Source organism: Halictus rubicundus, unplaced genomic scaffold, assembly GCF_050948215.1.
Source record: "Halictus rubicundus isolate RS-2024b unplaced genomic scaffold, iyHalRubi1_principal scaffold0160, whole genome shotgun sequence".
Taxonomy (NCBI): domain Eukaryota; kingdom Metazoa; phylum Arthropoda; class Insecta; order Hymenoptera; family Halictidae; genus Halictus; species Halictus rubicundus.
In genome coordinates this window covers 216639-288727 of record NW_027488701.1, presented here as the reverse complement: position 1 = coordinate 288727, position 72089 = coordinate 216639, and the positions used below count along the sequence as shown (strand labels likewise).

General features: G+C 40.4%; 2 protein-coding genes and 1 non-coding gene across 4 annotated transcripts; 1 reads left to right on the top strand and 2 right to left on the bottom strand.

Annotated features, from left to right (window-relative positions):
• The first annotated feature begins 20472 nt into the window (after nt 1–20472).
• On the top strand, nt 20473–20575 carry LOC143363875 (U6 spliceosomal RNA). The gene has a single exon (XR_013083941.1). It is a non-coding gene; the product is annotated as a U6 spliceosomal RNA (small nuclear RNA).
• Nucleotides 20576–34315: 13740 nt separating this feature from the next.
• Nucleotides 34316–51858, bottom strand: LOC143363868 (uncharacterized). 2 transcript variants are annotated; one of them, XM_076804396.1, is made up of 5 exons: nt 51667–51858; nt 51189–51314; nt 50588–50711; nt 34692–34893; nt 34316–34600 (listed from the first exon to the last, which is right to left on the bottom strand). In XM_076804396.1, the coding sequence occupies exons 2-5, from the start codon at nt 51277–51279 to the stop codon at nt 34544–34546; spliced, it is 474 nt and encodes a 157-aa protein (XP_076660511.1). In that variant the 5' UTR covers nt 51280–51314; nt 51667–51858; the 3' UTR covers nt 34316–34543. The 2 variants fall into 2 exon arrangements, with proteins under 2 accessions (XP_076660511.1, XP_076660510.1); XM_076804395.1 differs by having other exon boundaries at nt 51671–51858.
• Nucleotides 51859–59168: 7310 nt separating this feature from the next.
• On the bottom strand, nt 59169–61554 carry LOC143363866 (uncharacterized). Its single transcript, XM_076804392.1, has 3 exons — nt 61148–61554; nt 59763–60301; nt 59169–59606 (listed from the first exon to the last, which is right to left on the bottom strand). Exons 1-3 carry the CDS (start codon nt 61552–61554, stop codon nt 59602–59604), a joined length of 951 nt encoding a protein of 316 aa, XP_076660507.1. The 3' UTR covers nt 59169–59601.
• Nucleotides 61555–72089: the final 10535 nt, after the last annotated feature.

Here is a 72089-nt window from a genome sequence, read left to right as displayed (position 1 = left end):
CCGGTCGGCTCTACCATAGGATCCTGAGGGGTATGCGGGGAGTAAACGGTGCTGGGGTTCTGGTAGCTAACCCCCGTGGTGCGCGGCACTTGGCCTTTGTTGCGAGCATCTTGAGCGCCTCTCAAGTCTGTATGGCATAGGGAAAACGTGCCCCGTTCCCGGTCCCGGTGAAACCCGTCTTGTATGTGTCGACCCTTAATCGTACTCTGTTCTACTTGCTTCAGTATCCAACAAACAAGAGAGGTTGGCAGGTCACAGGATACTGGTTGATACATTCGAAGTGGCCCTAAAAGTTCTTCAAAAATCCCTACTGTCTCAAAATCTTTGTCGGTGACAAATAAACAATATTATTTATTTGACCAATTTTTGATAAACGAATCACTGCTATTTCGTTGCACATCAAAAACTTGTACACTCACTCGAGTAAATAATTACTTGGGTAAGCTAATTTTATTTTTCTGAATTTCTCTTAATTTTCAAAAATACGTTAAAAAATGTTGCAACGGAAGCGTTAACAGCTCCACTCTGAAAATCTAACTGTCTTTGAATATTTCATACACATGATTAAATGTTTATAAGGTTCCCACGGTGCGGATAAATTTTGGACAATTACGGTAGAGATCTTTTCGACAGTTACGGAGAGAATACGGCATTCGACGTACGGGAAACGAATTAATGACGAATTTGACACGAATAATGGGGAAACAACTAAAATTTTATTTATTCTTCGTTATTGCGAATAAACTTTAGTAATTCAAGTTTATTTTTAAATTATTTTAAATTAGTTTCGAATTGTTTGACCAATACCGAACTTTGATACAGAGGCAGGCAAGCGATTTCCTGTTGATAGTACTGTTGGTCTGTTGATAGACAGACGCGCGTCGGTCCGGGGAACGCGTAATCAAATAAAGGCCCGCAGAGAGAAAACTACGCGATTGTTGTCAAAAGACGAAACTATGCTGAATGTAGACCGCGGACTGTTGCAGGTGCAAGCCGCAGTGGGTGTAGGGGAATCAAAGGGCGGGCTGCAATGTGCGGAGCGAATCCAGAGAGTTCGAAGTTAGATAATTAAAGGCCACCAGGATGGTGCGTTCGGTGCAACAACAAGCAGCGAAACTATGTGTAGCAATCGGGGGTAGTAATTTATTAAGCTGCAACTAGCGTCGAGAAATCAAATGGAAATGCAGATTCACAGTTGGGGGAGATTTTATAAAGCAAATTTTTCCTAATTGTAAGACCCTCCCGAAATTAATTCTGACGTCTTGAAATTTTTATCGGCAGACCCCGATTGTTCAAGCAAAATTTATGACGCGCTCAAAAATTTGATTTTGGGTGAAGAGGACTTTTCTAAAAATTCAAAAACACGATCCATTCGCTTAAAAATTTTCACAACCTATATAATCGACACAAATCTACATAAATATTTTTAAAAATTTTCAATGTACTGTTCAATGACCCGCGTTTTTCGTTAATAACTCCTTAACGAAGCCGAGCAGAACATTTTCGCGGAGGAAAAAGTTATATAAAATTTATTGTTATGATAAAGGTTATTATAAAAAGTATATTCTGCAATGACTACACATCGACTTCTGTTCTCTGCAATTTTTTTTTTATTGAAAATTACAGAGAACAGAAGTTAACTAAAAATGTATTCCGTCTTTCAACAATTCTAATGAACAGAGAATAATGTAATAACTAGACTGTGGATCTTTATCTTGTATTTTTGATTTTTATTTAGTGACGACAATCTATAACTTTAACCATTTGTCCTGCTTTAGCTGCAAAAGATACGCGAACTCTTTTCACACGCGACGATTCTTTGGACTCGCCCGAGTTGAATGGCGTATTTATTGTATAACATTTTTGTATAAAATTAATAGAATAATATAATATTAGATTTTCTGAAGATTTTTGGAGGATAAATTAATTTTTTTGTTTCTTCGGACATACGCTCGAAATCGTTGAAAATCTGACTGAACGTGTTTTCGATATTTCTATAAAGTGATGTGAAATCATCATTTTAACGTTAAAAATTAAGGGTTGTAGGCAAAATCTACCTACGTCATAGAGTGAACCGTCTCCCTTTGGGCATATCGTGAAAAAGCTGGTACAGGTGATACAGACGTAGCGTTTGATGAATCAAATAAAATAGTGCCGCAAGGGACAGGAGACGATATTGTTGGACTGTGAAAATTACTGAACTTTCGGAATTGCTTTCCCGGAGACCGTGCGACCGATTCTATTGAAACTTTTAGGGCGATTCGTCATACCGTTGACGTAACGAAAGAAAATTGCTTCCACAGGAAAATATAGTTATTGTCGATATAAAAGCGTCATTTCTGACGTCTTGTGTCTATCTAAAAGTGACAATTCAAAGTGACCTGATATTTTTCATAATTTCCTTTGTAACAGTGAATTGAGCCTGTGAATCGTGAACGTTCCGAGAGAAAGCAATTTTTACGGAAAATCCCATGAAACAATTTATTTTAATATAATAATAATATTGCTTTATTCAGCCTTACGGCCAAGAATTGGACTCGGTTTACAATAACCTATGAATACAAAAAATAACTATCTTATCCACGCATTAATTCTCTCTCTCTCTCTCTCTCTCTCTCTCTCTCTCTCTCTCTCTCTCTCTCTCTCTCTCTCCTCTCTCTCTCTCTCTCTCTCTCTCTCTCCCCCTTCCCTCTTCGACTCACCCATCCCTACCCTGACTACTCTACCTATATTCTGCCTGTTCCTATTCTTATTCCGATTATTGCACCATTTCCTACTCTGTTATCTTTGGTTTACGCTTTCTTATATTACCTTTATATTTCTGCTCGCTTATCTCTCTTCTTTCTGAGCTTTTGAAGCCACGCTTCAACATTTGTATCTATCCTCCCACTCACTATGTCCTCCATCCTGATCCTTCCCTCCATTTCCCTGCATTCTCTTGTTAGATGCTCCAGATTGCCATACCTGTCCCCACACAGGTCGCATCCTCTTGCTTCGTCTCCCAGCCAGTATTTGTTCCAGTTTTCTGCATTTCCGCATCTTACTTGGGCTACTAACTTTTGACTTTCCCCTCTTCCCTCCTTACTTAGGTATTCTGGTAACTCTGCCACTCTTATAAACTTGTACCTTTTGTTATATTTTGACTGCTCTATCCTTGTATATTGTTCTTGCCGTTGTACCTCAATGTCTCTCTCCTTTAGCCTCTCCGCTACCTCCATCTCTAGCCTTATCATCTCTTCCACCCCTGCTTGGCTCCATCCGTTTCTCTTTAAGTATTCCTCCCTTTCTTTCCCGCTTTCGCCCTGAACTTTCCCTGATTCCTTTTCCTTCAGACATTCCTTGACTATCTTCCTCCCTGCTCTGTTTCTTACTCCTTCCGTGTATTTCCATGCCCTAATTCCTGCCTTTACTCTAAGCCTCGCCCTTTTTGTTTCTTCCAGTACCAAGTATCCTGGGGTACGCACGTCCAAACCAAGTGTCCACTTTATATATTTCAGCTGAATCCTTTCTACTTCTGTTCTCTCCTTAAAGCCCCATAGCTCTACCCCGTATAGGAGTACCCCCAGTACCAACGTATCAAAGAGAAACATTCTCATTTTAAAATCATTTTTAAATTTCCTTTCGCCGATTCCCCATACTTGATTTAGGACCACGTTCGCTCTCTTTATCCTTTCCTTTACGCGACCTGCTATCTTTCCGTTGCTTTCAAACTTTATTCCTAAATAACAGAATTCCTTGACTTCCTCTACCGTTTCCCTCTTCCAGTTCCATGCAGCTTTCTTCTTTTTTTCTCTCCCTCTCTTAAAATTCATTATTTTAGTCTTCTCCGTGTTTAGCGTCAATTCCTTTTTGTCCAAGTACCTTTCCAGCCTCTTCATCATGCATTTCAAATCTCCCTCTTTACTTGCTACTGCCACCACATCGTCTGCATAGGCTAGGGACCAGAATCTTTCTTCACCCACTCTTATTCCTCCCACCAGTCCTTTCCTGAATTCTTCCTCCATGTCGGCTATATATATTGTGAACAGGGTCGGACTGAGCGGGCAACCCTGCCTGAGTCCCTCTCCCGTCCAGAATTCCCCTGATTCCCCCTTACTTGTCCTCACAACGTTCACCGTTTCCTCATACACCTCCTTTACTCTTTCAGTTAACCCCTTTCTTACTCCACACTTCTCCATCACTTCCCACATCTTTCTCCTTTTTACCGTGTCGAATGCCGCTCTTAGGTCCACGAACATGGCGTAAACCTTACCTTCCCTGAAAGAGAAAGAGTAATTCGAATAAAACACAAGGAAAGGGAGAAATGTCATTCCACTATTTCAATTACGAGATGGTAAGACCAAATTGGCGTATCTGTTACTGTTACGGATTGGGACGGAAAATAAATTATGCTGTACGGGACGAGCACTTTATTCTACCGTCGAACGGCCGTCACTTACACTGAGTAAATTTACAAAGAATATGTACAATGTGAAGCCCACCGGTTGGACTTCAGGTTACAATAAATGTATGAAACCGAGAGAATTATGATTATTCTCAGCTGAGCTGAGGAGAATTCCGAAACCGAATTGAGGTAGCTAGACCGGTCCCACGACGCGCGACGTCTGAGCTACTATTTAACGATTTGAGAGAACTATTTAGCGATGTTGACGTTGAGAGATGAACTAACGATCTGATCGTCGACGAGTCGCGAGCGGTTTTCTATCACCGCCGGAATGATGATTTGGCGGAATTTGAACCCGGGCCAATTAGAATTCTAATAGCGGCGTCGATAATCGATCCGGCGGTGACAGCCTATGGCACGACTCGTCGTCGATCGACCGTCGATCTCGCGGCGACAATAGCACCTGCCAATAGCGGGGCGGCGCGGTGGATCTCGCGTTCGAGATCTGACGCCACGCGCAGCCAAACCCAAACAGTTACAATTTATCTTTGAGTCATTATACTGACGACGGTCTGCGCGCACAGAGGAAATCGAAGGTACATTTCCGGGACAAAGGGCATCAGCTATTTCGTTGAAGGGTTCGAGAACGAGGTCGTTGCGTTAAGAACGGAAAAACTGCATAGAACAAAGCAAAATGGCACTCTCGTCACAACAACTCAATTTTCACGGGAACGTTATGCAACACGCGTCAAAGGAAAAGTCGGGTAAGCGGTTGAGAAACGGACGAATAAATCCGCCTTGATCTTGGAGGCGTTTATGCGCGACTTTAGATAGCCGTGTTATGGAGCATAAGCGCGTGGTTAGGATCTTTTCCAGCTGAACGAGCCGCAATCACGCTCCTAGGATCTCTCGTGTCCGGAGCACGTGTCCTGTGCGAACTTCTCGCGTCTTCGATGTCGAAAGTTTTCCATTTCCCGAGGGTTCGCGGGGATGTAATTTAACTGCGATTGCTTGACAGTGTGGTTTCATAGCTGGTTGTGGAAGAGAAAGTTGTTACCTCGGGATAACGAAAATGGCGATATTCCTAGTAGTCAAATAATAAAATAAAATTTATTAAAATTTAGAACCAGCGAGGTTCTCAGGCAGTCGTTATTACATTTTTTGTCCATCGATTTTAAGTAGAACACGCGCCATTTTGTTCCAACGCGAACTCCTTTTGGAAGATTTTTACTGCAACAGGAATTTAATCCCGTTAAATTAATGCGAATCGTCAATCCATAGCCTACGGCTTATCTGGAATATCAGTATAACGAGCAACGACGTGAGCGCACATTTCGTTCTAGCTAATTGTATTTGCCAATAAACATCGACGGTATATTAATTACATGTTCGTCACGCATTCGAACGATTTGTTAGCATTTCTCCGTATGACAGCTTGGGATGATCAATAGTCATTACGACATTACAATCGGTTTGTAGAAATGGAAATTATGAAACGGAATGAAGTGCGTTCAGCATCCCTGGTATGTGGAAAATTCGATCCTCGGATATTGAAGCGCGTTTCCGGTTGGATTACCGTTCCCAATGCCCCTTTCTCTGTAATCGTGACTGATTAAACAAACTTTATTAAACGTTGATGGCCTACCGGCTAATTTCACTCGCAGACTATCCGTGCTGAGCCGGACAGAGGGCCGTGCTAATCGTTTCGCGGATATTAAAATGCGAGACCATGAACGATGCTTTCAGGGTCCGCTCTAGGGGGGGGGACAACCCGGGCATTTGCCCGGGGCGCCAAAATTTAGGGGCGCCATTTTGGCTTTGGCTGTAAGTGTGAGAAAAATATTGATGTTTAAAATATTCAGTTAATGGAAAATGTCTGACTACCCTTGCCAGAAAATTTTGCAAAAAAAAAAGGTCATTCTGTTCAGCGCGGTGTTTAAAAAGGGGCGGCAATTTTTTTTTTGCCCGGGGCGTCGTAACCGCTAGAGCGGGCCCTGATGCTTTTCATCCCTTAGCAGCCAGTACTTACAAGCTTGTGTACGAGCGCAATTAAGAGATTGCTGTTCCTTGGGACCGTATTGAATTTACTGTAATTAAATTGCGAACCTTTACACATTTATAGTGTGAGAAGATCTTCGAAAATTTCTAAAATTCAGAGTAAATTGATTGGACCTTGCAACATGAAGTTGGCATCATGACTTTGTCAGCGCTTGCGGCCATTTTGTTGAACGTTTGATGAATTAGTCTGCGCTGACCTGTCGAGCGGTATTGTCGCGTCGTTAGCGGAAATGAAATAATTATGTAATTATGTAATTTGTCACAGACTTATCCACTAACGACACGTCAATACCTAACAGGCCATCACAGCAACCACTGACATACTCATGTTGCCAAATTTAGAAAACTAATAAGACATTAAAAATATTGGTATGTTCGCGTTAATTCGCACACTACTGTATTTTAGTCATCTACAAGTCTAGTTACAAGTCAGCGAAAAAATTGGACAACAAATGACCAGAGTGTTGTAAAATCACGATTTTATATACTTGAATAAAACTAAAATGTCCGTTTATTGACAAGTCGCATCGATAGAATGCAGATAGAATTTTTCTTGTGCAGAGTTCTCGCCGGTCCGCAAACTTACAAATCAATTAATCCGATATCGGTGGAATCGACTAATTGTCTCATCAGCCTCTGTTGCTTGTATAAAGTGCATAACGAGCGATCATTCAATTTCGCAGTGGACGAGACTCGCCCCTCTCGGTTTCGCAGTTTCATAATTATTGTTTCCCGGGCGGGCTTTGTGAATTTCGCGCGCCGCTGGGTGAACCCATGTCTGTTAACTTTGAATGAACATCATTTTATCTCTGTTCATCTTCCCTTTTCTCTTTCTAGTATTTTGTAATACAAAGTGATTTCTCTATATATGTCGCCAAGGCCTGCATGATAAACGTCGCGGAACTATCCCCACTACGGGGTATACCCCGTGAGGGACCGCGGAGCTCGAGAGGCCTCGGACGCCGAGGAGTGTAAACATGTCTCCTGGACGATACTTGACGCTGGCAAGACCTGTGACGTTAATCGAGAATTCACTGTATTACGATTTTATCTCTGTCGTTAACTTGGACTAACACGTCGGTCACATGCTAGTGACGTAATATTTCTTTATCGAACTTCAAAATCAATTTTTATTACCACCTATAATTTTCTTTCGATGTAAGACGATTGGTCGGGACTTTCGAAATTTTTAGGTGCATTTCCTGAAACGTTTGCTTTTACTGTGGTTATTGTTGCATTTTATTTTGACGGCGAAAATGTGACCGGGTCTGAATGGCTATCGAGTGGCTTTCAAGAGAATGCAGTGACGCACGAACGAACACGAAATTTTCATTCCACGCTGGAACATTTCTACAGAGAGAAAATCGTGTTATTCCCGTCAACACCGTGTAGCTGCTGAGTGAGAGAAATCAATTCCGTGTTTTGACAGCAGGTTCTTCAGCAACTCAATTGCTTTATTTTATATCGTTATTTAAGTACCAGACGCATGAATACCCATTCGAGTGTTTTGTTTCGATAAATGTATCGTAAACATATTGAAATATATTTATTGAACGATCTTCCGTGAATGCGTTTGCGCAGTCTGTCGACGCTCGTGAATTATACAATTTTTAATCTTTAGGCCTCTAGTTCCAGTGTCTATTCACGCGCTTTTTAGACAAATGAAGATTTGAGAACATTGTTTAGACTCGTTTCAACGGGTCCCGCCGTTTTAGTGTTATTTTACGTAATTTTTAAACAGATCGATATTTGGGAACGTTTAAGGGATTAAATTGACCATTAAAAAATATTCTTCTTGACAATTTTCGTGTAGAACGAATTGCTTCCACTAACTCTTGAAATGAAGTAGCACACGGGAGCCCAGGTTCCAATTTCAAGAATGCAAAAATTTTGCAGGAAGTTAAAATTGCCTGTCGATCCATCTCGATCACGATTTCTGGGTCACAGGTGATGCATTCCGAATTTCGCATTTACCGTGGCATGTTTCCCGCTGATCGATTAAAATTATTCGATGTGCCCATTCCCCGTTTCTTCGAAATAGTCAGGATTCCTTACGCCAACCCACCCCCGTTGGTGATCACGCGAGCAGCGTGTATGTACGTTGCTTCTTTCTTCTCGTCGTTCATACACCCGAGGGCTGTCTTCTATTCATTTCCGCCACCATTTTGTTCGTTCGATCGTTGTTAATTTTGTCCGGCTTGTTTCCGGACGACTACACGGTGAATCAAAAAGAGAATTTAATTCGCGTCGGAACATACAGGGGTGCGGACCCCTTTGTTTGTCCTCTACCTATTGATCGTATCAATTCAGCCTCCGAGGACACGTGTCGCCCTTCGATTTTTGACCAGCGCCCGCTGGCATGTTTTTGCCTATCATTTGTCGGCGTACTTCGTGTCTCATCTTTTTAATCCGGCCCTTGATTCAGAGTAGACGTTTATTAACTGGACAAAATCGATTCCTGACCGTTTTGTTGCAAAAAATTATTTCGATAATATCTTATTAAATATATTAGATTTAGAACATATGAAAGTCTGGTTTAGGTAATCTGCATATTTTCTGTTCTTTTTTGAGGATTTTGATTTCTTACAATAGAATGTTCTACCTAAAAATCTGAATTAATTACAGTATGTGTATCTAGGTTTTCTAGATACAAATACTAATACTAATAAAAGAAATTAGAAATGAAGAAATTAAGAAATACTACTCTTTTCCGTTCTATGGCATAACTACCCTCCCGGTTAAGATATAGGATTAAAATTTTGCACATGGTCTTTCTTGACGCCCTATCCAGCGGCCCATTACCTTTTGAATCAGACCTGGGAAAAATTTCAAGAAAAAATATTTAAAATGCTATTTTAAATAGTATAATTTAATGTGGTTCAAATAAAATACTACTTTTAATAGAACGAAAAATTTCGGCAAATAAAATATTTTTATTTTGATAACCAGATACACAGAATAATTTACTGTTTTACTTCAAATATGTATTCCAAATATTTCCTTACAATGAAAATAAGTTGAGCAAATAGATAATATTATAAATTATAATTTTTAACATAAGATACTATAATAGTTAACAAAGTATTTGTTGTAGGTGAATTACGAATATTTTCATGTAACATGTTAATAAACAGACGACAATGTCGCAGTAATCAACTATTTGAAATACTATTTTACACACTCCTTAAAATAAGTCTCACTTTTTCAATATGTTCCAAATAAAATACTATTTTTAAATAGTACTTCAAAAACTTCTTCTTATAAATAAAATAATTTATTTGCATGATTATACGCGTGAAAAAGGTCGGCGAATGAAAAGGAGAGAGAAGCAGAGAGCTGAAGTCCCTTCTTCTCTTTGAATTACTATCCTTCTCTGCGTTCGGGATATTACAAAGAATGTAGCAGCTCTGCTAGAACTGTCGGGTTGCAGACCAGACGACAGGCCTGTTACGCAGGCATCGCTGTAGTTTACACAAATTGAAGTCGTTTCCTTATCGATCTCCGGCAACGTTCAGCCCGCGATTCCACTCAGCGGGCTCGGTGTGTAAAGTGCTCTGCGCAACAAGTATCTAACGATACATGACACGCGACTCGGATTTCAAGCATTCCAACAAGCTGCAGCACAATCAAAGGAAAGCCGACACGACGCGGCGCACAGTGGTGCCAAATGGCCAAAAAGCGGCAAAAAATCTGTAAAAACGAAACTATCCAACGAATTTGTTTGAAAATTTGTGGAGAGATTGCCACAGGTACGACGCTTATTTGGCAAAAAATTTTTGTAAAAAGTTGTCAACATTAAGTAATATGTGCTAATCGAAAATCTCTGTTTTCTGCCCATTTTTTATTTATGGTAGCATACAACAAATCCTTTAATAGATTTTGGTCTGGAACTAATCGTTTTGGCAAGGTGTAATATTGATCTAGCTTTGTGTAAAATTTTAAGAGATACTTCGAGATGCTTTCGACGCAATTTAAGTTTAAATGTCAACTTTCGGAATTTCCGAGAATGAATCACGCGGATGTCACGACTATTTTGATGTCACGAAGTATCTCTTAAAATTTTGCACAAAGCTAGATCAATATTATAACTTGCCAAAACGATTAGTTCCAGATCGAAGGTATTCAAAGGATTTTTTGTATTCCTCCATAAATAAAAAATGAGCGTAACGCAAAGAGGCTTCAGGTTAGTCCACATAAAGAAATTATTTAAAAATTTTATTTTGTTTAAACAATTAATTCTAACTAACTATTTCACTTTTTCCTTCATTATAAATGATATATCCCTAAAAAATTTCACCTCAAACATCAAACGAAGCAGGGTGTCGATTCTGTTAGATCAGTTTCTTATTAGGCCCTGCTTGGGGAATATATTCCATGGAGCAACGGTGCTTTATGTAAAACAATTAACAAGAGAAACGTTTTAGGTGAATAATTAGTAGACCGTGGGTTTTATAAATTCATAATAAACACGAATAGGTGAAGTTGGAAGCAAAATTACAATTTCTAATAATAATGTTGCCTTATAAAAATGACAGGATTGAAATTATTTACACAACTCGAACTAGACCCTTTGTTGCGGATATTTAGGGGTGCCCGTCGAAAATACTTTTTCGAGTGGCTTTGCCCTTCATGATTTACCGTCGAGGGTTGAAATGGTCGAGTGTCATTATTCATCCCTGTAGGGTTCCCGTTCCTCTTCATGCTGGGTACATTCAACTGAAAAAGTGGCTGGCCTACCACAAAAACATAAAAATCTTCGTTGATAAAGTCCTCAATAATATCAGATTATTTTTATCCGGAATGTCATCCCATTTACTAATATAACATTGAAATAAAAATATACTTTCATGTTTAGAAAATGAGTGCATATGTCTTCTGTACAGTTAGTGTTATTAAAATAATTTCATCCACCGGTTAGACTACCTCAGTCTGATTAAAACAAACTATACGTAACTTTTAACACAGTACGACGATTTCCACGAGTGTTCCAGACGTTCACACTGAATTTCTGGCACGTTCAATGTCTGCCATATTGTTTCGCTGAACAATAGCTTGGAATCGCTAGCTCGGCGCGAAAACGATGGTTAAGTTCTCGCTAGTACGTGTGCGGAAATCCCGAAATGTTTCGAAGACCATTTGAACAGAATTTAACATTTAGCATCCTGCTGCTCCGAAATAATTATTAACTCCACTCCGTCAATCAGTACTCCACTTTCTACGAAACTGTTTACATGGAACTCTCTATGTCACTTAACGCGGAATAAATGTTTGCCAGCGTACACGACACGTTCGTTGATGCTTGAAACGCTAAATTTAAAGTTTTGAGATTGTAACTGCCATCCGCGAGTAATGAAAGGTTACATCACTGCAAAAAAGAAATTTTTTTTAAATCAAATACTCTATTTATCTTGTTCCCATGTTCGTTATTGAAAATTTCTGTAGGCAACGGGAGACTGAATTTGTGAAAAATAATAACACTCTCTTGGAGGCTCTGGGCACAACAATTTTCGTCGAGTTTATGTTAGGCAGTTAAGCAAGTAGAAACTTAATTACAAATTAAAATTTCTCGGCGCGGAGTGAAAATTTAAACACTGTGTTACAGTGTTACGCGTTCGATACTAGGGCTGTTACTTTGCTTCGAAGGTCGAAGCTTCGAAGGATTCGAAGGAACGAAGGGACCTTCGAAGGTGATGAAAATCGAAGGTTCGACACTTCGAAACTTCGAACCTTCGATTCGTTTCCCGTTAACGGATAAAAGGAATAAATTTTCATAATTTGTTTCTATATTCACCATCTGAATTATTTCAATAATTTATTGTTAAGATAATATATTTATTATTTGATTTATCATTTCGATAGTTCACTGATAAAATAATTGTTTAAATAAATAAATTTTTACAATTTGCTTCTATATTCATTATTTGAATTGTTATTTCAATTATTTATTGTTAAAATAACTTATTGAATAAATAAATTTTCACAATATGTTTCTATATTCATTATTTGAATTATTTCAATAATTTATTGTTCAAATAACTGTTTAGACAATGTACACGTATTTACATAATTAATATAGGAATACATTTCTATAGAGTATAAAAATTTATAATCTACGGAAATTTTTATAATCTATAGAAATGTGTTTCTATATTCATCATGTAAATACTTGTACATTCTTTAAATAATTATTTTAACAATGAAATATTGAAATAATTCACATAATGTATGTAGAAACAAAATTTGAAAATTTATTCATTTAAACCATTATTTTAACAATAAATAAGTGAAATAACAATTCAAATAATGAATATAGAAACAAATTATGAAAATTTATTCCTTTTATCCGTTAACTGGAAACGAATCGAAGGTTCGAAGTTTCGAAGTGTCGAACCTTCGATTTTCATCACCTTCGAAGGTCCCTTCGCTCCTTCGAATCCTTCGAAGCTTCGAAGTGTCGAAGCTTCGGGAAAGTAACAGCCCTATTCGATGCGAGGAATAGTAAATAATTCATAATTGACATCGATCGAGTATTCGTTTACTTTTTCTGTAAAAATCAACTGACTTTAAGGAAATTGATTTTGAAAGTGCCCGAATATGACTGTAAGTCGTTGTAGTTATTTAAAATCGGAAAAATTGTATATTTTTCGGTTCAGTTGTAGTTAATCAATCAACGAAAAATAAGCAGAAATGGATGATAAAACTGGATACAGTGCGTTCGGAAACGTTGCAGCTTCATGTAATAACCCCTGCAACGTTCGTTTCACAGAGAGATCTGTTAGCCCAGGCAATATTATCCGACCGTAAACATCCAAATATAAATACCAGCTTTGCATGTTCGTGGTTTTGCTAACCATCAAAGGGCTTTTGCACCGTTATCCGGACAATGAAATTTCTCTCTGGGTACGTAGAACTGTAACCACGGTCATTGCTTTTATGCTTCCCCGGTTGATGCATTGTTCGCAAACTATTCCATCAATCCTCAACTCGATGGATATTATTGCAGAAGTGCGGTAAGATTGCAGTAGAACCTTTGCCTTTCAAAGGCACAGAAACAATGTTATCAGTTGTTATTTCAAACAAAACGCATTTCAGCCTGTAATGAAAATGTAAAAAAACAATAGAATGGAAGAATAAACTTCGTTTCGGAGGAAGGGTGCACGTGTCTGTCCCGCATCAGCGAGCACATTATTATCACGTTTGTCAATACTGCGGAAGGGAAGCGCCGCGGCCGGATTACGAGCACTTTGCGTACACCGTGCACACGAGTAATTTTATGGAAATCTCATTGTTTCATTTGTTTCGTACCGGGGACATTTGCAAAGAGAACAAAACCGCGCGCACAGCTGCGAGCACGTATATTTTAATTCTTGAAGTGATAACGGTCGGTTAATTAAAAACCTGGCACGCATCGGGCTCCGCTTAATTGATCATTTGCCGTATGATTCCCCTTCCGCAAACAATCGAGAAATCGATTCGACTATTCATCGAAGCGGTGGAACGGGACGATGTGCGTCATCCGATCTAGGAGCTAAGGGTAGTCTCGTGACTTTTGCGGAGTCAGAAAACTCGGAGCCAGGAAAAACGATTTTTCGCCTATTCTTGTCGGTAACGTGGTCGCTCTATCTTATCGCGAATCTACGGAGTCTTAACCTCGGATCCACCTCCATAATCCGCAAATTGTCCTAAGAAGTGCACCGTTTTGCTAGCTTTTGCTACGGTCAACTAATCCTTTTCGGAGAAAGGAAGATTTTCATTCTATTCACTTTAACCCTTTGCGGACGGGGGCGCTCGACGGGCGAGCGTCGCTGTGGACGATAGGTATTGGAGCGCGCAGTAAATAAAGTGTTCAGGTCGCACGTTTGTGTTATAAAATCTAAAGCTTTATTCAAATAGCATTTTTATAAAATCACAAAGAAACAAATTTAGTCGTCTTTACATAGGCGATGTTTTATATTCGTGCTTTGTGTGATATAGTTCGAAACAATCACCTATGTGCAAGGCCGGCTTAGCCGAACAAGTAGCACAATAGTACCTCGACTCTCTCCTTCCGTGTTTTATTTTTCGATTAGAGCAGACGACGCAATCGTTACTTCTTCCTGTCTCATCTCGCCTAATAATATGTAGAAGGCCGTTGAGCCTTTCTGCTGTTCCAGAAGTCGCAGGAGCCTTGGGATTAGCGTCTCAAAAATCGCCAATCAATTGACCTACCAAGTGACGTACAAATTGTAAATGGGATAACTTTTTTTATGTTGTATGTCTTGTGATGTTCTTCATGTAATAGATAGGAATTTATCACTGAAACTTCCAATCCCCAAAAAAATAATTTTCGCCACCATTTTTGAGACTTTCTCATGAAACAGTACGTGCCTGTGTACTGATCTGCTTTATCTACCCCACCCATATATTTATTATAATTTATAACCACGTCTGGCTTCAGATGTTATAAGATGTAAAATATGTGAAAAAATATGTGAAAATGTATAAAATGTATGAAAACTTTGCTGGTTTCTCTGGTAGTGACACTGAAAGACTGACGCGGCAGACTGAATTCGTTCTGAACCTACCATGGTCTCGCATCGTAAGTTTACACTATACGGAAGATAAGATCTTATCAATACAAAGACTATATAGTAAAAAAAAAAATATGGTGGTGTGGTGGTTAAAAATATGTGGTGCTATTTGAAAATCATCGATGACCTTCAAAAGACCTTGAAAACGACTACAATAGGAACATTTTTTTATATCACCATATTTGCCCCCTTTAACAGTACAACTTTTCTCTCTAACATTTTCTTCTATCTCTAATCCTAACGGAGCTATTTAGGTGGCCTGTTTGTCGTGAACCACCCGGTATGCCGACACTCGTCCGCAACGGTAAAAAGACTTGGGCGGCTATTTGCCGACACTCGTTCGCAAAGGGTTAATCTTCGACTGTGGCAAGGTCTGCCTGCCGGGGGAACGTAATCCCGGTGAACACATTAAATACAACGAAGAGTTTAATTCATACGACCGTGAGCCAGGTGCGGCAGAAAATCCGGCTAACATTTTTTGCTGGCAGAACTGCAATATTTGTAAGAGCAAGAGTGCTGCTCTTCGTTTGTTCAGTGGTGCTGTTCAGTTCACTTGAATCTCAAATTATTAATTCGAGCAGAACAAATTTTAAAACAGACGCTAAGAGCGCACAAGGTCTCACACTGACATGGAATATTTTTCACCAATGGACGCCATGATAACCAGTTGCGTAGCAATGTACACACAGTTCGAACGTGAATATCGTAAAAATAAACACTGGAGAAGAGCCAGGTACCTTTTAACCCTTTGCATACGAAGCCATTTTAACTGCAAAACGAAAAATTTCTTCTAGAATATTTCCCTTCTATATATATTTTTTCATGCTATACATACGAAAATGGTAGAATTTACTGGTGCAATACTGAAATGTTTAGTAAGGCTATAGCCGGTTTTGGGGGTCAAATGTGCCCTGGAAGGGATTTTATTCCAATTTGCGCCATTCGATAGCCTACCAAAAAAGATACCTTTCAGCCAAGTTTTAGTCCTATAGCACATCTGTAAAGGTAGTTATAGAGGAAAAACGAAAATCCAGTTTTTGGCCCATTTTCCCCATTTAAAATTCTGAAAAAAATCTGACACGTTTCGGACACCAAACCACATACTTCGAGTCGTTTTCAGATTTTTCGGTTGCAAACTCTGGCTGTAAAAATCGAAAAAATGCAGATTTCATATGGAAATCGAAGAGACACTAGAACAGAATTAATTTAACAATGAGATATTGCCCTAAGCATTATGCTCAATTTTTTTCAAATTCCTGCGATTGGTGCGTCATAGTAGGAAAAAATAAAAACCACTTTTTTCGGCGTTTTTTCCGTTAAAAACTAAGTTATGATTATCGTAAAAATATATTATGTAATATTAAACATCTCTAAGTTCAGGGAAACATCGTCCAGACTTTAAAAATTGCGTAATACAAAAAACAACAATTATACTACGCAGGATATATCCCAATATTTCGAAGGTATTTTCAACGGCGCCGGTTGGTGCAGTAGCTGTGGACCAGGTTCGGATCTCGCCCGGGTCCAATTTTTTTTTCTTTAATTAGATGTTTTTTCGATTTCTAACCGTATGATTGTTGTTACGCTGTTGTAAAAACATTTTTTAACTATGTTTAAACTATTTTTTAATAATTTTCCGGAAAAATATTTTTGGAGTACTTTCGGCCTTTAGTCATCTACGGGCTGTATTACTTATCTCCTTAACATTTTTTTTACATGGATTAAGTGCATCGACTTGTCTATTAAATCTTTTATCTTTAGTCGGCACATTACTTATTGTTAATAATAAATCTAGTGTTATATTGGGGTCGGGAGGTATTGTTGTATATGTTTCTGTCAAGTAAAAATATTAGGGATATTATGAAAACGAGGTTTATGCTTCAAAATTTGCCCACGTCCCCCCCTTTTTTTCCGTAGGGAAAATGACGTTACGCATACCCCGACCCCCTGGGGGGAGTCGGGGTTATGTGGGACTACCCCTTGGGGAAAGATCCCCAAGGGGCTACCCACTACAGAACCCACGCCCACCTAAGCTAAATGGAAGGTGCCTGGATCACGCGTGTACTCAACAGGACACCTCCCAGCTATCATCATACCCCGGGGGAGGTTTTAACCTCCCCCACTGCCTACGCTATAAGACCCCGGGCGGAGGGGCCCACCCGGTGTTCCCATCCCTGGAGCCTTCGGATTGAGCTTCCCGAGGCGGCTGCCGTCCTCTCCAGTCGGGGGGCGAGGAGCCCGAAGTGTCCTTCGAATCGCCAGCGGCCGTCTATGACCAGGACCAGGTACCTCATCCTGGGCCCGATCTCGACGGAGGTTTTAGCGACGCGAATCCGGAGGTCTTGACCACGGGGTAGCCGCCACGGCCGAGGCGATCCATACCACCAGATCGCCTCGGTCTTTGCGGCGGCCACGGTCAGCCCCATCCTCCGAATTCGCCCGACCATGCAGTCCAGGACGGCCTCACCGTGGTGCCTGGTCCTCCTCCAGTCCTCCCCCACGGCATAAATCAGGGTGTCATCTGCATAGCAGATTTCGGGCATTCGGCATCATGCGACCGAATAATGCAAAATGTTGCTCGACAACGCAAAAGTAGGACCTGCCTGGTGGCAAACGCTCTAGATTTATCCTTCATCTACCGCTTTTGACCACTGACATGCCCCATCTTTACATTATCGAGCCATAAATTGACGCCTCCCGAACCCTTGCAATCTTGTACGATCTAGCGTTGTGTGCGGCACACCATGGCACACGCACACGGCACGCACACTGTGGCGGATCAAGGCCACCTGGGAAAGCTGGACCTTAACGGTTGCCTACAATAAGTAACAGTTTGCGGCGTATGATAACGATTTGAGGGCAGCTGCCGAATACACCTGCGAGACGCTGTGTTTCGGGTACGATAAGCGCGAGCGACCGTCCATCCGTCGTGTATTTTGTACAATCGTGCGGGCTTCTCGGACCACCGCTGCCGGGTTTTGCCGGCAGCTTTTTGTAACACCCGAACGACAATAAATGTAAAGTAGAAGCCCACTTTCGTGTGTCGTAATTCTGAGCAACTTTCCCGCCGCGGGGAATGCCCCGTCCTTCTTTCCCGTAGAACCCTGACACGTGTAGGGGCTTTCCAGGATATCGCGCGGTGCTCGTCGAATCGAGATCGCGGCGGCCGATTCGCGTCATAGCGTAATTTTTCGTGTGGCACCGTCCTCGTGTCTGGCGCCCGTTCTGAGTACCGAACTTGAGAGAACCGTCGCGAAAATCGAGTCGACGAGACGCCGCACAGTGGTGCCAAATGGCCAAAAAGCGGCAAAAAATCTATAAAAACGAAACTATCCAACGAATTTGTTTGAAAATTTGTCGAGAGATTGCCACAGGTAGAACGCTTATTAGGCAAAAAAAATTTGTGTAAAATGTTATTAACATTAAGTAGTATGGGCTAATCGAAAATCTCCGTTTTCTGCCCATTTTTTATTTATGGAAGCATACAACAAATACTTTAATAGATTTTGGTCTGGAACTAATCGTTTTGGCAAGGTGTAATATTGATCTAACTTTGTGCAAAAAATCATGAGACCCTTTCGTCACAATTTAAGTTTAAATATCAACTTTCAGAATTTCCAAGAGTGAATTTTCCGGACGTTACGATTATTTGATGTTCCAGGTGAAATTTTTTAGGAATATTTCTAAATAATAAAGAAAAATGAGAAGTGCATACGATTTATTAATTTTTTATGTATAAGAAAATATTTAATAACAATTTTTTTTATCTGACATAAATTATTTTTACAGCGTTCATTGGAGCACTACCACAAAATACCTGTTGCATTTTTGCGACAGTAGTCCAGTGAACGAAAACTTCGTTTATTTAACATAAAAAATTGTTATTAAATATCTTTTTATATGTATGAATGTCACTTTTTTTTCTTATCCGATATGTAACCCTTAAAAATTTCACCTGAAACATCAAATAATCATGACTTCCGTGCGATTCATTCTTGGAAATTCCGAAAGTTGATATTTGAACTTAAATTGCCGCGAAAGCATCTCGAAGTATCTCGTGATTTTTTGCACAAAGCTAGATCAATATTATAACTTGCCAAAACGATTAGTTCCAGATCGAAGCTTTTCAAAGGATTTTTTGTATTCCGCCATAAATAAAAAATGAGCGTAACGCAAAGGGGCTTCAGGTTAGTCCATATTACTTAATGTTAAACAACTTTTTTTGGAAAACTTTTTTTTCCAGTCAATAGTTAAAACCATTTGCAATGACCCATATGATTTGTAGACCCCTTAGTATTCAATTATAGGCGGAGTAATTACATAACTTTCGCACTGAAAACTGATGGATTCCCAGGAGCGAGGAAATGGTTATTTACCATGCGTATATCTCCGTAAAAAATTTTTTTTCAAAAATCTGACTTTGGCACATCATGCACGCACTATTAGGCTATACAGAAATAATTTTTTTTTATAAAAATCGAAAATTTATAAAATGGACTTTTTGCCGCCTTGGCACCACTGTGCGCCGTTTGTCCCGGGTGGACCACGTTTCGCGCGGCCGAACGTGGCCCGGCTTCACGGTCTGTAAAAACCCGCCGTTGCCCGGGTTTTTCTCCCGTCGGACGGGCCGAAAATCAGGGCAACGTGACACCGTACAAATTCGTTATTTAATACTAAGATAAAGCTACGAATGGCGTGTTTCAGCAAGAGACTCGAAGATGGACGCTTCTTTTGTTGACGTGCCCATCCTGCTGTGCTCCCTCCTGGGTCTGCTCGTAAATGGGTTCAACCTGCTCGTGATCCTGTGCATACACAAAGAGGTAAATATTTAAAAAATAGAAAACTCCATACAAATACTATATAACTATTACTATAAGGACTGCCTATTACAGTGAAATCTCGTTGTTTGTCAGTCCGCCGTTTTTACTGACAAGATACGAAATCGGAGGTTCTCGCCGAGCGTCCCATTTGAACTACACAGGGAACGCTGGAAACCGTCGTACCCTCTTCAAGTCATAAGAAACCTATAACTTGAAAACGCTACTGACGTGAAAACGGCGAAAACAGCAAAGGTCAAGAGCCGTCGTCGCCGAGAAGTGTGGCACACATTGTCGGCTATATCGGTGTGAGACCAGAAGACTAATCGAATCCAGTTACAAAACTTCTTTATTTGTCATTATTTTTTTTTATGAAACTCTTACCAACATATTTACCAACATGTTTCTGATTAAAACTAAACCAAATATGATTTAATTCCGATGATATATACTTGTGTAATGGACGATGAAATATGTAGGACGATTGTGTTGTGTCTTGACATGTTCTATGCCTTTAGTATAATTTCGTGGTTAGATCGTGCGTAACTCACAGACGATAATCGTCCGTTCGCTGCACCAGATATCCGGTGGGACATATCAAACGCCCTGGTTGGAAATTATGGAGGTTGTGTCTGACATGTAATTGCTTCGACAGCACATATACTAAATTTGGAACGATACAGAGAAGATTAGCATGGTCCCTGCGCAAGGATAACACGCAAAATCGTGAAGCGTTCTGTGCTGTTGAGTACTCGCGTGATCCAGGCACACACCCTTTAGAGAAAAAGTGGAAAAATTGCCATTTTTCACGATTTTCGGCTTAAAATCGCAATTTTTAATCGTTTATAACTCGTAAACGAATAAGTCAATACCGGTGAAATTTTCAGCATGGACATAATTTATTCGAACGAATCAAATACATTCTTTAAATTTTCAATACAGGCTCAGATAAAAGAGCCTGAAAAAATCAACTTTTACTATTTCTTTTGCGATTCCGACCAATTCAAATTTTTTTCAAAAATTTTTTACACCTCGTCTAATAAACTAATCCTTCTAACTTCTCAATAAAATTCAAGTCATTTGATCTAATTTTTAGAAAGTTATGTTGCTTGAAATAGTGTAGACTCAGTTTTGCTCGTTACTGTAAGTAAGAAGTGGCCGCACAATGCACAGATAGATGGATAGATAGATTATAATAGATAGATACGTTATAATAGATAGATAGATTATTACTGTTTTTTTTTTTCCCCGCGGGGAACAGAATTGCAGTCAATCACAGTCCCAGCAGACAGAGGCAGTGAACGTCCGGTGGTTCGACCGCCAACGAATAAACCCTCAGATGAAGAATTATTATGAATTATTATGGACATCCGATTATGTCGCACGAGGAGAAGTAAAAATAGGATTAAGATATATGTTAAAAATTCTACGCAGTAAGGTAGCACGAGAAACGACTCCAACTTTTCTTCCTGCAAGACACGCAGATGAAGTTCTCAGTTTACACGCTGAGAACAAACAGGAAAGGTGTCCAAATATGCCAAATTATAAGAAAAGACGCCGACTTCATGGTAAAAAGATCCTGTCGGCGTACAGCTGACTAGTCAGGAGACATCAAGAAGATAAAAAGATGCAAGGTAGAGACTCCTGTGCCAGCATCTTTGAAAAACAAAGGATTGTGCATCTTATAAAAAGGGGGACCAACTCCTAAAATTCAGTTATAAATAGTCAGTCAGTCAGTCAGACAATCGTGAACAATCAGTTATTCAGTCATAGTCAATAGTCCAGTAGTCTCTTTTGAAGTTAAAATAGTTCGTTCAGTTGTTTCGCGACAAACCGTTTCAAAGACCAGTGTCAGCAGTCGGAGTACATTGTAACCGAATCCGAACCCGTGATCACGGTAATATTAATATTATTATTATTATTATTATAATCAAACTATTTGTAAGCACTCCAGTATATGCGCTATATAAACCATATTTGTAAAATCAAATTTGTAATCTCTGATTCAGAACCACACTTTGAATAAATCAATAATTTTGTTGTTTTCAAAATAAGGGTACAAAGTTATTTAAACGAGCCTCAATTTCCCGAACCATAGCCGGTGTATGCAGGTAGGTTCGAAACTGCGTCCTATCCTCTTAAGATCGTAATTCATACCACTTGGGACGTAACACTATCAAAGCTTGCGAAGGAGTATCTTTGTGTTATGACAACATCTGTTCCTTCCGAAAGAGTATTCTCAAAGACTGGCGAAATAATTAGTAAAAAAAAGAAATAGATTAAAAGACAATATAGTGAATAAAATATTGCTTCTTAATATGTACAAAATAAATCCTTTATTATGTCTATTTCGTACATATTCGCTTTATCTACGTTTTTTTCTTGTCGAAATGTTCCAGTATTTCCACTCGCGGCATTTCTATACTCATGTCAGGTCCGAAATCACAGTCAAATTTAAAGCATCGAGATATTTGAAGGAATCATTTGGCAATCGATACATATAGTATAGAAACAGCTTATAGTGATCAGGAATAAATAACTTCTGTGAATTTGATTGCAAAGTGAAAAAACATTGACCACTTTGACTCGATAATTTCATACCTTACTTCATATATTAATGTATATATATAAGGCGCTAAAACTCAAGGAAGGTAAAGAATATATTTCACAGAAGTCATAAGGAAACACCAATCCCTACGACCCATATCCCATAAATTCCAACTTCAAGAAAACAAGATCTATTCAAATTAAAACATTGATAAAGAAATAATGAGAAAATAACTGCGAAATTTCTTCTTAAGGGCCAGTTTTCCCAGGTGGCCTTGAACAATCGATAGTACCGCTATAACGGCCACTCGAAGAAGCTAAATAGTAACATTTTCGTCCAGTATGGGGAGCTGGGTGCACTTTCCACATTCAGTGTCGAGTGAGAGAGAAAAAAAAAAAAAAAAAAAGAAATAAAAATATATATATAGGAAAATGTGCAACTTAGTACGTAAGTCAAATCGTTATGTATATAGGTATAAGGGAAACATATATTTGCGGCTAATGGGTCCGAGTGGACTCAAGTCTTTGTATTATTGTTGTTAATATTAATAGCAATGAAAATAAAAAAAAAAAAAAAAATTCAGTGTCGAGTGGCATTTTCCGAGTATCCTCTCTGATTCGATCGCATGATCTCTGACAATAGAGGCGATCTGAGCATGCGTGGTCCACATCGTAAACGACGGCGCTGCCGTAGCTTCGTTCGAACAGCCGTGCCTCGGCACACTCACACACCACCAGGTCGGCGTGTACGTGTACCGATGAGAATAGCAAGGGTCCGGGATGCCGCTAATCATTCCTCGATCGTGCAAAATGGCAGAGTTGGGCAAAATATTTATCTAAATAAAAATTTCGAATAACTAGTAAAAGATAAAAAAAATTTGTATTCCTTATTCGAAGGTTCAAGTAAAGAAAGTATCTTTATTTGATGTGTATCGAATAATTTTATTCGACGAAAAAAGATAATTTTTTTTATTCGAAGCGGATTTATTCAAACTTCGAATAATTTTTTCATCTTTTATCTTATACCTCGTCTGTGGTGTAGCGTTCATTTCATAACTTTAATTTCGTCAATTTTAAACTGTCCGATATTTTGATAAAGGTCCTCGTATTCTTCAAATTTTGAAAAATGTTCCTGCCACGAAAACATTGCATTTGTCTAAAACAATTGCAATAAATAAATGGTGAAGAAAACATTTTTTTTATTTCAAATGACAACGTTTTTAACGTACCGTACACTCCGGACTGCACCGGACTGTGTGTGCATTTGAGAGTAAAACTGTCGCGAGTTGCTCTCCAGAGTCAAATTCGTCAGTGTTTTATTATGCACGAAAGGAATAGCCCTCTCCGGTAGCAAATACTTCCGATGCTACCGGAGAGTGCCATTCCTTTCGTGCATAATATGTAAAACACTGACGAATTGACTCTGGAGAATAAGTCGCGACAATTTTACTCTTAAATTGGCACGCATCCTTAGAGTGTATGTAGACTAAAAATGTTGTCACTCGAAGAAAATGTTTTTCCACCGTTTATTTTGCAATTGTTTGAAACAAATGTTCCTGCTTTCGTGGCAGGAGCAATTTAAAAACTTTAAGGGAAATGAGGAACTTTCTCATAAAAGCGGACAGTTTCAAATTTCCGTAATTAAAGTTATTTCAAGTGAACGCTGCACCGTGACATACAGCTTCCGACGGCAGGCGCGCGGTAGAAGCAGCGGCCGGACATCTTACCTACGTGCAGCGTTCACTTAAAATAATTTTAATTCTCATTAAATTGTCAGTAATGGGGACACTTTGCGCTATCTCCCCATTCTTTTTCAAATTTTTAAGAATATTCCGGCCATGAAAATATTGCATCTGTTTCAAACAATTGCAAAATGAATGGTGAAAAAAACATTTTTTTCAAATGACAACATTTTTAGTATACTCTCTTACGTTATCACTATATGCTCCCAAAAACTCATCTTTGATCTTTGTCGATTTGTTAGTTCTAGCCGTATAATTTAATGAAACAAGAGTGACACTTTCTTACTTTTCTGTAAAATCATGAAAATCCTTTGAGACTTGTTCATAGGTGACTACAACATATTCAAATTTGAACAAAATGCGAAACATTGCTGCAACAAGAGTCCGATTTCGCGTGGAATGATCCTTATAAGAACAAGGTGAGAGCATATCGTTTCATAGAGGACGAAATACAGAAAGTTTCTGATACAATCGAACGAATCAGTTCGAGGGAACGGCGAGAACGTCCGCGACGTCGGCCATTGTGGATGGAAATCATTTTCCTTAGCCTCCGCCGAGGAATAAAAAGTCATGTGCAGCTCTGAAGACGCAGGGAATCGAATCGCATAGTTATCGGATGCACCGGCCAGCCTCGTTTTCATAACTTACCTTGGCCGGGAAACCATGGCGTTGTGAAAACAATTAGTTAATGGGACGCGGGCCAAGTTTACAAGCTGATCGAGTTACGTTTAATAAAGTCAGAGAATTTTAAACTTTCGTCACTTGCCCGGTTCGATCTATCGCTTGAAATTACCGGTCGAATTAACGGGGCTTTTAGGGGTTGTAACCCCCGACGAATTAGATCGGGTTAGATAAACGTGGAAGTTCGTGTCATCTATTAACCCTTAACACCCCAACGTGCTTCTGTATCATAACTGACCACTACTGTCCAAAATATGGCGAGTGTATAATCGATTAATAAAATGGCTTTTAGCAAACAAATAAGATCTATCGGTTTCTAGAAAATCGAAATATGCTCAAGTAGTATGCTCGACGATTATACGGTTCACACACAATTACAGACGTATTTCGCGCGTCCTCGTATCTCCGGGAGATAAAAATGAATTTCTTCATCCCCTCAATCAAGAAAACCACTTAGGAGATCCTTCGTTTTTACGCGAACAAAGGTGGCTGCTTTGCGGGAAGTTTTTTGACGGGAAATTAGCGGAGATGTTGACACCGTTGTTGCTCGTACATCTTACTTTTTTGTAATAAGGAATGCCATTGTGCTTAAATAAAAAGAAAAATTAAAATCGACTTTTACGGATGTTGCACGCAATTTCGCGCAGGAAATAATTCCAAGATATAACGAAGATAGAAATGTTTCTGATCGGTGTACGTTAGCGTACCGTTTTCATTATTTTCAACCGATCCGTCGGAAACTACCTTTAAGAAGTTCAGCTATCTTCTTTCCTGCAATAACCCCAAAGAAAATGATTATATCCGGCTTTTCAGATTGATTTCAATTATATCTACACTACAAAATTCAATAGAATGGAGTAGAATTTTTCTTGATTTTAGATCTACAAAGTTGCTACCACTGAAAATAAGATTTCGTGGGGTTTATTAAAGTTTGACTACAGAAACTGAAAATTGCCCAAACATCCGCAGTCCATCGACAAGAATCACCCGCCATAATAAATAAAATATCTCGTTAAGCATCGCGTCCGTGATGAGAGGCAAAAAGCACATGAATTTTTCACACCCCCCAAAATAGAAGGACTCGGCAGTTAAGGTCAAACGTCTCTCGTCGTTCTCATAAGGTCATCGAAGTTGAGATGAGTCACAAGTGATCGAGGGCTGGTTTGTCGATCGCCGGACAATTTCTGAATTACCGAAATTTGGAAGTACAGTGAATTTTCGATATATGTCAACAACACGGGTCTTGCCAGTGTCATCACCATTGTTGCATTTCGATAAGAAACTTTCGATTCTTGTATCGAAAACCTTTACAGAAAATAAAATTGTTCTAAATAAATAATAAGTTGATCGTAAAAAATAGAAACAAGATGAAAATGTGCCTGTTCTTTCAACAACTTTCATAAATTGAAAATAATATTCTCCAATTTTTCTAACACCTTCACAATTTAGCTTTCCAGTTTCCATTTTTCTATAAATGCACAAAATCCACAGCGAACAAAAATTAGCACTTAACGATGTTTGTTTATTGCCCGTTGTTCAATTCCATTTTTGACAATCCACTCTCGACAATCGCGTTCGATACGGTGTTCCACGGATTCCACGTCGCAATTAACACGGGCCGGAAGTCACCGCGCATAATTTTGCGTAAGGAGAGTTAGACACTGTCAAATGGCGGAAGACGAACACTGCGGGCTTAATTGTGATCCTTATTGGGCCCACCGTGAAATATGGAACAAGAAGCGGATCGCGTGTTATTGTATGCGCCTCGTATTCGGGCGCACACGATCCCGGCCGACGGGATATAATACCCTGCGGGAATAATGATTCCCCTCTGTGACGCAAATTTTTCGAGCGGAGAATGAAATTCGAATTTTTACGGATAAACAAGAAAGCCCGTCACGTGCGCGATTTCAACGGGAATATCTACATATGTCGGGTATGCAAACAAGAACTTATTCATCCCATTCTTCCGTTTGTTTCAAACGCCAATGCAACTCGATGAATAAATATGAACTTCCCGGAACATGCGAAAAATCCCTCGGCGAAATAGTCAATCGAAGTTTTCTTGTGAGGTTTAAAGCAAACGCGAAGTATTCGTCAAACAATTTGATTATTTATTAAATTATTTCTTAATCTATTTAATAATCAGAATAATTATTCTTAGAATACGATAGAATTTCGTGGCTTGATTTCGAGAAATATTGTAATCGAATACCGTTGTCTGGCCCTCCGGAATTTTAATTAAAAATTCCGTAAAATTAACAGAGCTATGGCACGCGATCAGTTCATGCTCCTACGATACTCAGCACGACACGTAGAACGTAAAACGCGTTGTTTGGGACAATTCTAATTTCTTAAAATCTCTATTAACAGTTAGAATTTCTAACAACGATGATACTATTAAAATAAATTGGGAGAGAAAAAAAGAAGAAAGCTGCATGGAACTGGAAGAGGGAAACGGTAGAGGAAGTCAAGGAATTCTGTTATTTAGGAATAAAGTTTGAAAGCAACGGAAAGATAGCAGGTCACGTAAAGGAAAGGATAAAGAGAGCGAACGTGGTCCTAAATCAAGTATGGGGAATCGGCGAAAGGAAATTTAAAAATGATTTTAAAATGAGAATGTTTCTCTTTGATACGTTGGTACTGGGGGTACTCCTATACGGGGTAGAGCTATGGGGCTTTAAGGAGAGAACAGAAGTAGAAAGGATTCAGCTGAAATATATAAAGTGGACACTTGGTTTGGACGTGCGTACCCCAGGATACTTGGTAGTGGAAGAAACAAAAAGGGCGAGGCTTAGAGTAAAGGCAGGAATTAGGCCATGGGAATACACGGAAGGAGTAAGAAACAGAGCAGGGAGGAAGATAGTCAAGGAATGTCTGAAGGAAAAGGAATCAGGGAAAGTTCAGGGCGAAAGCGGGAAAGAAAGGGAGGAATACTTAAAGAGAAACGGATGGAGCCAAGCAGGGGTGGAAGAGATGATAAGGCTAGAGATGGAGGTAGCGGAGAGGCTAAAGGAGAGAGACATTGAGGTACAACGGCAAGAACAATATACAAGGATAGAGCAGTCAAAATATAACAAAAGGTACAAGTTTATAAGAGTGGCAGAGTTACCAGAATACCTAAGTAAGGAGGGAAGAGGGGAAAGTCAAAAGTTAGTAGCCCAAGTAAGATGCGGAAATGCAGAAAACTGGAACAAATACTGGCTGGGAGACGAAGCAAGAGAATGCGACCTGTGTGGGGACAGGTATGGCAATCTGGAGCATCTAACAAGAGAATGCAGGGAAATGGAGGGAAGGATCAGGATGGAGGACATAGTGAGTGGGAGGATAGATACAAATGTTGAAGCGCGGCTTCAAAAGTTCAGGAAGAAGAGAGATAAGCGAGCAGAAATATAAAGGTAATATAAGGAAGCGTAAACCAAAGATAACAGAGTAGGAAATGGTGCAATAATCGGAATAAGAATAGGAACAGGCAGAATATAGGTAGAGTAGTCAGGGTAGGGATGGGTGAGTCGAAGAGGGAAGGGGGGAGAGAGAGAGAGAGAGAGAGAGAGAGAGAGAGAGAGAGAGAGAGAATTAATGCGTGGATAAGATAGTTATTTTTTGTATTCATAGGTTATTGTAAACCGAGTCCAATTCTTGGCCGTAAGGCTGAATAAAGCAATATTATTATTATTACTTTTTATAATAACTTTTATCATAACAATAAATTTTATATAACTTTTTCCTCCGTGAAAATGTTCTGCTCGGCTTCGTTAAGGAGTTATTAACGAAAAACGCGGGTCAATCAGAGCGCGGATACATTGAAAATTTAAAAAAATATTTATTTCAATTCTTCCGTAAATGACCATGGGATTTCGCGAGATTGGAAATAAAATAAAAATCACGTTCGCAACAAATGACGCGTTTATTTTATCGCGTTTTGTGTATAATCGCGTGGATGGTCTATTTGCCCGTTGGCCGGAAATATCCGCGCTTATTAAAATCGAAAATTTAACAGATTACATGTTTACGGAGAGAGAAGAGTCATCGAGTCGTTCGGGCGAAATATTAATCAATATATTGCGAATTCTAATGCGAAAGAAATATCGCCTGCGTTCGTTGAAAAATACAGAGACCAAATTTATTTCCCTTTTAAATCGTTTATGCGTTTCTAGATTTTCTAAATGCTTCTATACTGTTTTGCGTTTGATCCATCCATTTTTAACACGAATCTATAAAATCCTCGGTCTTGTTAATCATTGTTCGTTTAGCCTGGGATGAATAATCGTTCAAAATATAATGTTTTAAATTCGATGCTCTCAATGGGCTGATACAAAAACCTTTTAAATTCCACGAATTTGAATGTGAAGATATTTAATCTCCCGATCAAGAGCTTTCGACAGAACGTAACAAATCCGATTTTACCGTTTCCATTCGCGGGATTGGCCAGCAGGGACACGGTAGGAATCAGTGTTAGTTGTGGCCAATAATTTCATTGTTACGTTTTCAACGCCGTAAGGAAAAAATCGGCTTGATACTCCGCGTTTTTCAGCTACAGTGAAATTTTATCTTCGACTTTTCCTCGTTTTTCATTCTACATTACCCCCGGTTCTGCTTGGTAGCGTTCACGTTCGTGTCGGCCCCACCCCCTCTGCCCTTCGCCGTTACGTCAGAGTAATAAGTTTCAGGAGCCACTGCTCGATCGCTGGTCGTTTAATCGGCTGCGAAATATCGGAAATTGTTACATGCTTCTCGTATGCTGATTTATTTTATTTCTGCCCCCATCGATTGGCTGCCTCGATTTTACAATCACTAAATAATATAAATCCGTTTCGAAGAGGATACGTTGAGCAACAGTATCCGCTTCGTATTTTCCGCATTTCTTCACAGGTGAGGAGAGGTGTTAGCTCCACTTTTGCCAGTTCCACTATCATAATTTTTCCAGCCACGAGGCTCAGGGACAAACAGTTTCTCTGGAAATAAAGCATCGCCTCCGGAAAGGGCAAATTTTTTCGTGCAACACAGGCACGCGCGGTTTGCTAGAGTCTTACACAGAATGTATGTCGCGGTGTGTACCACCCACGTGCTCTCAGCAAATACCACCCTTTTCTTCAGTGAGAACAGAAGCATCCCGGTGGTAACAATATCGCTACCCGCTAACCGATACTACGTATCGTACCTTTGACAGCGAAACTGTATATACGGGACATCCTTTCTTCCCACCCCTGCGACCGTCAGAGATGAGAACCGCGCCAAGGGAAGAGAATTTAGGGGGAGAATTGCTTACGGCGTTTTTAATACGTCTGATCGCCATACGGTTGACCCCTCGTGTTTTTGTTCTCTTCTGGCTACGACTTATTCCTCGTCGGTCACTCGTGACTCCTATTTAATCTGTGAATCATTGGTAGGATGATAGAAAACATGATGATGGGCTAGAAATAGTTAACGCATTGGTTACCAGCGGTTGTTTTGGCAATAGACTTCATCATATGATATTGTTTAAGATGTCCTTTTTTAAAATGTGGTGTCATATACGGTCGGTAAAATATCGATAGAAAGAGAAATAATTACAGTAGAACCTCGCTTCGTCGACCGTCATTTATTGCTAGAACTCCTCGTCCCTTTCATACTCACAAGGGAACATAATCAGATGCGAAAATCCGATTTTGATGAAACTTGTGGGAGCTTATAGTTCTTTGAAAAATATTTCACACTTGTTTTTTTTTATCGGCAACCATCCACTTTGAAGGGGTGAAAACAGCCCTCAAAGTTGGCGGTCAAAACCATATTTTTGGAGATATCTCGGAAACCAGAGGTCCAAAAAATTTGAATTTTTTTTTAAATTGTGTGTTTTTCACACTTTTTTTTTTTAAAGTTTGTTGTTTAAACAATATATTAAAAATTTGATTTTTTTGCGGCGCGCCGTAATTATAATTAGCACCGCGTCACGCTGCTACCTGCGCCACCTTCTTTCGCTACTAATAAAATAATAAACGACACATAACCCAGTGGTATTGTTTAAAATACTATACAGGTTTATACTAAATGCTTATATTTCGATAAAACCAGCCAGAATTCCTTCCTACGCACGCCAGGCGCAAGAATATCTTCCATTATGCATAATTATTGTTAAATGGCAAAAAAAAATCCTGAAACATGTACCCCCTATTTTGGATCAAAGATCACACACCCAAGTTTACATTAAAATGAACTAACAATAAATAAGGGAAACTGAAGAAAAATCAAATTTTTAATATATTGTTTAAACAAGAAGCTTTTGTTAAAATTTTCTTGCGCGACTACATTTCCCATTGAAAAACACACAATTTAAAAAAAAATTCAAATTTTTTCGACGTCTGGTTTCCGAGATATCCCAAAAAATATGGTTTTAACGCCCGAGTGTATGGTTGCTGATAAAAAAGCACGTGTCAAATTTCTTTCAAAGAACTATAAGCTCCCATAAGTCTCATCAAAATGGGATTTTCGCATCTGAATATGATCCCTTGCCAGTATCGCCAGATAAGGTGAGGCAGCACAAATTGACGGGAAAAAGTTACCCTCTGTCTGCCAGTACCGGATTAGTCAGATATAAAACCCGTCATGTTACCGGGGGCTAGAACTTTCTGTGAACAATATTTTTTAGTGTTGGTGTTAATTTTTAAAACATAAACGCATGCTCTTCTGTGTAAAAAAGAGATATTGTACATACATAGTACAAATTAAAAAGTACTAACATAGCTATATTTCAGATGTCAGTTTTATTTCGGTATCTATTTCAGACGTTAAAACCACGTCTTGAAAAAGACGTCTTTAGGGGAGTCATATCGTCGTCATTTATTTCAATAATTCATCATAGATTTGAAGATACGAATTTTGGCCACGAACTCGGCCGAATTCGCCACTGTGCGATGGCTGGCAACTTGAGGTTGTACTCACACCCGAGTCGGAGCTTTCGTTGACACATGTTTAGAAAGTTAGGGGTCTTTACTGTGGACGATACCTTGTTCTTAAGGGATCTGGCCGCGGAGTGGGGATGGGCGAGGGTGTCTTCTAGGAGCGCGAGTGACTTCTCATTACTTATCGTGGAACCATCCGGAGACGTATTCGGCACTTTAAGTAATTTTGCGAGTGAATCGATCTGGGAGCAGGAGCAAGTGTGTGAAGTGAGAACAACATAATTCCACATCGTCATTCTTGTAATATTCAGACAAGTAAGTATTTTTATTGCTACTATTTGTTATCGTTCGTGTTTTTGCTTATGCTCTTCCGCTATATTTGTTACATTGATATAACTTCTCTTAATTTCCGTATATATCTCTTTAATTAATGTTTAAATTAGTATGTTTTCTTATAAACCATGCCACAGAAATTTTGACTGTATTTTTCAATTCTAGGCAAGCAAACAATGGAAACTGCAACGTGGACGGTGGTTCAGTTCATCGAAGATGGCAGCATGGAGGCAGTGCTAACAAAGTGGTTAGAGGGCGAAAATTGTTACTGGCCACCACTGCAACGGGGTCGTTTGATGACCGCAATAAAAAAAATGGAGGCCAGTAACAATTTATGGACCAAGTACAAGGTCAAGATTTTTAGAAACAGCACTTTCGGTAAGTTACAATTTGTTCAGGATTCAAGCGTTGGAATTCGGCGGCTATTGTCTCAACTGGCGACCGCTGTATCATACAGTTTTTGTCTCGTATGTCAACACGCGGCAAGAACGCGTGTCGCCGTTGCTCGACACCGCGTAGCAACAGTTTCGTCTCTCATTGGCCGAATTTCAACGCTCGAATCCTTCAAATCGAGACAAACAAGGATTATCCGATTCGGGAGCACCAATCACGGTGCTCCACATTCGATGGTCCTTGTTATTGAAGGCATCTGCGTGTGCCTTCTCGCTCTCTTAATGTTCGTCACTCGCATCACGCTGCTTAACGCTCTTAACGTTCGTCTTCAGTCATATTTCTCGCGCTAGTTTGCTGCTCGCGCTCGTCTCGCTCAGGTCAGATTTCAAAATCTCTCGCTCGGAGACTCTCGCGATCTCGAACTGCTCTTTCGCAGTATTTTCTACAATCTTCCGCGCCACGTTACGTGCATTCTGCCGCGTGTTGAAGATCTCCGTCGCCCGCGTTAAAGATTTCCGTATCGCGGCGGCACGCGTTTCGCGTTCCGACGGCAGAAATCTGCACGCGCAAGATATCCGTCCATCCGCCGGCTCGCGATTCTCGATCGCGCTTTCTCTCTCTCGATCGTGCGCACCTCGTGACGTCCTCGTTCTCTCCATCGCTCGCGAGTGACCGGCTGGTCGTGCCGCCTGTGATCGGTCTGCGATCAATAAAGTGCAGTTTAATATCTCTCTCTCTCTCTCTCTCTCTCTCTCTCTCTCTCTCTCTCTCTCTCCGTCAAACTCTGACTCTCTACTTCCGCGACCGCGACCTACCTCGCATATATAGCCCGATGGTCCTTAATACATACACCCGAATCGGATCACCTACATCGCTCGCGGTCGTCGCACCTTCCTTACTCTCTCACATTCATTCGCACCCGCTCGCTCGGGCATTCACCTGTCGTTGCGTTGATGTTTTTCGGCCATCCGCGGACGACCTGCTCCACAAAAACGCTGGTCGTTTTTGCGTTTTCGCTGACCTAATCGGCGATTTCCGCCAACGGCTCCGTCCCCTACGTTTATGTTAAACAAAAACGAACAAACAAAAAGAAACAAAGAAACAACTGACAAACTAAAACATGAAAATAAACAAACAAACAAACTTATATTTTATATATATTTATTTTTTATTTATTTATTTTTATTTCCTTACAGAATATTTATTATATAATTTATGATAGGGGAATATTCAAAGTAAAATTAAAATTAAACAGAAACAAACAAACAAAACAAACTAAAACATCGAAATAAACAAACAAACAAACGAAAAGAAATGAAATCATCTATAATAATAATTATGATTAATATTGATGCCGCGGCCTCTTGGAAATAACATTGTAGCGGCGTGAAGTGAGCGTGAAGAGAGAAAGAGAAAGAATGTGTCAGTACGCGTGAAGTGAGCATGAAGAAAGAGAGCGAGGATGAACAAATGAGCGTGAAGAAAGAGAGCGAGTATGAACAAATGAGCGCGAAGGAAGAGAGAGAAAGAATGAGTAAATACGTGTGAAGGAGCGAAAGAAAAGATAGAACGTAGAGACGCGTGCGTGTAGTTTTCACCAGAAGCAAACGAACCAGCGTGTGAGACGGTTGCAAACCGCGTGTAAAAAAGTAATAAAAGTGAATTCCAAGAATACAGCGTGAAAAGTGTGTTAGAAAAATCGAAGTAAGCAAACGGTCGAGGCAGGCCATGTGGTTTTTGTCAGCGCGTTGCCCTTCCACAAGGGAAAGTCCTTTAGCTTGGGGGTGTCATAAACAAGGGGGCATACTGTCGAAGGCGTTCTCACGGCTGAGGATTTTTGGGACAGCAGGACATTCTGATTCTGACTGTCGTCGTGTACAGTTGTCGTGAATAAAGATTCATAGTATTTTGTAATACGCCCACATTTATTTAAGTTAACGATATCGCGTTATCTATCTTTCTAGTACTTTCTTACAAGTGAATAAAAGAAGCCTAACAACATTATAAAAATAATTTATAATTACTTTGTATTTAAATTATATAATAAGAATTATATTTATTATTATTTTAATTTATAGTTATTATTATTTATTTTAGTTTATTTTATCGCCTGTGTGTGATGAAAGCAGCCTCTCTTTTTTTAGCCCCGCATCCGCTGGCGGTACTCCGCCCGCTTTATCAGCTTGGCCAATTTATTCTGAAACATAATATTATGCTTTATAATTTTTTAATTATTCACCATTTATTTATTATTTTATTATTTCTTCATTTATTCTATATTTACTTACATAAGAATCATAATTTAGCCTAGCCGTGGAGGTGGGCGGGGGCCCACGTTCAAATGGCCTCGGGATGCGGGAGGGCGGAAAGTTGGGCGGCAACAATTTTACCGCAATGGGCCACGGTATCTGCGAGGCCCGTGGCGTTGGGGCGGATGGCCCCTGTTCTAAGGACATTTTTTCAAATTTGATGGTGTTTGGTTCCATAATTCTGGAAAAGAAAAAAGAATTACTTCATGCGCCGTCTCGAAAATGTCGGATTCAAATTGACGCGTATTATAGTGTTGTTTGGAATTTGGAAGTGTGCAAGAACGGTTTTTTCGGGATCGTATCGGATTCTCGAACAAAGATTGTAAGTCATTGCAGGTGTGCAATAATTCGAAAGAATCGGTTACCCAATCGTTGGGACGGGTCGGAAATCCATAGGATCGAGATCAATCACTGAAGAGCAAAATTCTTCACTGATTCGTCTCGACCCCATGGATTTCCGACACGTCCGAACGATTCAGTGCACGACTCTTGCGAATTATTGCACACCGGCAGTCACTCACAATCTTTGTTCGAGAATATGATACGATGTCGAACAAAACATTCTCGCACACTTCTAAATTGTATATATCACTATAACACTTCACGACGCGTCCAACGAATCAAGTCTATTCGTCTAATGTAACAAAAATGTTTATATCTCAGAAACGGTTGACCTTTCAACCTATGTTTACTATAGCTTTTTCACTCAGCACTGTGTATCCTATATACCATATAAATATTGAATGGTTTTTTTTTAACACCCTGTATATATATATATATATAACATGTATCCAACGGCAGAAGGTGAAGTTTTCAAGCTACTACACGCTGTAAGGAAAATAAATTGTAGGGACAACCTGAGAATAAATGAAGGGATCGTTTGCGGTGCAATTACAAAATTGTCTCTACCTGAAATACTTGCACTTGTGAAGACCATTCAACGTTTATGAACTCAATGGATACATATATAGAAACAACTTATCGTGATCATGAATAAATTACTTCTGTGAATTTGATTGCAAAGTGGGAGAACATCGACTCGATAATTTCATAGGGTGGATAATAAAAATCTCCTTGTGGATTTTAACAAAAGAACACCCCCCCCCCCCCCGCCCTAAAGAACAAATTCGGTCATTCAAAATAGGCAGAATTTTTCATCGAAATAGATAGTTTTTTGCAAATATCTCGGAAAATAAAGAGACCGCCGTACTGTGCGGACTAATGGCCTGTTTTTGGGCACTTCTCGTAATTTGGTTATTAATGTATAAATATATATCAGAAATTGTTTGCAGAAAATTAAATTTACTGTGGCGGCCGTGCAAATAGCACGCCGACGAACCGCCAATATACATTGTAAACGCGGCGGCGACCGTCCTCGGAAAGCCGCAAAGAAACACGTGAAGATCGGCTCCGGGGACGGTCGCCATCTGTTAAACAATTGACTGACGCGAGGGAGAGGTGGTCAGTCAAAGGTATGCGATCGACACTCGGTCGCGAACGTCGATACAGGGCAGTCGACGGTCCACCGACCAATAAAGACGTATACCACCGAACACGGCCTCGATCATTACACCGGACACCCACATTTACCAATATAATTAATAAATTTAACAAAGATTTTATTTTTAAAAACATTCAATTTAAAACGAAATTAATAATAAATGAAGTATATGCAAAATTAGTAATAAGAGACTTGAGCAAATTATAATAGTAGTAAACAAAATAAGCAAACTTAAGGGCCAGTTTTCCCAGGTGGCCTTGAACAGTCGATAGTACCGCTATAACGGCCACTAGAAGAAGCTAAATAGTAACATTTTCGTCCAGTATGGGGAGCTGGGTGCACTTTCCACATTCAGTGTCGAGTGACATTTTCCGAGTATCCTCTCTGATTCGGTCGCATGATCTCTGACAATAGAGGCGATCTGAGCATGCGTGGTCGACATCATAAACGACGGCGCTGCCGTAGCTTCGTTCGAACAACCGTGTCGCGGCACACTCACACACCACCAAGTCGGCGTGTACGTGTACCGATGAGACTAGCAAGGGTCCGGGATGCCGCGAATCATTCCTCGATAATGCAAAGATGGGGCTTATCAGTAGTCAAAAGCGCTAGATAAAAGATAAATCTAGAGCGCTCGCCATCAAACAGGTCCGACTCTTGCATTTTCGAGCAATATTTTGCATTATTCGGTCGCATGGTGCCTGCCGTAGCTTCGTTCGAACAGCTGTGCCTCGGCACACTCACACACCACCAAGTCGGCGTGTACGTGTACCGATGAGACTAGCAAGGATCCGGGATGCCGCGAATCATTCCTCGATAATGCAAAGATGGGGCTTATCAGTAGTCAAAAGCGCTAGATAAAAGATAAATCTAGAGCGCTCGCCATCAAACAGGTCCGACTCTTGCATTTTCGAGCAATATTTTGCATTATTCGGTCGCATGGTGCCTGCCGTAGCTTCGTTCGAACAGCTGTGCCTCGGCACACTCACACACCGCCAGGTCGGCGCGTACGTGTACCTACGAGAATAGCAAGGGTCCGGGATGCCGCGAATCATTCCTCGATAATGCAAAGATGGGGCTTATCAGTAGTCAAAAGCGCTAGATAAAAGATAAATCTAGAGCGCTCGCCATCAAACAGGTCCGACTCTTGCATTTTCGAGCAACATTTTGCATTATTCGGTCGCATGATGCCTGTCAGAGAGGCGATCTGAGCACGCGTGGCCGACATCGTAAACGACGGCGCTGCCGTAGCTTCGTTCGAACAGCCGTGCCTCGGCACACTCACACACCGCCAGATCGACGTGTACGTGTACCGATGAGAATAGCAAGGGTCCGGGATGCCGCGAATTATTCCTCGATAATGCAAAGATGGGGCTTATCAGTAGTCAAAAGCGCTAGATAAAAGATAAATCTAGAGCGCTTGCCATCAAACAGGTCCGACTCTTGCATTTTCGAGCAATATTTTGCATTATTCGGTCGCATGGTGCCTGCCGTAGCTTCGTTCGAACAGCTGTGCCTCGGCACACTCACACACCACCAAGTCGGCATGTACGTGTACCGATGAGACTAGCAAGGGTCCGGGATGCCGCGAATCATTCCTCGATAATGCAAAGATGGGGCTTATCAGTAGTCAAAAGCGCTAGATAAAAGATAAATCTAGAGCGCTCGCCATCAAACAGGTCCGACTCTTGCATTTTCGAGCAATATTTTGCATTATTCGGTCGCATGGTGCCTGCCGTAGCTTCGTTCGAACAGCTGTGCCTCGGCACACTCACACACCGCCAGGTCGGCGCGTACGTGTACCTACGAGAATAGCAAGGGTCCGGGATGCCGCGAATCATTCCTCGATAATGCAAAGATGGGGCTTATCAGTAGTCAAAAGCGCTAGATAAAAGATAAATCTAGAGCGCTCGCCATCAAACAGGTCCGACTCTTGCATTTTCGAGCAACATTTTGCATTATTCGGTCGCATGGTGCCTGCCGTAGCTTCGTTCGAACAGCTGTGCCTCGGCACACACACACACCGGTAGGTCGGCGTAACGTGTACCTACGAGAATAGCTAGGGTCCAGGATGCCGCGAATCAATCCTCGATAATGCAAAATGGCAGAGTTGGGCAAAATATTTATCTAAATAAAAATTTCGAATAACTAGTAAAAGATAAAAGATAATTTTTATTCCTTATTCGAAGGTTCAAGTAAAGAAAGTATCTTTATTTGATGTGTATCGAATAATTTTATTCGACGAGAATTTATCCGACGAAAAAAGATAATTTTTTTTATTCGAAGCGGATTTATTCAAACTTCGAATAATTTTTTCATCTTTTATCTTTATTTTCTATTCGAAGGCTTCTAATAAATCTTCGAATTATTTTTACCGAGCGCCGAGCTTCAAAGACCCAGCGACGACAGACGACATACAATGTAAGCGGATGGAGAATCGCGCAAGTATGAAAGTTTAAACTTTTAGATTTTTCAATATATCCTCATGAAATTGTGACGAGCGAATGGAGGGGATTTTCCTGATGAAAATAAGTTCAAATTCGAGTGTAATCGAACAAGTTTCATTGATACGTAATGTTACGATAAAAATTACAATCTCATTAAAGACAGTCCAAATGATGTCGTGTTTGGACTCATTTTCATCGGGATAAGCTCTACAATTCATTCGTATAAACAATATTGTTCTGATTAAAAATGTAAAAACATAAATTGCCAATAATGCTCGATTCTCCATCTGCTTACATTGTAGGCTGTTTGGCAGTGGCTGGGTGTTCGACGTTCGGCGCTCTCGGTCCTCCGGTCCGACCGGTTTATTCGTCGAGCTGGCAAAAGTTAGCCGAAGATTTATTCGAAGCCTTCGAATATATCTACAATTAAAAATATTAAACACAGTCCAATTTGTACCGCGTTTAGTGTCATTTTAATCAGAAGAATGCCACGAATTTGTTGGCGCAAGTCCCATAAAAAAATAATGAAAAATAAACAAGTTTTGCAATTGTATTGGTAGTTGTTTCACACCGATATCTCGCGACTCTACGAGCTCCGGACTTCAAAGACCAGCGACCGACCTACGGCCTACAATGTAAGCAGATGGAGAATCGAGCATTATTGGCAATTTATGTTTTTACATTTTTAATCAGAACAATATTGTTTATACGAATGAATTGTAGAGCTTATCCCGATGAAAATGAGTCCAAACACGACATCATTTGGACTGTCTTTAATGAGATTGTAATTTTTATCGTAACATTACGTATCAATGAAACTTGTTCGATTACACTCGAATTTGAACTTATTTTCATCAGGAAAATCCCCTCCATTCGCTCGTCACAATTTCATGAGGATATATTGAAAAATCTAAAAGTTTAAACTTTCATACTTGCGCGATTCTCCATCCGCTTACATTGTATGTCGTCTGTCGTCGCTGGGTCTTTGAAGCTCGGCGCTCGGTAAAAATAATTCGAAGATTTATTAGAAGCCTTCGAATAGAAAATAAAGATAAAAGATGAAAAAATTATTCGAAGTTTGAATAAATCCGCTTCGAATAAAAAAAAATTATCTTTTTTCGTCGGATAAATTCTCGTCGAATAAAATTATTCGATACACATCAAATAAAGATACTTTCTTTACTTGAACCTTCGAATAAGGAATAAAAATTATCTTTTATCTTTTACTAGTTATTCGAAATTTTTATTTAGATAAATATTTTGCCCAACTCTGCCATTTTGCATTATCGAGGATTGATTCGCGGCATCCTGGACCCTAGCTATTCTCGTAGGTACACGTTACGCCGACCTACCGGTGTGTGTGTGTGCCGAGGCACAGCTGTTCGAACGAAGCTACGGCAGGCACCATGCGACCGAATAATGCAAAATATTGCTCGAAAATGCGAGAGTCGGACCTGTTTGATGGCGAGCGCTCTAGATTTATCTTTTATCTAGCGCTTTTGACTACTGATAAGCCCCATCTTTGCATTATCGAGGAATGATTCGCGGCATCCCGGACCCTGGCTAGTCTCATCGGTACACGTACACGCCGACTTGGTGGTGTGTGAGTGTGCCGAGGCACAGCTGTTCGAACGAAGCTACGGCAGGCACCATGCGACCGAATAATGCAAAATATTGCTCGAAAATGCAAGAGTCGGACCTGTTTGATGGCAAGCGCTCTAGATTTATCTTTTATCTAGCGCTTTTGACTACTGATAAGCCCCATCTTTGCATTATCGAGGAATAATTCGCGGCATCCCGGACCCTTGCTATTCTCATCGGTACACGTACACGTCGATCTGGCGGTGTGTGAGTGTGCCGAGGCACGGCTGTTCGAACGAAGCTACGGCAGCGCCGTCGTTTACGATGTCGGCCACGCGTGCTCAGATCGCCTCTCTGACAGGCATCATGCGACCGAATAATGCAAAATGTTGCTCGAAAATGCAAGAGTCGGACCTGTTTGATGGCGAGCGCTCTAGATTTATCTTTTATCTAGCGCTTTTGACTACTGATAAGCCCCATCTTTGCATTATCGAGGAATGATTCGCGGCATCCCGGACCCTTGCTATTCTCGTAGGTACACGTACGCGCCGACCTGGCGGTGTGTGAGTGTGCCGAGGCACAGCTGTTCGAACGAAGCTACGGCAGGCACCATGCGACCGAATAATGCAAAATATTGCTCGAAAATGCAAGAGTCGGACCTGTTTGATGGCGAGCGCTCTAGATTTAACTTTTATCTAGCGCTTTTGACTACTGATAAGCCCCATCTTTGCATTATCGAGGAATGATTCGCGGCATCCCGGACCCTTGCTATTCTCGTAGGTACACGTACACGCCGACCTAGCGGTGTGTGAGTGTGCCGAGGCACGGCTGTTCGAACGAAGCTACGGCAGGCACCATGCGACCGAGTAATGCAAAATGTTGCTCGAAAATGCAAGAGTCGGACCTGTTTGATGGCGAGCGCTCTAGATTTAACTTTTATCTAGCGCTTTTGACTACTGATAAGCCCCATCTTTGCATTATCGAGGAATGATTCGCGGCATCCCGGACACTTGCTATTCTCATCGGTACACGTACACGTCGACCTGGCGGTGTGTGAGTGTGCCGCACGACTCTCATTCGAGCATAGTGACTGCTGACGACGACAATGATCGGAAAGAGAATACAGCGCTCGTAGCGAAAAATGCCGGAACTATATTTGAGCAAAATAATAGCTGTGGGATGGTTTTTCGGGGGCGGCAAATCCTTTGTTTAATACGTAATTATACAATATAATAGGCGTTGCATTGACATTGTATATGTCACCGCTAGAGCGCTCGCCGTCAACATTCTCAATAAGAACCCGGTTATTTAAGAAAATGTGTCCTTATATCTACATTCTGCCGAATATTGCAAATTACGCCTAGAAAACGCAAAAGTAGGACCTGTTCGTTCGCGAGCGCTCTAGATTTATCTTTTATCTAACGCTTTTCACCCCTGGAAAGCCCCATCTTTGCATTATCGAACAATGATTTGCCGCCTCCCGAACCCTTGCAATCTTTTTCGTTCTTGCGGATCTAGCGTTGTGTGGGGCATACCATGGCACACGCACACGGCACGTACACGGCACACACACTGTCATTTGAGCTTCTCCTAGCGGCCGTTTGTAGCGTGAAGATCGCTAGGAAGCTTCTCCTAGTTCCTGTTTGGAGCGTGGCGACTCAAGGCCACGTAGGAAAACTGGCCCTTAACAAATCACTATTCGCTATAAACAATTTCGATCTATCTTTACATTCTTATTACTTTTCCAGTAGGTGTAAAACATATATTAAAAACAAATTAAGAATACGTAAAATGACATGATGCGAGTTACATGATGCGTAGTAGACATGATGCGCCTCCCCTCAGGTCAATCAACGAATGGGGATGAGTCTTTCGGGATTTTCGGGTCCATCCCTTGGAAGAGTTGGACACCAACGAGATGGCCAGCAAACGGACCCCGGACAGCAAACGCAGCAGTCATTCCGTTGTTATCAGACTTTCGCGATCGTACGCAACCACAGCACTTTCAATCGGATCCCGTTACCCAATATTAAATTGGCGGGTAACTTTTCGGCGATACGGGTACGCGACGCGTTCACAACGGTGAATCCGAGCCTTACAACCTCGGGTGGATATACAGTGGAAATCCGCGCGGCACACTCGATAGTCGCATCGCAAAACACTGGATCAGGTTATTCGGCTATCGAAACTTGCCAGTTAGTCGTTCCTAAACCATTCGAGAGTAAAGTATTATTGTTTTCATTTATTGAAACAGCCCCTTGCGGGCCACACGGGGATACCGCTCCATCTCCGTCAAGGTGGTGGGCCTCCTCGCAACGGTTCCATCGTTCCATTTGGCGGCGGCAGAGCGTGGGAAGTTATACCACATCGCCTGCTCGTTCCGCCGCCCGGTGGAGGTGGAGCTTATGCGCGGGGAGGATGAGGAGCTTGTGGCTCTGATACGCCAAGCCCGGGCGGATACGTTTGCTGAATGGGGGAAACTGCTCGCTACGGAAAACACTTCAACAAGCAAGCGCTTTAAGAGAAGCTTTCCTAGGCGTATCAAGCAGAGATTGGTGCGTGTCACAAGCACATTCGAAGCGAGATCACCGTCACAACGCTAAACTGGTGCGGATACCTACACAGACTGAGCCTAATCAAGATGCATGGGGTACTAAGTACCAAAAAGTGGGATCCGATAATCTCTGGGGATTGAAATGTACAGAAGTGAATGTGTGGCCTACCCATGTTGTCGGCGCTAGTATGTATGAGATACATCCTGACATAGAAGCAAATAACCCCAGCGTTAGGTGTTATGGAGCGACTGATACATATTGGATGATCTCGACAACTGTTGCTGGGGCTAAGGAGCAGTTTATAATTAGGCCGAAACAGCCGTTTATATTTTTCTGCAAAGGACTTGTTAGAGTTGTTTTAGCTCATGTAATTGTTAGCAAAAACAAACTTCCTTCAGGACAGTGCATTTATGCGTTGTCACGTCCGGTGGTTCGACCGTAAATGAATAAACGCTTAGATAAAGAATTAGTATTAATTATTATAGAAAAACCCGATGATGTCGCGCGAGAGGAAATAAAATAAGATTAAAGTATATGTTAGCAATTCTACGCAGTTAGGTAGCGCGGAAAAAGACTCCAACTTATCTTCCTGCAAGACACGCAGACGAAGATCAGTTTACACCTTGGAAACAAACAAGAAGAATATTATGCCGAATTACAAGAAAAGACGTCGACTTCATAAGTAAAAGAACCCTGGCAACACACAGCTGACTAATCAGGAGACATTGAGAAGATCAACTCCTCAAAATGAGTTCAGTCAGTTAGTAAAAGATCCATACGTTAGACGCGTCGTGCAATTATTAACAGTTCTTTTTAAAATCTACGAGTTTCGACGTATAAGTCCCGCGAAGTGCTCGTGAAAGTTCAGCAACTTCGACCTGCGAGCCACTGCGGAAAACCAGCGACTACAACCTGCGAGCGCCCTCCCGAAATCAGCGACTGCAAACTTGCGAGCGATCTCCAAGAATCAGCGACTCGATAAATTAATATTATTATAAAGCGAAACACTTGTAAGCCCTCTAGCTTATGCGCTATACAAAATCCCTGCTTGTAAAGTAAAGTCAAACTTCGAATATCTGATTCAGCACCTAATTCTGAATAAATCGATAATTTTGTTGTTTTTTAAAAATACGGATACAACTTATTTAATCAATCCTCAATTTCCCGAATCGTAGCCGATGAATGCAGGTAGGTTCAAAACTGCGACTTATCCCCAAAAAATTATAATCCGCCCCACCTGGGACATAACAAAAATTGGTGACAGCGGTGGGATAAAGCGCAGTGACAAAGACCTTTGATCAACAAAATATTAGAAAGTTTTGGAAAGAACCTTCAATATATGAGTATGTATATCGGAAAATTAGTCCAGAGAAGCTGCTATCAATCCTCAGCACATCAACTTGTATGGGTAAACCAGTGATAAATTACATCAGAAACCCTGATATCCCAGAGACCAACTATATAAAATCGATGAAGGTAATAGCGGGACAAAGGATCAATTCAGAAAGACAACAATGCCTGTCCCAAGGCCGAATTATCGCCCAGAGGAAGAGGTGTTAGAAGAATTCTACGGGCCTATAGATGGGATAGTACCGACCCACTATCCAGAAACATACCGGAACCTCCTGAATCTGTACTGTGTCGTCGCACCACGACAAGAGACGTCCTATATACCTCACTGAAATAGGATATGTCGTGCGTGTTATGGCCGCCTGATCAGAAGGGAACAATGGTATTGTGAAGAAGGAGGCTGGCACATCTTGTGTCAGCTAGATCCAGCCCAAACCTACTCCAAATATGGACTGCCCGCCGGGAATTTTCCGGACCGAGACGTACGGAGGAGACGTATGGACTACCGCCCCGAAGAGGAGGTATTGGAGGAATTTTATGGGCCGATAGATGGGGTAATACCACACCATTACCCTGAAACGTACCGGAATCTTCTAAATTTATACTGCGTGTGTACATCACAGCAAGAAGCATCGTACGTGTACCACCAAAATAGGATATGCCGGACATGTTATGGCCGCCTAACCCCAAGAGAGCACTGGTACTACGAGCAAGGGGCTGGCACATCGTGTGTCAGCTGAACCCGGCCCACACCTACTCCAAATGCCAAGACTGCGGTCGGCAACTAGGAAGGGTCCGTCAGGCATGGGAGTGCACGGAATGCATCGAAGAGAACTTCGAAATGAACGTGGACGAGTGATGACCTGATCCACACTGGCTACGCCCAAGAAGTAGTCACCCGATGGTGACAAGCGCACCCACACCATGTACACATTTTTTTTCTTCTCATCCCATTACATTTGGATCCTTCAGTGCAGGAATATTAGCAGTCCTTATAATCCTCAAATTTATAAAGGTGTCACGTCCGGTGGTTCGACCGCCAACGAATAAACCCTCAGATGAAGAATTATTATGAATTATTATGGACATCCGATGATGTCGCGCGAGGAGAAGTAAAAATAGGATTAAGATATATGTTAAAAATTCTACGCAGTAAGGTAGCACGAGAAACGTATCCAACTTATCTTCCTGCAAGACACGCAGATGAAGATCAGTTTTCACCCTGAGAAGAAACAGGAAAGGTGTCCAATTATGCCAAATTATAAGAAAAGACGCCGACTTCATGGTAAAAAGATCCTGTCGGCATACAGCTGACTAGTCAGGAGACATCAAGAAGATAAAAAGATGCAAGGTAGAGACTCCTGTGCCAGCATCTTTGAAAAACAAAGGACTGTCCATCTCATAAAAAGGGGGACCAACTCCTCAAATTCAGTTATAAACAGTCAGTCGGTCAGACAATCGTGAACAATCAGTTATTCAGTCATAGTCAATAGTCCAGTAACCTCTTTTGAAGTTAAAATAGTTCATTCAGTTGTTTCGCGACAAACCGTTTCAAAGACCAGTGTCAGCAGTCGGAGTATATTGTAACCGAATTCGAACCCGTGATCACGGTAATATTAATATTATTATTATTATTATCAAACTATTTATAAGCACTCCAGTATATGCGCTATATAAACCATATTTGTAAAATCAAATTTGTAATCTCTGATTCAGAACCACACTTTGAATAAATCAATAATATTGTTGTTTTCAAAATAAGGGTACAAAGTTATTTAAACGATCCTCAATTTCCCGAACCATAGCCGGTGTATGCAGGTAGGTTTGAAACTGCGTCCTATCCTCTTAAAATCGTAATTCATCCCACTCGGGACGTAACACTATCAAAGCTTGCAAAGGAGTATCTTTGTGTTATGGCAACATCTGTTCCTTCCGAAAGAGTATTCTCAAAGACTGGCGAAATAATTAGTAAAAAAAAAAAAAGAAATAGATTAAAAGACAATATAGTGAATAAAATATTGCTTCTTAATATGTACAAAATAAATCCTTCATTATGTCTATTTCGTATATTTTCGTTTTATCTACGTTTTTTTCTTGCCGAAATGTTCCAGTATTTCCACTCGCGGCATTTCTATACTCATGTCAGGTCGGAACTCACAGTCAAATTTAAAGCATCGAGATATTTGAAGGAATCATTTGGCAATCGATACATATAGTACAGAAACAACTTATAGTGATCATGAAAAAATTACTTCTGTGAATTTGATTGCAAAGTGGAAGAACATTGACCCCTTCGACTCGATACTTTCACAGGGTGTATTAAAGAAAGTTTGTTGTGCATTGTAGGTATTAACGAAAGAACCCTCCCCCGTCCTAAAGAACAAAGTCGGTCATTCAAAATAGGCAGAATTTTTCATCAAAATAGGCAGTTTTTTGCAAATATCTCGGAAAATCAAGATACCGCAGTACTGTGCGGACTAATGGCCTGTTTTTGGGCACTTCTCGTAATTTGGTTATTAATGTGTGTATATATATATAAGGCGCTAAAACTCAAGGAACGTAAAGAATATATTTCGCAGAAGTTATAAGGGAATAGCAATCCCTAAGACCCGTATCCTATAAATTCCAAATTCAAGAAAACAAAATCTATTCAAATTAAAACATTGATAAAGAAATAATGAGGAAATACCTGCAAAATTACTTCTTAACCGTTGAAAACGAAACATGAGGCCCTGGGGTGACCGAGGAACCAGTGCGTGAGGTAAAGAGCGAACCAGCACTGCATCCGTTGGCGAACCTCACCCATTTGAAAACACTGGAAATAAATAATAACATGTATCACTCAATGAATACATATATAGAAACAACTTATAGTGATCAGGAATAAATAACTTCTGTGAATTTGATTGCAAAGTGAAAAAACATTGACCACTTCGACTCAATAATTTCATACCTCCCTTCATATATTAATGTATATATATATATAAGGCGCTAAAACTCATGGAACGTAAAGAATATATTTCGCAGAAGTTATAAGGGAATAGCAATCCCTAAGACCCGTATCCTATAAATTCCAAATTCAAGAAAACAAAATCTATTCAAATTAAAACATTGATAAAGAAATAATGAGGAAATACCTGCAAAATTACTTCTTAACCGTTGAAAACGAAACATGAGGCCCTGGGGTGACCGAGGAACCAGTGCGTGAGGTAAAGAGCGAACCAGCATTGCATCCGTTGGCCAACCTCACCCATTTGAAAACACTGGAAATAAATAATAACATGTATCCAACGGCAGAAGGTGAAGTTTCCAAGCTACTACACGCGGTAAGGAAAATAAATTGTAGGGACAACTTGAGAATAAATGAAGGGATCGTTTGCGGTGCAATTAGAAATTGTCTCTACCTGAAATACTTGCACTTGTGAAGACTTCATTCAACGTTGATGAACTCAATGGATACATATACAATAGTATATCATGAAGAAATTTCTTCTGTGAATTTGATTGCAAAGTTCAAGAACATTGACCCCATCGACTCAATAATTTCATAGGGTGGATAATAAAAATTCCCTTGTAGATTGTTATGACACACAGCCATTTCCGAGGAAAGACCATTAGACCTCGGGATACTTTTACAAGGGTCTCGAGAAGGCCTAAGCATTTTTTATATACACGTTACCAGTTAAGGCCTAATCGTCACGGGTTAGGCATCCGCGTAGTGCGTGAGGGTTAGAGACCCTAAGGCAGACCCCTTGGGCCATCAGTTTGGGGACCCCTAATAAACATAGTTGCCAGATGACTGGAACAAAGTGACTCTTCTGCCAAGTCCTTGGAAAATCTAGCTTTTCCAAGGAAGCATTGTTCCCAAACTCGATGGTCCTCGCCCTCATGGGACAAGGGGGTAATAAACCATAGGCACGTGCTGGCCACTTGGGCCCTTTTTTTCGTCACGCTGCTCTGGGGTCTGGCAATCGTCACGTGCTGGTCTAGGCACTTTCTCTACGCGTTTGACTTGGGGTGGGGACTTCCTCCACCACCAACAGGGGTTGCATACAAATGACTCCTCCCTCAAGTCAATCAGCAAGTGAGATTTCTTTCCCCCAAAAATGGGACCATCTCCCACTCTTCTCCAAAGTCACCACCGAGGTGAAGAGCGAGCTGACCCCAGAGCAGAAATTAGATACAAACTTGTTCTCAAAGGAAACCGAATAATCACCAGTCCGAATGTAAACTGTATATAGTCATTGTTCTAATAAACCAAAGTTGTTATTGCAAAGGAAGGTGTCGGGTCATTAATTCGACAAAATAACACGCAGAACCTCTCCTACAATTGCGAGAAACTGCACGACATAACATAGATTTTAATGAAAGAACTCTCCTCCATCCTAAAGAACAAATTCGGTCATTGAAAATAGGCAGAATTCGCAATGGAGACTCTGACAGTTTTTTGCAAATATCTCAGAAAATAAAGAGACCTCCGTACAGTGCGGACAAATGGTCTGTCTTCGGGCACTTCTCGTAATTTGGTTATTAATGTATATATTAATGTACAATAACCAGCAAAACTGAGTCTACACTATTTGAAGCAACATAACTTTTTAAAAATTAGATCAAATGACTTGAATTTTATTGAGAAGTTAGAAGGATTAGTTTATTAGACGAGGTGTAGGAAGGAATGGGAAGAGGTGGAAAGGTTGCAGGAGAGGTTTCTGAGGTGGGTCCTAGGAGTAGAGAGGTACGCACCGGGGTATATGGTGCGGTAACAGCTGCAGAGGGAGTTGTTGAGAGGGAGGGCGGGGTTGAGGGCATGGGGGTACCAGAAGAAGTTGAGGGTGGAAAAAGGGGGGGAGCTAGCTAGGTTGTGCTGGGAGCAGGGAAGAGGAAGGGGCAGAAGGGGAGGGGAGGTAGTAGGGTGGGTGAAGGAGTGACGGCGTTTTTGGGAAGAGAGGGGCTGGACAGCGGAGGAGGCGGAGGAGATGATGGAGGAGAGGATAGAGGCAGTGAGTGAGGAGATAGTGAAAGGGGAAAAGAAGAAGCAACAGGGGAGAGATGGGAAAAGATAGGAAGCGCAAGGTACAACATGTGGTACGGGAGGGTGAAGGGAGAGCGGATACCGGGGTATCTGAAGAAAGGCTGGGGAGAGAGCAGGTGGCAAAGGGTGGCCAGGTACAGGTTGGGAAACGAGATGAGAGGTGGAAAGTATTGGTTGGAGGAGGAGAAGAAAGTATGTAAGGTCTGTGGGTGAGAGGAGGAAACGTGGGAACATGTGTGGGAAATGTGTAAGGGAGGGTTGAGGGGAGTGGTTGGCAGGGGATGGTGGGGAAGTATTAGGGGATGAAGGAGGAGAGGAATGGATGAGGAAGGTGGATGAATGGAGGAAGAGCAGGAATGGAGAGATATGGGAGATGAAGTAAATGGAGAGAATGCATAGGAATGGAGTGAAAGAGAGAGCAGCCGAAAGAGGAGGTCCAGGAGGCATGGGAAGGATGGGTGAGGTGCAGGGAGGGGAGAGAGCAGAGAAGCATGTATGTGTGGGACAGGGAAAAATAATAACGCGGCGGATATTAGTGAAAGATCGTTCTCTCTCTCTATGGCGTGTTTTTAGGACACGTTTAATTAAGTTAGGGTAAGTTAGGATAAGTTTAAGGTTAAGATTGGGGTAAGAGGGAGATGTAATTAAAATTGTAACCCCGAGGGGAATCAATAATTGATATATATATTAGACGAGGTGTACAAAATTTTTGAAAAAAATTTTAATTGGTCGGAATCGCAAAAGAAATAGTAAAAGTTGGTTTTTTCAGCTTTTTTATCAGAGCCTGTATTGAAAATTTAAGGAATGTATTTGATTTGCTCGAATAAATTATATCTACGCTTAAAATTTCACAGATATTGGTTAATTCGATTACGAGTTATAAACGATTAAAAGTGTGGTTTTAAGTCGAAAATCATGAAAAACGGCAATTTTTCCACTTTTAAGCGTTTATAACTCGTAAACGAATTAACCAATATCGGTGAAATTTTCAGCATGGATGTAATTTACTCAAGCGAATCAAACACATTTTTTAAATTTTCAATACAGGCTCAGATAAAAAAGCTAAAAAAACCAACTGTTACTATTTCTTTTGCGATTCCGACCAATTCAAACTTTTTTCAAAAATTTTTTACACCTCGTCTAACAAACTAAACCTTCCAACTTCTCAATAAAATTCAAGTCATTTGATCAGATTTTTAAAAAGTTATGTTGGCTCAAATAGTGTAGACTCAGTTTTGCTGGTTAGTGTATGTATATAAAGCGAGAAAACTCAAGGAACGTAAAGAATATATTTCGCAGAAGTTACAAGGGAATAGCAATCCCTAAGACCCATATCCTATAAATTCCAAATTCAAGGTAACAAGATCTATTCAAATTAAAACATTAATAAAGAAATAATGAGAAAATACCTGTGAAATTTCTTCTTAACTGTTGAAAACAAAACACGAGGCCCTGGGGTGACCGAGGAACCAGTCAGTGAGGTGAACAGCGAACCCACATTGCATCCAATGGCCGGCCTCACACTTGAAAACACTGAAAATAAATAATAACATGTATTCAACGGCAGAAGGTAAAGTTTTTAAGCTACTACACGCGGTAAGGAAAATAAATTATAGGGACAACCTGAGAATAAATGAAGGGATCGTTTGCGGTGCGATTAGAAATTGTCTCTACCTGAAATACATCCACTTGTGCACTTCATTCAACGTTTATAAACTCAATGAATAGATATATAGAAACAACTTATAGTGATCATGTATAAATAACTTCTGTGAATATGATTGCAAAGTGAAAAAACATTGACCACTTCGACTCGATAATTTCATACCTCCCTTCATATATTAATGTATATATATATAAGGCGCTAAAACTCATGGAACCTAAAGAATATATTTCGCAGAAGTTATAAGGGAATAGCAATCCCTAAGACCCGTATCCTATAAATTCCAAATTCAAGAAAACAAAATCTATTCAAATTAAAACATTGATAAAGAAATAATGAGGAAATACCTGCAAAATTACTTCTTAACCGTTGAAAAGGAAACATGAGACCCTGGGGTGACCGAGGAACCAGTGCGTGAGGTAAAGACCGAACCAGCATTGCATCCGTTGGCCAACCTCACCCATTTGAAAACACTGGAAATAAATAATAACATGTATCACTCAATGAATACATATATAGAAACAACTTATAGTGATCATGAATAAATAACTTCTGTGAATTTGATTGCAAAATGGGAGAACATCGACTCGATAATTTCATAGGGTGGATAATAAAAATCTCCTTGTACATTTTAACCAAAGAACCCTCCCGCGCCCTAAAGAACAAATTCGGTCATTCAAAATAGGCAGAAGTTTACATCAAAATAGACAGTTTTTGCAAATATCTCGGAAAATAAAGAGACCGCCGTACTGTGCGGACAAATGGCCTGTTTTCGGGAAAACTTATCAAAATGTATACTCCAAACCTAATCGCCATAATACGTACTTACAACACACGGCACTGACACGAATGGCTGCTCTGAAGTGAATACTGGCCGACGCTTGCGAGCGAATGTTCGATGGCATTCCTTCGACCGCCTTCGGAACCGATCTTCGCTTCTTTCTCTGCAGCTTCCCGTGGACCGTCGCCGCGCCGCCGCGTATACAATGTATGTTGGCGGTTCGTCGGCGTGCTTGCCGCTGCGCGATGCCCAGGCTGCCACATGTCCATTTTCATCTGTCTTTTTCGGCGGTTTATTTGACTTCGAATAATTTCCGGAGGCGCGTTCGAATGCTGTAACGAGGACAGAGCAGTCAAAGACTGGCGCGCGCGTTGCAATGTATGTGGTTGTATCGCCCAATGACAAAGCAAGGATCAAATAAAACTCTAGTCTATATATAGACACTTATGAATCGTAGTTCTTTTTAGACCTTTGAAATTTTGAATCATTTCATTTTTGGTTTAATTTAGCTTCACACATGAATTTATTGACTCTGTTGTAAACATTTATTTCATAATAAAAAAAGAGAGACCGAGGTGTGTGCATGAATAATAGTGGTAAAGTATTTTTAAGTTATAACATTCGCAAAACATCGTATCCGGACCTAATCTAATCATACATTATCATTATTAGGATCATACTCTTATGCAAATGCACGTAGACTTTTTGACAGTGATACTGAAATAAATGTAATGTAACAATTACAATTTTTATTCTGTTATAACGTCTGACACCTGATCGTTCCATACTCCGGGTAAAAAAAAACATGTCCACTTAGGACCCTCCTCCCTATAAATATCCAACATTTAATAAAATTGAAAGATTCCCTTTTCAGTTCCTTTCTTATTCGTTATCCAACACGCCGGTGTTTCCATCTCGTATTCATCAGTCAGCTACACATCTGTAGGTAATACCATACCACAGACGAGGTATAGGAGTAGACCAATCACCCAATGTATTATTCTGTCTCACGCTCGGGGGGCTCTAGAGCCCCCGTACTATTCCGTGTCACATCCTACCGTATCATCCAGAACTAATATTGTGGAACCGATATTCTACAATGGCGCTGTTGCTGATATAATTTTAAATCTCATGTCGAGGATTCATATGATGAATGAAACAAAAGAATGTTGTTTCCTCTTAATTCCATTACGGCTGACACGCGAGTGCATCGAAGGAGACGTAATGTAATAATAATAATAACGTAACGTCTCCGGCTGAGAATATTTTGGTCCCGGATCGAATCCCGCATGGAACGATTTTTTTTTCGTTAAACACTTTTTTCTTGTTCTTTCTACTACATCAGTCGTCTTCCCTGTGCAATTACAACTACAACAGTGTAATAACATAATTATAAAAAATTAAATTAGTTCAATATTAGCCAAAAGTAAGAATGTAGTTTAAATTTAATTAAATAAAATACGACGTTGATATCATTAATTTCATTTGACTATTTAATAGCTACTTATTCAATGTACTTCTGATATTGCTTTTCATTCGCAGCATATATATTCTAATAAATTTAATTATTTGGGATTGATAAAAGATTGAACAACAATATTTATAATAACTAGTTTTGAACATTTTTTAAGGGTAATTAAATTTAAAAAACAAAAAGAATGATTTAAAAATACAAAATATATTTCAGTATATACCATTAAACCCGATTCTTTTTAATTTTTTCAGTTTAAATTTTACTTTGGTATTGTTCCGTCACAAGACAAAACAAATATTTCAATATAACCAAACATCTGGGTGGCAGACTTCGGCCTACCTCCAGTTTATCATGTTTGTAATGCACTAGCATTTATGGTAGCGGCCCGGGACAAAATTTACAACACTTTACCGGGCGCAGGTTTATAACGCCTTTCCGGACCCATCGAGTGAGGGTACCGCGCGTCCACCTCGGCACAAGGTTACCCTCCCTTTGGCAATGGTAGGCGCCAACGAAGATCAATGACAATGATTGACCAATCACGAACAAATTAGAAGACAGAGATTCTTAGACCCCACCCACACCGAGATTAGCTGCAAGGAGTGAAGAGACGACAAGACCAGTCAACCAACTAGCCTCAAATAAACAAGTATTCCTCCGAGCAACCGTAGAGTCGTAGTCCACCAGAGCAGCAGCGGTCGTAGTATCCGCGTATTTCTTTTTATTTCTTCGGTTCTGTTAACGTCAGAGTCGATAGTGCAAACCGACACGGACAAGAGTGTCCCTTGCACTGCATTCCAGACAGAGTTGGGCACTATTTAGATAACAAATTATTTAAATAAGGATTCGAATCAAAGATATTTTATCTTTATTCGTTATTCGAAAGTTCGAATAAAAAAAGTATCTCTGTCGAATAAATAATTTTATTAGACGAGAATTTATCGGACGAATAGAGAGAATTTTTTTTATTCGAAGCGGATTTATTCGAACTTGGAATAAATTTTCATCTTTTATCTGTATCTTTTATTCAAAGGCTTCGGATAAATCTTCGAATAACTTTTGCCAGCTCGAATAAGCGGCGACGAGGTCCGACGAACGCCGATCTTCAAAGACCCAGCGACTGACAAACGGTATACAATGTAAGCAGATGGAGAATCGCGCACGAATGAAAGTTCAAACTTTTAGATTTTTCAATATACCTCCATAAAATTGCGGCGAGTGAATTGAGGGGCTTTTCCTGATGAAAATGAGTCCAAACTCGAGTGTAATCGAACAATTTTATTGATACGTAATGTTACGATAAAAATTAAAATCTTGTTGAAGATAATCCAAATGATGTCGTGTTTGGACTCATTTTCATCTGGATAAGCTCTACAACTTATTCGTATTAAAAATACTATTCGCATTAACACTATTCCTACCGAAACTTCGCGTATACCTATTTCTACCGCGACCGGTCAAATGACCGGTCTGTAGCACAACTTATATTTTTTAATATAGAATGAAGATAATAGCCAATTTGACAGTATAAAAATATAGTTTCTTTTATTTAGGAGTATATAATGTATATTTTATTCGTTTTCACCGCATAATATTTCGTTTACTATACCCTGTTGGGCCTGATGTTCCCCTAAACATATTATGAATAGGTGCTCTTCCAGGATTAGACCCTTCTTTTACTTCTTGCCAAACAGTTCCGTCTATAGCAGTTTCGATTACCTCTTCCTCATTCTCGCTATCGGAAGTAACTAAAAATCTCCTTCTCTTTCGTCCTCTACGTACGTTCGAAACATTCCCTTCGTCCTCATCGGTGTTCGAGTCGTTCTCAAATAGATCATAATTTTCCGTATTGTCATTTGCAATATCAAAAATTTCGAACGTCTTTACATTTTGGGAATGAATATTCAAGGGATAAAATAAAAACTAAAATATAAAAATGTAAATCAAGATGGATAAAAAAATGAACAAAAGATAAAATGTGAAACTTGCTACGAAGTATTGTTGGTTTGTTCACTTTTTTGAAAATGACACTTATAACGCGTAATACAATAGAAAATAAAAGTAGAATAATAATAGAATAAAAATACAAAATAGTAAAAGACTGCCGAATATGCTCCTTGTAACTTTCACGTTTTGATGCTCTCTGTCCAGCTCACGAGACTTTACTGATTTGAATTCGTGAGAAGACGTCTAGGCATCTCCTTCGGCTATGATTTTATTTATTTTACAGTCATAGTAGATAAGACGGTGTAAGAAAATCCGAGGTTCTGGACCGCTTCGGATACCAATCAAGCAAATAAAGACCGCGAGGCCGATAGGCGAGCGAGGACTGTAAGCACTTTTCGGCTAAAATCATGCCACAACTGCATTACCTTCCGTTTGTAACGACTTTATAGTTTCGGAATTGAGTCTTTGAAAGAATACTATTACAAAAAGATATAAATCGATCTACCGGTCAAATGACCGGTCGTGGTAGGTAAGACAGACTACAAATTTTTCTCAGAAAATAAACAATAAAAAAAGAAGTAAATATTGAAAAATGTATTATACGCATATTGTAGGAAAAGTCGTGAAGTTTAAAGGCGATTCAACTACGTTGTATATAGGAAATTCTAATCGAAATTTTAAAAACGGTCATTTGACCGGTCGCGGTAGGAGTTTGGACTCATTTTCTTCAGGAAAAGCCCCTAACAATTCACTCGTCACAATTTTATGAAGGTATATTGAAAAATCTAAAATTTGAACTTTCATTCGATGCGGGTTTCGATGGCGGACGAAAAGATTCTCAGCCGGAGACGTTTTACGGCCTGCACCAACCGAAACTGTTGAGAGTCAGAGTTATATATTGAAATGTAACGCAAATAAAATATTTTATACTGCAGTTTTAAGTTTCTACACTGTTTTCCTCAATATAAAAATGTTCAATATTACATAATACACCTACAAAACGATCAGGAGGCATCGAAACAATTGATTTTTTTTTTAACGACGATGCAATTTATAAAAAAATAAGAAAAATTGTTTCAGTATTATCTAACTACTGAATGTTTATAAAACTGGTATCTCGGAAACTTCAATTCGAAATGTGCACTTTCTTCAAATGATTGGACAATTCAATTATCCAATTTTCTTAAACATGTTTGTATAATCTGGAAAATCTTTAAAAATTACACATTAATAATCACGATGAGACACAAATAACATAATAACATAAACGTGGTCAACTGAAAACTTCGATATAAAATCGGCAATTTTATGCTTTCGGATTTATTTAAAAATCTATTTTGCAGTCAAAAATTCTGAAAAAGTCTCAGTCGTGTATGATATTAGGTAGAATATTCAAGAATTCTTTCGTAATTTTTTGTTGAGAATGGTACGACTAAAAATTAATTTGGTTTGGAGACACTTTTGACCATCTTATCTGTCTTTGTCTTAAAAATCAACAAAAAAAATTATTTAAAAAATATATAACATATTTCAGTATACGCCATTAAACCCGATCTTTAAAAAAGATTTCTAGTCCAAATTTCGCATTGATATCTTTTTTAGTTTAAATGTTGTAGCAAAATGTGCGCCTCGCCGAACCACGAATCGATTGTGCTAATCGATTGCGGCTCAGGCGCTCGAAACTTTGGTAACGTGAATTCGGTGGAACGCGTCGAACAGTCGAGCAGGCAGCTCACACGGACAGAATAGAGATACGCTTGTGTGTAGCGCGTGCATAGTAGAAGCAACGTAAAGGCTCGTACAGACCTGAAGATTTCGACGAACATTGCGCCGAACGGCGCGCCGAACAGCGAACGAAACGCAAAATCGACATTCATTTCGGCGAACCGAACGGCGCGATCTTGCGTTTCGTTCGCTGTTCGGCGCAATGTTCGTCGAAATGTTCAGGTCTGTACGAGCCTTAAGGAGACGACGGTACGAGAGCCAACCCTTCACGTGGGACGGCGAACAGTGGTGCCAAGGCGGCAAAAAATCCTTTTTATAAATTTTCGATTTTTATAAAAAAAAATTATTTTTGTATAGCCTAATAGTACGTGCATGATGTGCCAGTCAGATTTTTGAAAAAATTTTTTTTACGGAGATATACGCATGGTAAATAACCATTTCCTCGCTCCTGAGAATTCATCAGTTTTCAGTGCGATAGTTATGTAATTACTCCGCCTATAATTGAATACTTAGGGGTCTACAAATCATATGGGTTATTGCAAATGGCTTCAACTATTAACTGGTAAAAAAAATTTTCCAAAAAACGTTGTTTAACACTAAGTAATATGGACTAACCTGAATTCCCTTTGCGTTACGCTCATTTTTTATTTATGGAGGAATACAAAAAATCCTTTGAATAGCTTCGATTTGGAACTAATCGTTTTGGCAAGTTATAATATTGATCTAGCTTTGTGCAAAAAATCATGAGATACTTCGAGATGCTTTCGTCGCAATTTAAGTTCAAATATCAACTTTCGGAATTTCCAAGAATGAATCGCGTGTATGTCACGATTATTTGATGTTTCAGGTGGAATTTTTAAGGGATACATATCAGATAATAAAAAAAAATGACATTCATACATATAAAAAAATATTTAATAACAATTTTTTATGTTAAATAAACAAAGTTTTCGTTCACTGGACCACTGTCGCAAAAATGCAACAGGTATTTTTTGGTAGTGCTCCAATGAACGCTATAAAAATAATTTATGTAAGATAAAAAAATTGTTATTAAATATTTTTGTATACATGAAAAATTAATAAATCATATGCACTTCACATTTTTCTTTATTAATTAGAAATATTCCTAAAAAATTTCACCTGGAAAATCAAATAATCGTAGCTTCCGCACGATTCACTCTTGGAAATTCTGAAAGTTGATATTTAAACTTAAATTGTGACGAAAGGGTCTCATGAATTTTTGCACAAAGTTAGATCAATATTACACCTTGCCAAAACGATTAGTTCCAGACCAAAATCTATTAAAGGATTTGTTTTATGCTTCCATAAATAAAAAATGGGCAGAAAACAGAGATTTTCGATTAGCCCATATTACTTAATATTAACAACTTTGTGCAAAAAGTTTTTGCCAAATAAGCGTTGTAACTGTGGTAATCTTTCCACAGATTTTCAAACAAATTCGTTGGATAGTTTCATTTTACAGATTTTTTGCCGCTTTTTGGCCATTTGGCACCACTGTGCGGCGTCACGCTGTTATGCCGCAGGAAGGGGTAGATGAAGAGTATCCTCGAATAAACTCCAAACTCTTCTAGCACAACTTAGGTTTATTTGGGAATAGGTCGCCAAGCAAGAATACAAAGCGATTTTGTACACGACGAATAACTTTGTAACAAACGAGTCGACTGACGGGTTACGTGTAACTTCTTCTCTGTGTGTGTGTCTGTCCGCGCCCTTTCGCAGGGCCTTATATAAGGGTACAACTATGGAAGTTTGGTGGGGATGGATGACACTAGCACTTAGAGATAGGGAATGACGTGGAGGTCGGAATTTTCGCAGGGTTGGACTTTAATCTGAAATCTCAGTACCAGTGAGTAATTTGCCTTAGTCTAGTAGATGAGAAAGCCCGTGAGTTCTGACTCATCTATTTGTCTGACTTATCTATAGAGAATAGATAAGTCTGGTAGTCTCGCATAACAACGCGATTCTGGCATCACGACTGAACAAGTGTGATCGAGCTCGATGAATGCGGTAGTGTTTGTACGTGTCGTACTGTTATGCCGCAGGAAGGGGTAGATGAAGAGTATCCTCGAATAAACTCCAAACTCTTCCAGCACAACTTAGGTTTATTTGGGAATAGGTCGCCAAGCAAGAATACAAGCGATTTTGTACACGACGAATAACTTTGTAACAAACGAGTCGACTGACGGGCTACTTGTAACTTCTTCTCTGTCTGTCTCTCTCTCTCTCTCTCTCTCCGCGCCCTTTCGCAGGGCCTTATATAAGAGTACAACTATGGAAGTTTGGTGGGGATGGATGACACTAGCCCTTAGAGATAGGGAATGACGTGGAGGTCGGAGTTTTCGCAGGGTTGGACTTCAACATGAAATCTCTGTACCGGTGAGTAATTTTGCCTTAGTCTAGTAGATGAGAAAGCCCGTGAGTTCTGACTCATCTATTTGTCTGACTTATCTATAGAGAATAGATAAGTCCGGTAGTCTCGCATAACATCCCCTTCCTTATTTTAAAAGAATATACCTTGGTAAGGTATGTTCTTTTTACAAGATTGGTTTGAGTACGGTTTTACGCTTTGACGGTTTTACATAAATTGGTACGGGTTCGTCGCTAACTTCCTCGACAGTGAATGCTTGGTCATTTTGAGGTTTTGATGTGAACCTGACAGAATACTGAGGTGACGGTGTCGTTACATTTTCGTTATAAACGTGGGTACCTCCTGTATTGAAACAGTTTACATACTGATTGCAAGGTTTGAAGCATAAACTTATGAGTTTCCAGACTTTTAATTTGCATAATACATATAATAGAGCTAGTAGGATTAAACTAACGGTGATAATTTTAAGTGTGGTCCAGATGGTTTCGGTTATACCTAAAGATATGTGATGAATTAAAATATCTTCTTCTTCTTTACACGTTTAGAGTAAAGTTGTATCCAGATGGGATTTAGAATTTTGATGATGGATATTTGATATTTCCTACTTTCTGGGAATATATGAATTGCTTGCGCTATACATTGGTCTTGAAATGATGAAGTGAGAACTGGAGTCGTTCTTTCACAAATTCGGATTTTCTCGAAGATTTTACATTTGTGAATATCCATAGACTCGACAGGGCTGTAGTATTTAGTTGTGCTGTCTAGTAGTATATATCGAACAGTTATGCTAACTACATACATTAGTTTGTCCCGAATAAGGGGGATTGGTACTAGTTGATAAAGGTTATATTGTTCTGGTTCAAGAATTGGAATTTTCATTTCAAAGCAAAGTTGTGTATCATGTAAGACAAAAGTATTAACTTCGATGACTCGTTGATATAGGAAGGCTGATTCTTTCGTGGCAGGAAATAGCATCCTTTCAGCTCCAAATTTGGATTCAATGCTTTTTAGAATTGTTACTAAGTCTACTGAATTTAGCAATGTGGGGTCCAATTTTCCTTGGATTCCATTGTTGATTAAACTTCTGAGTTTGTGTGTTAATTCCCCGTATTCAGTTACAAGTTCAGATAATAAAGTTGCTGTACTGAGTTGAATTTGTCGCTGTTCTATCTTATCTGTAACCTGATAGATTGCTTCAGTGGTTACATTTATGAATGATTGAATTCTATCACGATAATTGGAAAAGTCTTTAACAATGCCTTTTACAATGGTTGTTTCTTTATCTAGGTGTACGGCTAAACTTTTACTATCTGTATAAAGTTTATCAAGTTCCGAATCGTAATATTCGGCGTCCTTTTGACTAAGGGTTCCGAATAATACATTGGCTAAATCTCCAATGGGATTCAACCAACCACGTTTTACATGTTTACTTCTATTAGGTAAAGTTATGCCTATACTGTATAACATACGCCATTTTTCGTTAATATCGCGGTTAAAACGTTCGTGTAGGAGACGATAAGTTTGATTAATTACCGGATTTCTACTAAGTGCATCAGCGTTAGAATTCAAACATCCCTTTTTGTATTGAATCTCGTAATCATACTCTTCTAAAATGATCCTCCATCGCGTCTGCATGGCAGTTGGGTTTTTCATGTTATTTAGCCATTTCAGTGGCTGATGATCAGTAATTATAACGAACTTTCGACCATATGAGTAGGGGCGGAAGTGCTTTACACTCCAAACCATGGCAAGCATTTCGCGATCCGTGGTTGAATATTTTTGCTCAGCTTCGTTTAGGGTCCGACTTGCAAAGCTGATTGGTTTTTCTTTTCCGCTCTCATCTTTTTGTGCCAGTACCGCTCCTAAAGCTTCACCGGATGCATCAGTAGATAAAATGAATTGTCTTTTAAAATCTGGGTACATGAGTACACGATCTCCGCAAAGTTCTGTCTTCAGATGTTGAAAAGATTCCTCTTGTTGTTGCTTCCACTCGAAGTTCCTGTCCTTTCTCAGAAGCGTATTCATTGGTTTAGCTAACTGCGAGAAATTTGGGATAAATCTCCGGTAATATCCTGCCAATCCTTGGAACTGCTTGACATATATAGGGGCTTCATCTGTGACAGGTATGCTATGCTCGGTCAGTTTTGTCATAGGCAGTGCGTCGCCTGGCAAAGCAAGGATGTCCTCAAACTCTCGCGATACCTTCCTGACTAATTCAATAGCTTTCGGATCTGTCAAATGGGCTACCCGTGTATTTTCGTCTAATAATTTTAAACGTTTTTCTCGACCCTCAATCGAGTCCTTACTAAAATGTAGGATCCTATGCAAAGTACCTGTTAGTTCTATCGTCCTATGCTTGGTATCTATCTTGGCTTCCTCCCCCTCAAGGAACGGCATGCCGAGTAACCCGTCTTCTTCTATAGGAAAACTATCTGGTACTATTGCTAAAATATGTTCACGATTTCCTACTGTAAGTTTAGCTTCTCTGGTTGAGACGACTTCTCTATCATCAATTCCATAAAAACGATTGATTCGCGCTCGTGTAGGTAAAACAACTGCTGCTGCTGCTTTTATTAAATTTATTCTCGCTCCTGTGTCTAGGAGGAATACTCGACTTGACCTGCTTTGTCCCATTCGGAGAGCAATTGTAATGTTTCCTCGATTTGTAATTCCTCGGTCAGATCCCGTGGGTTTGTTGACTGTATAAACCTGTCTTGATTCTTTCGTTCTCCTGAGCAAAACGCGTTGTTCGTCCGTTGACCGAAAGGAGCTGATTCTAACGTTTACAGGTTCTAGTGGTACTGAAGTTTCCCCATGTCGTAGTTCGTCGATTTCTTTCCGTTGCTCTTCGCAGAGAGTCATTAATTTAAGACATTTTCTCAGTAGTTCAGCCATTTGTTGTTCAAGGCTGCTTCTAACAGGGCTCGCGGGTCGACTCATTTTCTCGAGAGTTTTATGAATAAAACTATGTAACGACTCGCTGCTATCACTTTCGGTGTGAATTTCTGATTTCGGGTTCCAATATGTGTGAAAAGGCATTCACTTACCCGAATAGAATTTTCATAATCGTCTTATATCCTTCCAGATTTCGTCTTGTCGCCTTGTTGACCTCGGTCTTCTTGCTGAATTGCGGCCTATCCCACCGCTGCCACCAAAAATTAGTCCTCTGTTATGCCGCAGGAAGGGGTAGATGAAGAGTGTTCGAAATCACTGCAGGCGTTACCGAGAATCTCGGTAACGCAAACATCATTTCTTGTGCCATAGTTTTTGCGACCTAATCCGCAGGCGAGCGGCCTCGGTGCGACCGTGTCTCGGCGTTGACAATAGCCAGCTGATCGAGCACGGCGCCGAGACCGGGTGAACGCACTCAGACGTAAACTTTGTGTTTACTTCTAAACGTTTACTTGTCGCGTGAGCCACCGTTCCCATAATCCAAAATATCAAATCCGTCACCCACCGTCCTTGTTTCCTGTGCAGTAGCGGCCGTTAGGGCATTGCCCTCGTGCGCTAGCTAACGTTCGACACTGCCAAATCCTTTGTCATTTTCAAAAACCCCACTCCTTATTCCTTCCGACGCCGGTGGCCACGCATAGTATAAATAACCCGCGATAACCGCGAAACGAGGTCTTTAGACACGCTCGATCGCTCGATCACAGTCTCGCTTTACTTTCGTTTATTCGTGCGCTCCACGACACTTCACTCTCCCAAATCGTGCGCTTCACGATTTGCGCGTTACATCTCCGACTACTATCTATTCTCCGCTTTCGTGTACCTCTGCACTTCACCGCTATCTTGTATTCTTTCCGCTTTATTCTTAATACATTATTTATTATTTCATACAGTCCACTATTATTCTCTACCTGTCTCTATCGCAACCTATACCTCTTTCCTTTCGCTATAGTTCCAAACAAAGAGTATCCTCGAATAAACTCCAAACTCTTCCAGCACAACTTAGATTTATTTGGGAATAGGTCGCCAAGCAAGAATACAAGCGATTTTGTACACGACGAATAACTTTGTAACAAACGAGTCGACTGACGGGCTACTTGTAACTTCTTCTCTGTCTGTCTCTCTCTCTCTCCGCGCCCTTTCGCAGGGCCTTATATAAGAGTACAACTATGGAAGTTTGGTGGGGATGGATGACACTAGCCCTTAGAGATAGGGAATGACGTGGAGGTCGGAGTTTTCGCAGGGTTGGACTTCAACATGAAATCTCTGTACCGGTGAGTAATTTTGCCTTAGTCTAGTAGATGAGAAAGCCCGTGAGTTCTGACTCATCTATTTGTCTGACTTATCTATAGAGAATAGATAAGTCCGGTAGTCTCGCATAACAGTACGTTGCGTTCGTCGTTTATTTTCTCATTAGAAACGTGCAAAAAAATAATACAACTACGTTCTGAGTGAATAGTGAAATAGATTGACATCTCGCAAAAAACGATCAACTACATAATTATTGATTAATTAATTCTTAACTCTTTCGAATTTCACAATTAATATTAATTGATATTTTACATGATTCTTTAAAGCTAAAATTTATGTTGTTTAAATGAAATATACATGGAAATATATAGTAAATTTCAATTTAATTTCTTTTTCAAGTTCAGTTACAAAAGATATTCAAAATGAATGCGTATTAATAGTGTTAAAAAATTGTAGAAATGCGAATAATTATACGTATGGAGAAATGTTATTTACGTTCAAGATTTATGAAAATTGTATTTCTATAATTTGGAAACATGGTATCCAGATCAAGGGAAAGATGGCGTCACGGTGGTTCCGCTCGCAATTTAACGAATGCGGGAGAAAGGTGGCGTGATGTTTTGTTTCACGCGGGAATGAGCGATCGCGGAGGCGCGGCGCGGCGTGGCGTGGCGATTGTTTTGAGGATATACGTTGTAACGGTCGAATGCAGCACGTTGTCACGTCGTTTGTTGTATTTCGTATTTTTTTTATTAAATCGTTAGTTGTCATAACCTAACCGTCTCTTCATTTCCGTCACCCTCGATAAAATCGATCCTACAATTGGGGGCTCGTCCGGGATCGAGAGATTGAGACGGATCGCGAAGTTTGTACGGGGGTTAGAGAACGTGGCGTAACGTCGCACGGCGGTCGTTCGGTTCGCGAGTGAGACGATCAGGTTTTACGGTTGTACGGTGCGGTGGAAAGTTGACCACGTGCCGATAAGTTGTGCCTATTTAAGTTGTAAATCTCGTGAAAGAACGGTCGAGCAATATACGAGGAAGAACCATGAATCCCACACCAGGAAAGAGTACAGACAACGATACGAAAGGCGGAGATGAGGCTGACAAGAAGGAAAAACAGAGTGAGAAGCTGGACGAGGAAACGATATACGAAATGAAGGTAGACCAATTGAAAAGAGAATTGAAAGCCCGCGGTTTGTCATTGGTGGGGAAGAAATGGGAATTGCGTACGCGATTGTTAGTAGCCATGCAAGATGATACGAAAAAAGAAACCGAAGATGAAGATGAGACCACGGAGGTTGACGAGGAAAGCAGTGAGGAAGAGGAAGACGGAGAACAGAGGAACAGGAAGAGGAACCGGAAGCGAAAGGAAAGCAAATTTACCATCAAAGACGTAGAGGGTAGTCTTTGCTATTTCACTGGAGACGATAAACGACAGGTTAAAAAGTGGATATCGGATTTCGAAGATACAAGCGAGTTATTATTATATATGGCAAAAAAATGTTGCAAGGATCAGCAAAAAAATTCGTGACGTTTGAAAAGGGAATCACGTCGTGGGAAAAATTGAAACGTTGTCTAATCCGTGAATTCCATGTTCGGAAAAACAACGCGGAAGTGCACGCCCAGCTGTATCGGCGAAAGAAATTACCCAGTGAGACCAGTCGGCAATACATTTATGAAATGCAAGAGATAGCGGAGCAAGGAGACATCGAGGAAGATGCTCTTATACAGCATATAGTTGACGGTATACCGGATAACAACGAGTCAAATAAAGCAATTCTGTATAGTGCTAGAAGTTTACGAGCATTAAAGAAAAATCTGGAGGTATATGACCGGTTGAGAGAAAGAACCGACCGGAAAAAGGGAGTGACGAGGAAAGAAGAGTCGAAGAAAGACGAAAGAAGGGTAACAAGTAAGGCAGCGTCGAAGGACAAAACAAAGTCACACTGCTACGCGTGCGGATCGACGGAACATGCAGTGAAGGAATGCCCGAATAAAGACAAAGGCCCGAAGTGTTTCGGCTGCAATGAATTTGGACATATCTCGAAGGCATGCCCGAAAAGGAGTGAAGAAGAGCAGCGGAAGTCAGTGAATTGTGTGCGAAGTGCGGACGATAAACTCGCGGTCGTAACAATCAATAACGTTATGTGCTACGCGTTAATAGACACGGGCAGTGACGTAAATTTGATTCGAGACGATGTTTTTAAAAAGATTGCAAGTGCGAAGTTATGTGCAACGCGTCGAGTGTTGACGGGCTTCGGGAATTTGCAAACAATACCGGTGGGTCGGTTCGACGCGAATTTAAGTGTAGATGGAACGGAATATAATACCGAAATTTTAGTAGTACCGTCGGAAGCGATGACGTCCGAAGTCATTTTGGGGCGAAATTTTTTAGCGCAGGTAGAAGTGTACATTCGCGGCGGTGAGATTACCATAAGACCGGTGAATATCGCGGTTTCGGGATTGAAAGAGACGTGCGAGTGTGACAGAACGAATGATGTCGTATCGGACGACGTAAGAAACGAAGTAGGGAAGCTGATGCAAATTAATTACGTGGAAGAGAGTGAATTAGACGTGTCTCAAAAATACCGCGAGAGAATAAACGTGTTAGTTACGAATTATCAGCCAGCGAGAAATACGAATACGTCGGTAGAGACAAAGATCGTGTTGCGCAGTGAGGAGCCGATTAGTCATCGTCCGAGGCGGCTGGCTCCAAGAGAGAAAGCGGTGTTAGACAAACAGATAGGTGAGTGGCTGGAGAAGGGCATAATATACCCCAGCACCAGCGAATTTTCGAGTCCAGTGGTGATTGTGCCGAAAAAGAATGGGGAATACCGAGTGTGTATAGATTATAGAAAAATAAACAGACAAATGCTGCGCGATAGATTTCCCATGCCTCTTATAGAAGACAGTATAGATTCCTTAGCCGAAGCGCGAGTGTTCTCGTTGATAGATTTAAAGAGCGGGTTTTTACATGTACCGGTAGAGAAAAATAGTCGGAAATACACGGCGTTTGTGACCCCGAGTGGGCAGTATGAGTTCGCGAAGACTCCGTTTGGTCTGTCGAATAGCCCAGCTAGTTTTACGCGTTTTATAACCGAAATTTATAAGGAGTTAATTCGGAATAAAAGCGTTATTATATACGTCGACGATATAATAATTCCAGGGAAAACCGGAGAAGACGCGTACGAGAAGTTAGTAGAAGTGTTAAAAATTGCGGCGAGAAACGGGTTAGAAATTAACTGGTCGAAATCTAAGTTTATGCAGACGCGTGTAGAATACCTAGGTCATGAACTTGAGGGCGGATGCGTATATCCCTCGCCTCTGAAGACGAAAGCGGTACAACATTTTCCGACGCCGAGAAATAGAAAACAAGTGCAGAGTTTCTTAGGCTTAACGGGTTATTTTAGAAAATTTATTCGTGATTATGCTAAACTGGCCCGTCCGCTATCGGAACTATTAAAGAATGAAGCAAAATTTCGGTTTGGGACGGATCAACAAAGATCATTCGATACGTTAAAGAGTGCGTTATCGAGCGGGCCGGTGTTGCGTATTTACAGTCCGACGGCGGAGACCGAATTACATACAGACGCGAGTAAAGAGGGATATGGCGCGGTGCTGCTGCAGAAAGATGTAGGAGAAAAAATGTTGCATCCAGTGCATTACATGAGTAGGAAAACTTCCGATGCCGAAAAGAATTATCATTCGTACGAACTCGAATTATTGGCGGTTGTAAGAGCGGTGCAAAAGTTTAGGGTGTATTTGTTAGGAGTAAAATTTAAGTTAGTTACCGATTGTGAGGCGTTGAAAAAAACGTTGTATAAACAGGATATAGCACCTAAGGTCGCGAGATGGGCGTTGACATTACAGGAGTTCGATTACGAAGTCGAGCACCGATCGGGATCTCAGTTGCGTCACGTCGATGCGTTAAGTAGGTACCCCGTTCGCGTGATCGAGGACAGATTAATGAATACGTTGCGTGCGAGGCAAGAGGAAGATGACCGAATCCGAGCGATAAAGCAGGTGCTACAAAGCGAACCCTATGAAGACTACGTCCTGGAAAATAATCTCGTCATGAAACAAGTTGGAGATAAGAGAGTTATGGTCCTACCAGCTTCTATGTACAATGAGGTCATCAGGAGGGAGCACGAGAATGGGCATTTCGGAGTAAAGAAGATGGCTGAGAAAATTATCGAAGAATTTTATATACCGAAATTGACGGAGAAACTGGAGAGGTACGTGAAGTGTTGCATACCCTGTATATTAGCAGAAAAGAAGAAAGGAAAGGTAGAGGGAGAATTAAAACCAATACCTAAAGGAGATGTACCATTGTCAACGTACCACGTAGATCATATGGGACCAATGACGACTACAGGTAAATCGTATAAGTACATTTTCGTAGTCGTAGATGCATTCTCCAAGTTTGTATGGATATATCCCACCAAGACGGTAAGAACAACGGAAGTACTGGACAAGTTGGGTCTGCAGCAGAAGACCTTTGGAAACCCAACTCGGATAATTTCAGATAGAGGGACTGCATTTACATCGAATGAATTCCGTGAGTATTGCACCGGGGAAAATATCGAGCACATACTCATCACCGCAGGAGTGCCGCGAGGAAACGGACAGGTCGAGAGAATGAACCGAATTATAATACCGGTATTGACTAAATTGTCATTGGATAATCCGGACAGATGGTATCGGTATGTAGACAAGGTGCAGCGCAGTATTAACAGCACTTACCAACGTAGCGTAGGGATGTCCCCGTTCGAAGTAATGTTTGGAGTAAAAATGAAACAGCAGGAAGACTTCAAAATTCTTGAGCTGATTCAACAGGAAGCAACAGAGCTATACAATGAAGAGCGGGACAAGTTACGGGAGATGGCGAAGGAAAATATAACTAAAATACAAGAGGAGAATCGAAGGAGTCACAGAAAAAACAGCAAGGCAGCGACAATGTACAGAGAGGGCGATTTGGTTGCCATTAAAAGGACACAGTTTGGGCCCGGTCTTAAAAGAAAGGCGAAATTCTTGGGGCCCTATAAAGTAACGAAAACGAAGCGGAATGACAGGTACGAAGTTGTTCGCATGGGAGACGGAGAAGGTCCTCGTCTCACTTCTACGTCAGCAGATTTCATGAAGCCGTATGGAAGGACCTCTTCGGGGAACGAAGAGGATGAAGCAGGAATGGCCGAATGAGGGATAGGTTAGTCGGGAGTCTGCGACTACGGTCGGGCGCGAATGTGATTTCCCAGATCAAGGGAAAGATGGCGTCACGGTGGTTCCGCTCGCAATTTAACGAATGCGGGAGAAAGGTGGCGTGATGTTTTGTTTCACGCGGGAATGAGCGATCGCGGAGGCGCGGCGCGGCGTGGCGTGGCGATTGTTTTGAGGATATACGTTGTAACGGTCGAATGCAGCACGTTGTCACGTCGTTTGTTGTATTTCGTATTTTTTTTATTAAATCGTTAGTTGTCATAACCTAACCGTCTCTTCATTTCCGTCACCCTCGATAAAATCGATCCTACATTTATGTTATTATGTTATTTGTGTCTCATCGTGATTATTAATGTGTAATTTTTAAAGATTTTCCAGATTATACAAACATGTTTAAGAAAATTGGATAATTGAATTGTCCAATCATTTGAAGAAAGTGCACATTTCGAATTGAAGTTTCCGAGATACCAGTTTTATAAAAATTCAGTAGTTAGATAATACTGAAACAATTTTTCTTATTTTTTTATAAATTGCATCGTCGTTAAAAAAAAAATCAATTGTTTCGATGCCTCCTGATCGTTTTGTAGGTGTATTATGTAATATTGAACATTTTTATATTGAGGAAAACAGTGTAGAAACTTAAAACTGCAGTATAAAATATTTTATTTGCGTTACATTTCAATATATAACTCTGACTCTCAACAGTTTCGGTTGGTGCAGGCCGTAAAACGTCCCCCCGGGTTAGTTCCCCGGTGTAGGGGGGTGTCGGTCCGTCCCTCCCCGATTGGGGAGGGGGATCCGTGGGGGGTATTGGGTGAGGAAGGGTCGGGGCGTGCCGGATCACGCCTCCGACGGCCCTTCCTTCCGGTGGCGGCGTCTTCTTGCCTCGGCCGGGGCTGGTTCCTTCGGGATACCGGCCCCGAGCGGGGCACGAAGACTCCGGGAGCTGTGGGTGGACCGAGCTGGGGCTCGGGAAGCCCAATCCGAAGGCTCCAGGGATGGGGACACCGGGCGGGTCCCTCCGCCCGGGGTCTTATAGCGTAGGCAGTGGGGGAGGTTAACCCCTCCCCCGGGGTATGATGATAGCTGGGAGGTGTCCTGTTGAGTACTCGCGTGATCCAGGCACCTCCCGTGTAGCTTAGGTGGGCGTGAGGTTTTAGTGGGTAGTCTCCGGGGGCTTCGCCCCCCGGAGAGAATCCCACATAACCCCGGCTTCCCCCAGGGAGTCGGGGTATGTATAAAACATTTCCTCACGATAAAAAAAAAAAAAAAGGCCGTAAAACGTCTCCGGCTGAGAATCTTTTCGTCCGCCATCGAAACCCGCATCGAATGAAAGTTCAAATTTTAGATTTTTCAATATACCTTCATAAAATTGTGACGAGTGAATTGTTAGGGGCTTTTCCTGAAGAAAATGAGTCCAAACTCCTACCGCGACCGGTCAAATGACCGTTTTTAAAATTTCGATTAGAATTTCCTATATACAACGTAGTTGAATCGCCTTTAAACTTCACGACTTTTCCTACAATATGCGTATAATACATTTTTCAATATTTACTTCTTTTTTTATTGTTTATTTTCTGAGAAAAATTTGTAGTCTGTCTTACCTACCACGACCGGTCATTTGACCGGTAGATCGATTTATATCTTTTTGTAATAGTATTCTTTCAAAGACTCAATTCCGAAACTATAAAGTCGTTACAAACGGAAGGTAATGCAGTTGTGGCATGATTTTAGCCGAAAAGTGCTTACAGTCCTCGCTCGCCTATCGGCCTCGCGGTCTTTATTTGCTTGATTGGTATCCGAAGCGGTCCAGAACCTCGGATTTTCTTACACCGTCTTATCTACTATGACTGTAAAATAAATAAAATCATAGCCGAAGGAGATGCCTAGACGTCTTCTCACGAATTCAAATCAGTAAAGTCTCGTGAGCTGGACAGAGAGCATCAAAACGTGAAAGTTACAAGGAGCATATTCGGCAGTCTTTTACTATTTTGTATTTTTATTCTATTATTATTCTACTTTTATTTTCTATTGTATTACGCGTTATAAGTGTCATTTTCAAAAAAGTGAACAAACCAACAATACTTCGTAGCAAGTTTCACATTTTATCTTTTGTTCATTTTTTTATCCATCTTGATTTACATTTTTATATTTTAGTTTTTATTTTATCCCTTGAATATTCATTCCCAAAATGTAAAGACGTTCGAAATTTTTGATATTGCAAATGACAATACGGAAAATTATGATCTATTTGAGAACGACTCGAACACCGATGAGGACGAAGGGAATGTTTCGAACGTACGTAGAGGACGAAAGAGAAGGAGATTTTTAGTTACTTCCGATAGCGAGAATGAGGAAGAGGTAATCGAAACTGCTATAGACGGAACTGTTTGGCAAGAAGTAAAAGAAGGGTCTAATCCTGGAAGAGCACCTATTCATAATATGTTTAGGGGAACATCAGGCCCAACAGGGTATAGTAAACGAAATATTATGCGGTGAAAACGAATAAAATATACATTATATACTCCTAAATAAAAGAAACTATATTTTTATACTGTCAAATTGGCTATTATCTTCATTCTATATTAAAAAATATAAGTTGTGCTACAGACCGGTCATTTGACCGGTCGCGGTAGAAATAGGTATACGCGAAGTTTCGGTAGGAATAGTGTTAATGCGAATAGTATTTTTAATACGAATAAGTTGTAGAGCTTATCCAGATGAAAATGAGTCCAAACACGACATCATTTGGATTATCTTCAACAAGATTTTAATTTTTATCGTAACATTACGTATCAATAAAATTGTTCGATTACACTCGAGTTTGGACTCATTTTCATCAGGAAAAGCCCCTCAATTCACTCGCCGCAATTTTATGGAGGTATATTGAAAAATCTAAAAGTTTGAACTTTCATTCGTGCGCGATTCTCCATCTGCTTACATTGTATACCGTTTGTCAGTCGCTGGGTCTTTGAAGATCGGCGTTCGTCGGACCTCGTCGCCGCTTATTCGAGCTGGCAAAAGTTATTCGAAGATTTATCCGAAGCCTTTGAATAAAAGATACAGATAAAAGATGAAAATTTATTCCAAGTTCGAATAAATCCGCTTCGAATAAAAAAAATTCTCTCTATTCGTCCGATAAATTCTCGTCTAATAAAATTATTTATTCGACAGAGATACTTTTTTTATTCGAACTTTCGAATAACGAATAAAGATAAAATATCTTTGATTCGAATCCTTATTTAAATAATTTGTTATCTAAATAGTGCCCAACTCTGTCTGGAATGCAGTGCAAGGGACACTCTTGTCCGTGTCGGTTTGCACTATCGACTCTGACGTTAACAGAACCGAAGAAATAAAAAGAAATACGCGGATACTACGACCGCTGCTGCTCTGGTGGACTACGACTCTACGGTTGCTCGGAGGAATACTTGTTTATTTGAGGCTAGTTGGTTGACTGGTCTTGTCGTCTCTTCACTCCTTGCAGCTAATCTCGGTGTGGGTGGGGTCTAA

Bases quoted from the DNA above. Each gene is read 5' to 3' on its own strand.
- LOC143363868 (XM_076804396.1), bottom strand. From the start codon at position 51,279: ATGCTGGTTCGGTCTTTACCTCACGCACTGGTTCCTCGGTCACCCCAG. The intron at 50,712-51,188 runs GTATTTCCTCAT...ATTTATTTTCAG, and splicing joins GTTAAGAAGTAATTTTGCAG to TGTTTTCAAGTGTGAGGCCG. The intron at 34,894-50,587 runs GTATTTTCTCAT...TTTCTTTTCCAG, and splicing joins GTTAAGAAGAAATTTCACAG to AATTATGGAACCAAACACCA.
- LOC143363866 (XM_076804392.1), bottom strand. From the start codon at position 61,554: ATGCCGTTCCTTGAGGGGGAGGAAGCCAAGATAGATACCAAGCATAGG. The intron at 60,302-61,147 runs GTGGAAGCAACA...AATTCAACTCAG, and splicing joins AGAAAGGACAGGAACTTCGA to TACAGCAACTTTATTATCTG.